At 34.7% G+C, this 72089-nt stretch overlaps 4 protein-coding genes across 5 annotated transcripts in view; 1 reads left to right on the plus strand and 3 right to left on the minus strand.

The window, feature by feature from the left end:
- Window positions 1-633, minus strand: part of LOC119987120 (protein KINESIN LIGHT CHAIN-RELATED 3-like) — a 3740-nt gene extending 3107 nt beyond the window's left edge. Inside the window, exon 1 of one of the 2 annotated variants that reach the window (XM_038831873.1) lies at window positions 438-633. The gene's annotated coding sequence lies outside the window, so the exon portion shown is untranslated. The remainder of the gene's footprint in view (window positions 1-437) is intronic. The other variant, XM_038831872.1, reaches the window with a different exon arrangement.
- A 19474-nt stretch (window positions 634-20107) lies between these two features.
- LOC119986786 (serine/threonine/tyrosine-protein kinase HT1-like) lies at window positions 20108-25216 on the minus strand. The gene is made up of 3 exons (XM_038831467.1): window positions 24568-25216; window positions 22468-22923; window positions 20108-20625 (listed from the first exon to the last, which is right to left on the minus strand). The coding sequence occupies exons 1-3, from the start codon at window positions 24925-24927 to the stop codon at window positions 20371-20373; spliced, it is 1071 nt and encodes a 356-aa protein (XP_038687395.1). The 5' UTR covers window positions 24928-25216; the 3' UTR covers window positions 20108-20370.
- Window positions 25217-37168: 11952 nt separating this feature from the next.
- LOC119986575 (CASP-like protein 4A3) lies at window positions 37169-43667 on the minus strand. Its single transcript, XM_038831195.1, has 4 exons — window positions 43564-43667; window positions 38654-39279; window positions 38268-38403; window positions 37169-37460 (listed from the first exon to the last, which is right to left on the minus strand). Exons 1-4 carry the CDS (start codon window positions 43567-43569, stop codon window positions 37275-37277), a joined length of 954 nt encoding a protein of 317 aa, XP_038687123.1. The 5' UTR covers window positions 43570-43667; the 3' UTR covers window positions 37169-37274.
- An 8868-nt stretch (window positions 43668-52535) lies between these two features.
- LOC119987343 lies at window positions 52536-54617 on the plus strand. The gene is made up of 5 exons (XM_038832226.1): window positions 52536-52802; window positions 53168-53413; window positions 53791-53872; window positions 54121-54335; window positions 54431-54617. Exons 1-5 carry the CDS (start codon window positions 52576-52578, stop codon window positions 54552-54554), a joined length of 894 nt encoding a protein of 297 aa, XP_038688154.1. The 5' UTR covers window positions 52536-52575; the 3' UTR covers window positions 54555-54617.
- Window positions 54618-72089: the final 17472 nt, after the last annotated feature.

Here is a 72089-nt window from a genome sequence, read left to right on the forward strand (position 1 = left end):
ACATATTTCTATGTTATATGTAATCTTGAGGAATCAATATAAAGAACAAAATTATATGAACACCAAGAAAGAAGAAAAACAACATAACAAAAAAAGTCAAATCCTTCAGCTTGTGTCAAAGAAAGCTTCTGTTTCTGCCTAAGAATTGAATAACAAGAAAATCATATGAAAATTCACCAGGCCCTGATTTAGATCCTCCCTAATCATTTACATCAACCCATTTCTAATTCACCAACAAAAAGACATACTAACTATGGAAAACAGCGCAAGACAACAAGAGAACCTCAAACAGACAAACACCCACATAGCATATCGCCCAACACTACAATAAATCGAATGTTAAGAGCCAAAATCTACACTAAATTCATCCCTCAAAACTAATCCAACAGTAGGATAAAAATGGTTGAAACAAGATAAAATACAAGATTTTACATTACCTCAATAATTAGCCATGAAAGAGGAGGGTGGGTGATTTGCAGAGATTGAGATATTCACATCTAAACAGCGAAGACAGAGAGATAGACAGACAAAATATAACCTTTTGTGGGGCTTTGTATATATAAGATTCCCGACTTGAGGAAGGAGAAGAACAGGGGTAGATAGGGAAAATGGTAGATAAAGAAGAAAATAATTATAAAAACAAAAAAGATCAAATAGTAAAACAAAAGTATGAGAGAAAAAAAATATTTCTTGTTTTTAATAATCAGAGAAAGAATGTCAGAGGAGGTGAGTGGACTTTCTCTCTCTCGCTTCTCCGCCACCCAAACAGCTCTGGCTGAGTGGCAGGCCGCCTGCAACTACCGATTTGTTTTTTTCCTGTTTTTCGTCAAGAGATTGCCAGGTGGCATCTTGATATTTTATCGTCAAACGAAACGACGATTTTGCCCCTTGTAAATTCAATGTTTTGGTCCTTTTGGGTGGAACGTTGGACTTGTGATGGGCAGAATGTCAAATCTCACGAGGTTGACTCTTCCTCTTCTTTTACTCTTGAGGGATAAGGTTGTTTTTGTGACTCTGATTTGATGTCATCAATTAAATTTTACCCAAATTACATGGGTGGACAGCTCTATAGACAATTGCAGGAATCGGGGCTGTGAGAAAATGAAGGGTACTTTAGGAAATTTCAAGTTTCCCGACCATCAGGAACAACTCAATAAATGGTGAATGTTATACTGGCGCTCTTGGGTCCGTTGTCTTCAAGCTTTGCTTGGATTAAAAAACAAAAGGGTTAGTTTGATAAAACTTTTTGAAAGTAACAGATATGATAGTAGAAATGTTTGATAATTTTAATAGCAGATATGCTGCATAAATGTTGGGTATGTGTTTGGTTGAACTTTTGCTAGTAACAATTATGCTGTGTAGCATATTGTGACAAATTACGCATAGGGCTATTAAGCATTTTAGTTGTAGGCTAGACATATAAATGTATTTAAACATAAAAATTAAATATAAAATAAAGAAAATTAATGAAAATAAAATAAATATTAATTAAATAAAAAATTATAATTAAATAATAATTTTGGTGACTACAATTAATTAATTAATTATATAAAGTGTAAAAATTGTGGTATTTAATAAAACCCTAATTTTAATAAGTGGAAATACGTCAATTAAGTAAAATTAATGGGGACAAAAGAGACAATTAATATGCAAATGCTGGTGAAATACTTCAAAATTGTAGCATTGGAAAACTAGTATAAAATGCTCCCAGAAATCCCTCGAATTACATGTCCGAGAATTGTTGTTTGGATGACAACTAACATTTATACTAGTAAGTATTATAAATGCTTCAAGAAAACCCTTACCAAATGGGGCCTTTGACTTAAATAGAGTTAAGGAATGGAAAGTTTAGTAAGGGGTGTCATGGGAGAGAGCCTACCTCTATTCACTCTTTTGGATAAAAGGTAGAGTTGATGGGAATAAAAAAATTTGAGTTACAAAATATCCTTTATTAAAATTGAAATGAGTGGTCCATGAAATTTTTTTTTTGAAATGAGTGAAAAAGTTTATGGAAGATTTAAGAAATTAAAAAAAAAACTTTTCTCTCACCTCAAAAACCCTCAAATTGAGTGGTTACATCAAAATAAATAAACTTTTTCACTCCTTCACCCCCGTTTATCTCTCTCTTTTATAATCATCATTCCTTAACTTTCCTCACTTGACTTTTTGAAACATCAATCCAAATAAGCCTTTAATATCGTGTTATGTTTAGATGTGAAAAAGGGATTAGAGTTTACCGATCATTTTTGGTTATGATTGTGATTTTCGTAGGATGTAGGATGGTTTGGTAAACAATTTGAAAAGTAGAATAGATGTTATAGCATATATGATGGTTTTGAAATATTGTTACTGTTTCATTCATTTTTTTGCAGGTAGCTGTAGACATATGAATCTATAATCAAATTTGTGTCGTACGAGACCACCAGCAACCTACAAAAATCAAGTGATATCATCGAGTAAAAGCTTGATGTCGATGTTGCGCCGGTCGAGTGAACAATCAAGTCAGTGAAGTGAGAGAACTTTTAGTGAGGAAAAATGTAATTCTAAAAAGAGAGGGAGAACAATTAATAACTCCAAGAATGAGAACCCCTTTAAGGTGGTGGGGACCTTGATATTTATAGGTTTCTGACTCAAGTAACCCACCAATGGCATATAGATGCTAAGGTAGAAAGGGCTTTGGGCTACACCTGTCCGATGAGGACACGAGTATATTGGAGAGCTTAAGGAATTCATGGGCCTATGGGAGAGCTTTCGAGACCATGGCCTTTCTGGTTGACAGTTGTCCATGTTGTGGGACTTGTAACGCTCAAGAGGAGACCATGAGCCCGTAGAATGATTGCTTAGGCCATAAGCTTGTGTTGAGTCATTGATCGCCCAAGCCATGGGCTTGTTGGGCTATTGAGGAGGCCATGGGCCTATAGAATGTCTACCAATGTCATGGGTTTGTGTTGGCAATCGCTTAGTTTATTAACTTGTTTGGCATCTTCTAGGCCATGAACCTATTGGGCATTTTTGGGGCCTTGGGCCTGTAAACTCTTCTACCCAAAACATTTGTCTGTTGAGCGTGTTCTAGGCCATGGACGTGTAAAATATTTTTGCCCAGGCCATGGGCTTGTTGGGATCTTCTAGGCTATGGAATTGTGCCATGTTGTTTTAGGCATAGTACGGATTTTGACTTCTTCCTCCCTCACAAAAATCGCACTTACTATCGTATCCAATACCACCAAATAAATATAAAGATACTCATCTTGCTTTAGTTTAGGAAAGAGAGAGGAGAGATCAAATATTGTTTCTACTACTGCAAGGCGTGTTTGGATTCTGAGATCCATTCAAAGTCTTTCATCTTTCATAGTGTTAAAGAAGACATGATGGCATTTGTCAAACGACTTGGATATGAATCGACTTAGAGCAGCCACCCTTCTAGTCAATTGTTGGACGTCTTTAAGTTTAAACGCATTTATGGGGAGGGTATATTGGTCGAATTTGGTCTAGAGTGACTTCAATCTCGCTCTCGATCACCATGTAGCCTAGAAATTTTTCAGCCGCCATGCCAAAAGGGCACTTAGATGGATTTAGCTTCATGTTGTATATGAGCAGTATGTTGAACGCCTTTTGCAAATGTTCCAAGTGTTGCTTTGCGATTAGGGACAACTAGCACATCGTTGATGTAAACCTCCATGGTGTCTCGCAAAATATCAGAGAACATCTTGTTGACGAGTTGTTGGTATGTAATACTTGTATTTTCAGTCCAAAGGGCAGAACTTTGTAACAAAATATGCCTTATACATGCTATATCGGGCAAGGTTATGACTAACGGATGGAGTAGGCTAGTGGTTTTGTCGTCGACAAAGTCAATCATCTAGCCGAATGGGTGGTCAGTGGGACGCATTCCTTGGAGTGTGGGTTAATTGCCTGTGTCGCTTATCATGTTACTATCGAGTGAGATATTGCACTGACCATCAATCTGTCGATGATTTCACCCACAGTTTTCTTGGGACTTGGATAAACGGGTAGGGTAAGATCTCGTTCACCTCTCCTAGCGAGAGTCTTCTTACCCTTGTCGATCAAAAAATCTTTAAAATGTCTCCTATTCAGTAGCTCAACAAATTCATGGAGCAATGCGATACAGTACTTGGTCAAGTGACCATAGTCATTATGAAACTCGCACCATTTTGAGACACCTATGGTGTCGTCTAGGGCCCTTAATTGCTGGGCCATCAGAGTTTACTGCCCATTCCTTTCAATACACCAATTGCCTGGCTCGACGTTAAAAATATACCATTGTTGCAAAATTCGGCCTAGGCGGTGATCGGTGCCGGTCGATGCGCCTAGGGTATAATAGAGTCACTTAATCAGTGTCCCGATTAAGCCCCTACTAGTCGGCCTAGTCGGGGTTAGGCCTTTTTTTGTTAAAATCCATCCAAAACGACGTTGTTTTGGATGGATTTAACAAAAAAAAAAAAAAGAAGATGCAGTAGCCCTAAATCGTGACAGAAGTAGAACCAAACCAGACTATCAGTGTTCTTCTTCCTCCCCATTTTCACGACAGAACAACCACGTTCTTCCTCCCCATGTTTGATCTTGAGTAGCACGGTTGGTAGGGCTTGGGTTAGTGCAGCACATAGAGAGAGGCTCAAAGAGGTCAGGTTTCTATTTTTTGATTATCCATGTCAATTTGCTCGGACTTCACTTTTAAGATGATTGGGAGCTGCTGCCTGCTTGAGCTATTGTAGTCAATGATCATGGATGGTGTATGATTTGAGTATCTGTGAGGGTTTATAGTCAATATTACATAGTTTTTTTATCCAGCTAAAGGGCAGACTGACTTTGATAAAGGGGGCTGTGATTACTACTCTCAGAAAGGCTGTTGACAATGCATGCTTTTCAAACTCGGACTCTTCCCTTTTGTCTCTATTCCTGACCTTTCTATGCTAGAAGTGAAAGCCCAGCTCTTTCTTCCTTATCTTAATATAAGAAATCTGCTTGTTATTAGATACAGTGTATTATATTTATAATTGAATGTATGGAAGATGCATACTCATTTAACTTTAATTTGATCATACATTTGGCTAAGCAAAGAAACAATAAAGATTAGTGCTAGAAGTATTTCGTTGGATTTATCTGAAGTTTTTGTTGTTTATTTTCTGGTGGATGTATGAATTGGAAACATAATTTGATTGTGTGACTCACTGACTCGTCTCTATGATTATTCAGCATGCTTCAATTCTCTTTTCATAGTTGTTCTTAGTTTTCACTGGTTGTGTATTTTACTATTTTTACTTTTTAGGGATATGACTAGTTCATCAGCCGCTTCTAATTCCAATGCTGGTGAAGCCACAAGTAATGTGAACATTCAAAATGCATTGAAACGTGCATCCGTTGATATTGGTTGGGAGTTTGGCGAACTAATTGATGCTAGTGCATTAGATAAAATCAAATGCAAGTTATGTTCAAAAGTTATGTCTGGAGGCATCTACCGGCTCAAATGTTATGTAGCCGGTAGGTCAGGCAATGTGAGGGCTTGTCATAAGGCCAGTAAAGAGGCAATAAAGGCATGTGTTGAGGCACCGGATAATAAGAAGAAGAAAAAGACAGAGAAGCAAATTGAAGAGTCTACTTAGAAATGAAGTTTCGATATCCGGTGGTGCTACGGAGATGGATGAGGATATGGAAGTCATGGGATCAATGAGGAGAAGATGTGATCATGGACCTATGGGTAGATTTGTGGAGATTAATTCACAAGCAAAGTTTGATTCTACAAAGTTTACAAAGCAAGCTAGTTTGGTTGCCTTGATAGATAAGAAGAATGTGATAGATACGCAACAATACATAGCACAGTGGGCCATTGAGAATGGTATTGCTTTCAATGCCATTCAAAGTGACAGGTTTGAGCTAATGACAGAGGTTATTGGGCAGTTTGGTCCAGGACTACCTACACTGAGTCGATATCGCTTGGGTGGTCCTCATTTGAAAGCGGAGGTTGCGAGAGTTAAGAACTCCCTAAAAAAACATGAAGATGAGTGAGTAATATCCAGTTGTTCCATTATGACTGATGCTTGGACTGACCATAAAAGAGTGAGCATTATGAACTTGTGTGTTCATTGTAGGGAAGGGATCTCTTTCATTTCCTCAAGGGAGGATTCCGATGCATACCATACGGGAACCTACATATTTGAAGATGTAGGGCAGGAAAAGGTGGTGTAAGTTATGACGGATAACGCTTCTTATAATATGGTAGCTACAAGTTTGATGGAAAAGATGAGACCCAATTTATTTTGGTCTTCTTGTGCCGCACATACGGTGAATCTTATGCTTGAGGCAATTGGTAAACTTCCAAGGTTCAAGAGTGCAATTGATAAGGCAAGGGCCTTAACCATATTCATATATACACATCACTCAATCCTAAGCATGATGAGAAAGATGACGAAGAAGCGTGACATAGTACAACCGGGTGTGACACGCTTTGCTACTAATTACCTTTGTTTGCAAAGCTTGGTGGAGAAAAAGAAGCAACTAAGACTTATGTTTGCTTCAGAAGAATGAGCCCGAAATTCACATTCTAAAAGTGTGAAGGGAAAAGTGACATATGCGACAGTTGTTAGCATTTTCTTTTGGAAGTCTGTGAACTCTTGCTTGCTTTTTTTTTGTCCATTGGTGAAAGTACTTTGGCTTGTTGATAGTGATAGACCATCTATGCCATGGTTGTATGGAGAACTTCAAGCGGCGATAAGAGAGATCAAGGAAAACCTATGTAATAGACTTGAAAAAAATTATAAACCGATAATTGACATATTTGAGAGTAAATCCAAAGGAAGACTTGATTCCTCTTTGTACTTGATGGGTTACTTGCTTAATCCGTACTACTTTGTAAAGAATAGGGTAAATATAGGAGATAGTACAACTATAATGGAAGCATTTCTCGATTGTGTGGAGAAGTTCTTCCTCAATGATTTAACCACTCAGGGGATAGCGTCTGATGATGAATTGATTAAGTATAAGAAATTGGAGGGAATGTTTGGATGAAAACAAACCATTTTTCGTTATCCAAGTAAAGGTGTCAATGAGTTCAATCCTGGTAAGTCTTAACTCCGAAACTCCTAGATCATTTTTTTAATTTTTTCTTCATAAATGGGAATTGATTAGTATTATTTTTTTTATCATAATGAATGTTAGATGGGTGGTGGAGTAACTATGGTAATAGTACACCAAACTTGAAGTAGATGACAATTAGGATTCTCTCATTGACCACAAGTTAATTGGGTTGTGAAAGGAATTGGAGTACATTCGAAGGGGTAAGTGACTTTTTTCATCTAATTGAAAATCACATTATCTTGTAGGTGCACACTAAAAAGAGGAATAGACTTGACTCGGAAAGAATGAACAACTTGGTGTATGTTCAATTCAATGCAAAACTTCTCTACATGAAGCAAAGAGTGAGTAATGATAAAAATGTCATTCAAGCGGATGATTGTACTAAAGATCAACATTGGTTGGTTGATGGTGTTGATGCCGAGAGTGATGTTGATCCCATGACCAGAGCAACAAGAGAGGCACTTGATCAAGCGGTGGGAGTGGATGAAATGCTTCAACCTAGACGGAGCACTAGGAATATAAGAGAAATTGATAAGGAAGAGTTTGTGTCGGAGGAGTCATCTGAAGAAGATGATGGATATGACTTTGAGTCTGATGAAGAAAGAGATGTGCCTCTAGTGGAGGAGCAAGATGATATTTTTTGAGAATGATGATTGATGAGTGATACTTCTCCATTTGTTTTTGCAATTTGTGTGTGTACTATTGGATTTGAATGGATTTTTGATTATGATTTTTGATGATTTTTTGAGCTTGACTGATATATCATATATTGATTGGATTGAATGGATTTTTGATTATGATTTAGTCTTATACTGATTGAATGGATTTTTGCTTTGATGCAATTTATTTTTGCTTGGATTGCAGTTTATTTATGATGATTTTGAGTCTGATGAATGGATTTTTGCTTGGATTGCATGGCTAGGCTAGCTACCATCTGGTTGCTTTGATACAGTTTATTATATCTAAATTTAATTATATACAAAACTGAAACCATAGTTTTTAAAATCGACCCGTATATCAAATCGTATAGGTCGAATGTTCAAGATTTTCGAGGTTCAACCGGTTCGATAAAGGTGAACCGCTGGTTTATAAATATACAATAAAATAATAGATATACATATATATTTAATATTATATCTAAACGTATATACAATTATTGCATATTTATATATAGTATAATATGTATTATAGTTGAAACTTTTCTCTGTCACCTCAAATATATTATATATTATATATAAGGGTAACTCCATGCTTCTTCCCAACCATCACGATAAAATATAACAACATTTATTTGTGTGGTTTCAAGTTCGAGATAAATCTTATCATGGAGATTTAAACGAAATTGATGGTCAAAGATAGGGGTTGAAAACCGATTTAAAATATATTCCAACAATTGGGTAGTCATTAAAACTGTTATGAAAAGCAACGAGTTTTACCTGTCCTGCAAAAATTCTCTGGTTAAAAAGTCGGGTAAATCATTATCCTTTCCTGCAATATGTTCAATTTCAAAATCAAAAACACTGAGAATAGCTTGCCATCTAGCAAAAATTTGTTTATATGCAATATTTTGGGCATCCTTTTGGAGAACATCTTTGGCAGATTTACAATCAACACGAATAAGAAATTTGTGGTTAAGTAAATCTCTTTGGAATTTTGAAACACAGAAAACAATAGACAAAATTTCTTTTTTGATAGTAGAATAATTTTGTTATGTAGGGTTCCATTTTTTGGAAGTAAACTGTATTACTTCTTCTTTGTTATTTTTAATTTGTTTGAGTATTCCTCCATATCCTAACTCAGAAGCATCACTTTCAACTATTTTGGGAGTAGTTGGGTCTGCAATATTAAGACATGGCAAGGTTGGTAAGTAGGTTTTTATTCTTTTTATTACAACAGTATGCGTATTTGTCCAAGGAGGTGGATTCTTTTTTAATCAATCATGTAAAGGTTTACATAACTTTTGTAAATTAGGATAAAAATCGACTATATAATTTAAGCTTCCTAAAAATCGTTGTAATTGATTTTTGTCTAATATCTTATCAGGAAATTTATCTACAAATTGAATAGGTCGTTCAATTGGTATTATAGTACCATGGTAAATATTATGACCAAGAAATCGAATACGAGTTTGTAATAATTTTATTTTTGACTTTGAGACTACTAAACCATTTCTTTGATAATATTGAGACATTTGGAAAGATGATAAAAATGTTGTTTAATATTAGGGGAAAAAATTAAAACATCGTCAATATAAACAATTAAGAATTTAGAATAAGGGTTAAATATATCATTCATAATTTTTTGAAATTCAGAAGGTGCATTTTTTAATCCAAATGGCATAACATTCCACTCAAATTGACCAAATGGGACAGTGAAAGTTGATTTATAACGATCGGCTTCCTGGATATGTATTTGCCAAAAACCTTATTTCATGTCAAATTTTGAGAATATTTTTGTTGCATATAATTTTGCTAGTAAATCTTTTTTGTTGGGAATTGGGTATCTGAAGCAACCGGCATAAAAACAATGAAGTCGCCACCAATTAATTTTTAGGATGCAATTGGACATCCATTTTGGTCTACGAGAAAAGTGGGTAAGGAGGTCTATTGAGCATGGAGAAGGTGTTAGGCACCCCACAACTCCCGAAAACGGTTACCTTCAAAAATGTTTTCCTATTTGGCTCTACTTTGTTTTGAGGAATGATTGTATGTCCCAAATGTTTTAATGAGTTTTCCATATGCCCGGAAAATCATGTATTATCAAATGGGTGGAAATGTTCCATTAATGTTAGACCAAAATTTGATTTTAAAAATCTTATTTTTATGGGTTTTGATAAAAAAGAAGGAAAAAGGGTGCACGGGATCACTATGGCCTTTCCCGGCTTGGCCAAAAATGCTTTAATAAAAGACTCCACTTGAAGTGGTTTTTAATAAAAAGAGGGTGCACGGGATCACTATGGCCATTCCTGGCTTGGCCAAAAATGTTTAATAAAGGACTCCACTTGAAGTGGTTTTTAATAAAAAAGAAGGTGCACGGGATCACTATGGTCATTCCCGGCTTGGCCAAAAATATTTAATAGGAAACTCCACTTGGAGTGGTTTTTTAATAAAAAGAGGGTGCATGGGATCACTATGGCCATTCCCGGTTTGACCAAAAATGTTAAATAAAAGACTTCACTTGAAGTGGTTCTGGATAAAAAAAGGTGCACGGGATCACTACGGCCATTCCCGGCTTGGCCAAAAATGCTTAATAAAATACTCCACTTGAAGTGGCTTTTAATAAAAAAAAGAAGGTGCACGGGATCACTATGGTCATTCTCGGCTTGGCCAAAAATGTTTAACTTGGTCTTGGATGAAAAAATCCATATCGGAGTGGGTTTTGATGTTTTTGATGATTTGGAAAAAAGGCTATTTAGATAGGAACATTGGAATGAGTTTTGATGGTTTTGGAGAAGAGATTTTTGGGAACTTGGTTGATGCACCAAAAAGCCCCACAATCAATGAAAAAGATTCAATTCAAGCCTTACTCACAATTATGTTCTTCATGAGAAAAGAAAGAATCCATTTAAGGCCCATCGGACGGGCCAAATATCTTTAAACCCCCCTTTGGGTCCTTAAATAAATTCTCCTAATCCCTAAAAACATATTTGCTTTCCGGGTCCATGAAATTCAAATGTTTTGAATGAATGCCAATGGAACCCCAATATCTTGAAGGCTCCTTGGTATTTAAACAAAACATAAAGGTTCCATAAATTAATCTTGGTGTGTTTATTAAGGTGAGACGGCTTTGATTAATTCTAATGACTAACGCGTTGCATTCATTTTCATTGCATTCAAACAATCCTAGCATACATCTAAGCATCATGGCATAATGTGAGAAATCAAAGTCCTAAGCATGCATTCTAATGTAATCATCATTCACAAAAATCATTTCCTAATGTCTATATGCTTCTAGCACCCTAAAATATTTATGTATGCACTTTTCACTATTTTTACTACACTATTACAAAGTTTACACTTTACAATTATGTACAAAACTAAAAAATAATAAGAAATAAATACAAATATAACCCATGAAGGCCAATGCTCAAATCCGATCCAAATCCTCTAAGTTTGCCCTTCGGCCCAAGTGGGATCAAGCCCGGTCCAAGCCTCAACATCAAACACAAAAAAAATGGGGTCAAATGGGTATTCAAACCAAATCCATATTTAAAGATTCATTTACACATATAAACATATACAATATCATACACATTCATCACCAACCCATGTATACCTACCTATACATATATAAACACATGTACAAATATATACATAAACCTACGGTATATACACACAAACATATATGAACACATATATACAAGCACACATAAACTGGTATATATACGAACACATACATATATACACACACACCGTACGCATATATATACATACTATATATGTATACACACACATCCTCCACACATATATACACACACACCCACTGTACACATATATACACACACCCACACCACTTAATGCACATACCTCATACAAACCCTGCACACATATATACACATACTATATATATATGTGCATATACACATTGTATACAATATATACATACAAACAAATCTATACGTACACACACAACATATATATATATATATACCCAAAGACACACCATATATATATATACACACAAAACATATACAAACACATATGAACACATATATACAAGCAGGCTATATACATACAACATATATACCCATGTACCAGCCATCAAAAAAAACGAAACCAGAGAAAATATGACAGAAATATGAGCAAAAAAAAATAAAATAAAAAAATATGACAGATGCAGAAAAACCAGAGAATGCAAAGTATGACAAAGGATGAGCAGAGAAACGAAACCAGAGAATGATAGAAAAATGCTCTCTCAAGGATGGACCTCGGCAATTGCAAAAATAGAATCAGGAGAACAAAAACAGAGGAGTGGAATCAGATCAGACTGCGAATTAGCTACTACCTTCTCAGATCAACGAAATCAGTGGAAGCAAAACCCTCTTCTTCTCCCGATTCTCCCTTTCTTTTCTTCTCCCGATTCTCCTTTTCCCTTTCTGTTTTCTTCACTCTGTTTCCGGCGATTTCTTTTTGCTCTCTTCTCCTCTCTTTTTTTCCTCCTCTCTTTTTTCTTCTTTTTTGTCCCCTTTTCTCTGTGTTGTGCAGCTGCCTTCCTTTTTGCCTCTCAAAGAATGTTGCCTTTCTTTTATACTAAGAGAGAATGAGACCCCCTCTCTCATAAAACCCTAATTCTTTTAATTTGTCCCTTTTGTCCTTACTTTTTCTTTCCTTTTAACCAAGGTAGCTATTCTTTTTGGTCTTTTCCACTTTTAATTTTTTCATTTGATTTATTTTTATTCTCTAGATATTTTCTAGGGTTTTGTTTTTGATAATTGGGCCAAAACATAAGAATTGGGTCTTAAATTTTGAATTTATGAATCTACGGGCTTTTAAACAAAGACACAAGTTTGGACTTCATTTTCCTTCCTTTAATTTTTATTTTGGATTTCATATTTTTAATTTTTCTATTTTTCTATTTTTTTGGGCCGGACGAAAACCGGGTACTACAGTATCTTATCCATTGGAGGGCTTTATTTAAGGGCTTGTAATTAATAACAAGACGGGGAACACGTCGTTCTATTTCAGCATTTTTATTTACATAAAAAGCGGCACAACTCCATGGTGATTGGCTGTGGCGAATTAATTTTTTTATCTAAAAGTTCTTGTATTTCTTGTTTGCAATGTTCTTCTAAATCCTTGTTCATTTGGATACTTCTAGCTTTTGTAGGAATGTGAATTTCTTGAAAGTCTTTTTCATACGGTAATTGTACTACATGTTTTTTTCTATTCCAAAATGCAGTAGGGAGGTCCGAACAAACTTCGGTTTCAAAAAGATTTTGGAGAGAAGTAATCTTACTCTGGATATCTGGTTTTGATAATTGTTTTTCGAGGAGGGTAATATCAATTTCATCTGTAAGGTGCTCTATTTGTATTTCTTTATTAGTAACAAGAAAATGTATTGTATACACCTGAAGAGAACATTGTTTTAATAAATTAATATCTTGTAACAGGTTTTTTAATAAAAGGGAAAAATAACCTATTTCCTAAGATTTTAGTATGTATTCCATCATCCTTGACCTTAAAAGGTTTAATAAGTTCTAGAAATGGTGTTCCTAAAATAACATATTTCGTAATATTTTGAATACCAAGAAAGCTAGTTTTAAAATCAATATGGGAATTTTTTATTGTAACATCAGATAATTTGTAGAGAATTTTTAAGTGCTCACCATTTGCAGTTTTTATTCCTTATATTGTTTTTTCCCAAAAACGATGAGGAACTAAGTCAGCACGGAGATAGTTTAAATCCACTCCAAAATCGACCAAAGCAATAATATCAAAAGAACAAGAATTTTGGATAACAATTGTAATTTTAATAAACCAGTTTTGACTAGTAATATGAGATAAGAACCCAAGAAGTGGTGTATCTTCTTTGTATGAGTTGTTATTAATTTGTTTACTTTTGAGAAGTTTGATTTCTTTTTTAATTTTAGAAATTTCATATTGTAGTTCGGGAAGAGTAACATCATGGGCCTTTGTGGGGTTTGGGTTTTGTTTAGACAGAATGTCTTTTAGGTTATACGTAGTAACTAGATGTTTAGTTTCTTTGTCTGGATTGACTATGTTTTGTTTTAATTTTTCTAGATAAGCTAATTTAATTTCGGGATCATCAATGTGATTAACAACATCTAAAAAGAATCCCTGATCTCGAGAAAGCATATTACATTCAAGAGAAGAAGAACTTAAATCATCTATTTGAATTCCGCTATCGGTATTACTAGGATTGGAAGTTGTTTCATTGTCAGTATTGATTAGGAGCAGTTCTAATTTTGCAAGAATAGGAGCATCTAATTCAAGTTCATTAATACGTTTACTAACTCGACAATATTTTGCTATATGACCTAGAGTATTACATTGATAACATACTATAGTTTTTGTATCTGGTTTTAATTTATCTGTCTTAGAAGATGTCTTGTCTACCCTATATTTTCTAAAATTAGGTTCTTTGTAAAAGTCAGGTCTTTTATGATAGTATTTATTGTTATAAGATCTAGACTTATAATTACGAGTCTCCTTTGAAATGCTTTTATTTTGGGAACATTTTTCTTCGTAGCCGAATTGTTCATAGAAAGAACCTAGTTCATTATTGTATTTACTTTGTTCTTTTTTTAATTGTTTTTGTAATTTAATATCTGAACATAATTGTAATCCTACCTTTTGGATAAAACTAACTAAATCACCGTATGTTAATTGATCATATGGTATTTGATTATTATATATAGATTTAATTTTATCTCTAACCTTATCACCTAGTAGAATTGGAAGACCAGCTAAGAATTTCTCTTTCCAGAAGGATTGGTTATTATCAGGACGCATCATGACTCGAGTTAAGAAAGTATCTTTGTATTGACGAAAATCATGAAGCTTTTTACATTTCAAATTGGATAAGAGCTCAGAAGACCTATCTGTAATACTAGAAAGATCTCCCAAGAAATGTTTTGATATGGAGAAGATTAAGGTTGCGACAGCATCCTGGATTTCTTCACCAAATTCTGTTTTAATAATCGTACCATCAAAAGTAGTTTTGACAGCATTAAGCATTTCATTTTTTTGGGATGTCATAAGATGGTAATCCCACCATCTTTTTAGTTGACTAGTGAAACCAGCAACGATTAAGTTTGCAATGGCTTGGTCGGTAGTATTCATTTTGGTTTTGTAAGCATTACTAACCATGGTCATTTGTTGTAAGAGATTAAGAATATTGTTGTCAGACATTCCATCTATATTCCATTCATAGATGGCTTTGGCATTGTATTTCATTTGATTCGTCTGTTTTTCTTCTAAAAGAAGATCTGGTGCAGTAGTTTTGGAGTAATATAATTTTTGTGGAGATTGCCATTTCATTTTGTTAATTTCGAAATCAGATTTGTCAAAATGACTAACAGTTTTGTCAAGATTGTGCAGTGCAGGTTTTATAGATGATTCAGGGGTGTCAGGAATTTGTAATGAAGGGAAATGGGTAATATCACTACGTAATTGATGCAATTTATTGTCTAGTTCTTCCACAAAATCACTATGTTCTGTACATAGAGTTTTTACTAATTTTGGTGGAATTTCATAAGGTTTAAAAACAGGTTTTGCTATACTAGTATTAAGGGTTGGTTTTTGTATGTAATCCTCAATCGTATTTAACTATTGACCAATAGTAGATAAGTGTTGGTTTGTAAAATTATTTTGTTCAACTAAAATTTTAAACTCTTTATCGGTTTTTGCAATTTTAAAAGGGGTAGCAACTATTGAAATATTTTTGTAATCTATTTTTGAGTTGGGTTAATGGTGGTTGTTTTGATTCAATAATGGTGTTTTGGGTCATATCATGCCATGTTTGGACTCTAGCAGTAGTATTGACTGAGTGTGAGAAAAAAGGATAATCACTACCTATGTCAGGTAGGGTCATTTCAAACTAGTCAAAAAATAATAATTGTATTTTGTATTCGTTCAGAAAATCGTAATATTCATTTTGAAGTGATTCTCGTTTTTGTCCTTTATAATTGCCAAGAAACCATTCACGTTTTAAAGCATTAGCTTTTGAATAAAATTCTTTTTGTAAATATTTTTATCAATAACAAAATCACTTTCTAGGACACCTAATTCAGGATGGTCAGAGTTATCTACCATTTGTGAATAGGTTGGTGACATTGGGGGTGATTCCTTTTGTTCCGTGTGAGAACCCTCATTGGATTCTGGGTGTTGAATATTATAGAAAGATTTTGCTACATATTTTTTAGTGAATAATTGAATAGTTTTATGAGATTTAAAAAGAGGAACATCTCTTTCTTCAGTTTTAATTATATAATCAAAATGATTTAAAATAGATAATTTAGATTCTTTTTTTATAAATTTTGTTTATTTCTACTCGGGGAATATCTCAAGTATCAATTGACCTATCTAAATCCTCGAGATTAATTTCTTCTTGATTGACGATTCTATCGCCAGATACTGAATTAGAAGTAGAAGTTGATCTAAAAAGAGAACTCATGTTTAAAAATTGAGAACAATGCCTACTTGTTATGGAGAACAAAAACGGCATACAACGGCTATCCTTTCAAGCCTACAAGCCGCACACACCACAACCACGGCCTCAGCACTGAACGTCAACGTTTAACCACTTGTTACCTAATTAGATACAACGACTTGCTACTGGCTCCGATACCATAAGCGACAAGGATGAAGCAAGCGTAGAAGAAACTAAGCGAGCAAGACTTAGATAAATATTAAATATAATAATATTAAATATAATAATAAAGTCTTCTAGTGCCTTGAATTTATTTGTCTCTATTGAAAAAGGGGCTTGAATTTATTTTTGTCTCCATCAAAAGAAGAGACTTGAATTTATTCTAGCGGAAGTTTCTCTTTCATTCACTATAGAGTACAAAGGTGAGCTTTCACTACAGAGGCGATCTACAAAGCCACAAAGACGACTGCCTTCTTCTATCTCCGATCTGCCTTGAATATCGTCGATCTGTGTATCCCAACCAACTGAATGTCGTCGATATAAATATCATCGTGAATCTCTGCGTCTCCGATCAAATGTTTAGAGCCTTGAATATCGCCGATCTCCATGAATCTCTATGTCTCCAATCTCTGTGAACCCTTAACGAACCTGGCCTGAGAGAGAGATCGAGATTCAACAGATTCGAGAGAAGTAGAGAAAGGTTTTAGGGATTGCGTAGGGCAATTTTGGAGAAGTTGAAGGTAAATTTACATATTAGGGATTACGAATTATTAGCAGAAAGAGAGTGTTTTATGGTTTTAAGGTAATTTTCTCTCAAGCGGTTTTTCATCTAAACCGTCGAGTCACAGTTCTCGCATGTTCATGAGTTAATTCATGGTTGGTATTGCTTGATATGGTAGAGGTTGTTTATAATTTTCCTTAGTCTTCTACTATTGGCAAACTGTTTCAATGAAGATGTTTGTTAGTTGTGCGATGAGTTGATGGACTTGTTGGGAAGGTTGATGAACTATTATAGTGTTGGTCATACCAAGTCCGATGTTCCATCGAATGACTTCATATTCAGGAAGCTAAATGTCTTGGGCATGTCTTGGGGAGTCGGTGAAACTTCTCGACTAATTCTTTCTAATTGGGTATAGCATGCTTGAGAACCTTTAGATGATTGCCTCCAACTCCACGAGCATTTGTGTCGTATTTGTATCGAAAAATGTGTTTGAGAAGTGCACGTCGGGGCTCATAGTCTATACACCATAAGGGTTGACGCTCATGGTAGCGGTGTATAATGCACTCAACACGATGGCTCTATTGGGGGTTGACATCATCTCGTAAACAGCTGTGGATTAGGACTAGTTGCATCAATCGTAGTGCTGAAGGGATTGTCGATTGTTGATATGGAGTAGCTCAGACGACATGAAGTCTTGCATGGTGTTGTAAGGTCAAGCGACCACATCGAGTCTACCCCTCTCAAAGTGGGTTTCCGAGGTCCTGGGTATAGGGGTGAGCGAAGTCGTAAATTGTCCAACTTGTTCTTGTAGAGCCTGATTTTTGGCTCAGATTGCATCGTTCTTGTCCCCTAAAGTTTTGAACCTACTAGAATTTTCATTCATATGTTTGGTGAGGTAGGTGAGCTGTGATACGAAGTCGACCAAAAGGTTTTCGATGCTTTTAGCCTTGTCGTGTGGTATGATATTTGCTAGAAGATAGAATGCTATGGCCCCTCTGTGGACGCCAAATTATAGACAAGAGATTCTACAATGTCTTATCGTCTAAGGCCACCAGCAACCTGTAAAGATCAAGAAAACCATTGAGTGAAAGCTTGACGTTGGTGTGGTGTTGACCAATAAAGCTCTGACGATCAAGTCACTGGAGTGGCTCGGAGCTTTTAGATATAGAAAATATAATTCTAGAGATAGAGGGAGAGCAATTAATACCTCCAAGAATGAGATCCCCCTTCATGATGGTATTGAAGATATGGTCAATATTTAACATGTTTTAGTTGACATTCTGATCGATCATAGTACTGAAGATATGGTCAATGGTCAATTGGAAGTAGCTTGGATGACAAAGCCTCACCCGATGGTCAAGTCGAACGACCACATTGAGACAACCCCTGTCTCAAAGCGGGTTTATGAGGTCCTCAGTGTAGGGGTGAGCTGAGCTTTAGGTTGCTTGACATTGTTTTGTATTATTTTTGACTCCGATCACATCGTTATTTTCCTCCAAGGTTTTGAGCTTACTAGAATTTTCTTTCACGTTTTCGGTGAGCACGATGAACTATGATGCGAAGTTGATCGGATGGTTTGCAATATTTTCAGCCATGTTTGTTTGTATGAGCTTTGATAAAAGATAGATTTCTGGGGCCCCACGGTGGGTGTCAAATTATAGACACGAGATTTTACAATCAGTGTTTTATCATCTAAGGCTAGCAGCAACCTACAAAGATCAAAGGAAACTATCGAGTGAAAGCTCGACATCGATGTGGTGTCGGTCAATAAAGCTCTGATGCTCAAGTCAGTGAGTGACCAAGAGCTTTTAGTGAGCGAAAATGTAATTCTAGAGATGGAGGGAGAGCAAGTAATACATCCAAAAATGGATTTCCCTTTGAGGTGGCGGAACCTCGGTATTTATAGGCGTCTAACTCACATGACCCACCAATAGCACATGGATGCCGAGTTGAATTGGGCTTTGGGCTTACACCTGTCTGTTGAAAACACGGGCCTATTGGATAGCTTATGGAATATGTGGGCCTACGGAAGAGTTTACAAGATTGTTTGCCTATGTGGTTTACAGTCGCCCATGCTATGGATCTGTTGGGCTCGAGAGGAGACCATGGGCCCATAGAACGACTGCTTAGGCCGTGGGCCTAAGTTGAGTCGTTGATTGCCCAGGCCGTAAGTTTGTTGGGCTCTTGTTGGGTGTCTTCTAGGCCATGGGCTAGCAAAGTCTCATGTCCAAGCTGAGGTTGTTGGGCGTTTTCTAGGCCGTGGGCCTGCAAAGTCTTCTGCCCAGGTCATGGGTCTATTGAGCGTCTTCTAGGTCGTGGGTCTATGCCATGTTGTTTTGGGGTTAGAACAGATTTTGGCCTATAGAGTAACATATATGCTTCAAAATGCTATGACAAATTCATTATAAAATAGAAGTAATCAATTATCAAATTATTCCATATCCAAGCGAATTAGGGAAATGTTCAATCGAGGGGCATATTTATTATAACTTTGTGGACTTGTTGGGTGTCTTCTAGGCCATGGGATTGCAAAGTCTCATGTCCAAGCTGTGAGGTTGTTGGGCGTTTTCTAGGCCGTGGGCCTTTAAAGTCTTCTGCCCAAGTCATGGGTTTGTTGAGCGTCTTCTAGGTTGTGGGTCTATGCCATGTTGTTCGGGGGCCAGAATAGATTTTGACCCATAGAGTAACATATATGCTTCAAAATGCAATGACAAATTCATTCTAAAATAGAAGCAATCAATTATCAAATTATTCCATATTCAAGCGAATTAGGGACATGTTCAATCGAGGGACATATTTATTATAACTTACATATTATTAAACTTCTTGGTTTATAGCAGAGAATATTTGGAATATGATTGATAATGGTATTCGGGTATTTTACTATTTGATGGAAAGTCGAAATGCTACTCAAATTCTTGATTTAAAATACTACATTTATGCTACTGGAAAAATGTTACTTTAAATTTGTGTTTAGTAAACAAACAAAACAATTTGAAGGAGTATATATGTTATCCTAAATTGCTTCCGAAACGGAGGCGTAGAAGGTAGACGTTAATAATGTATCTTCAATGTACGTTTGGAGTATGATGTAACCCTACTTTTAATACTGAATGCAGTTGCTCGCTCCTCTTCTTTATGCAGGAAATTAGCTCTTGCTCTTGTTGAGGTAGGCAATTAGCATTCTGTCACATTGGCATGTTTATTTAATAAATTGATGTGAATTAGGAATATAGATTACCCACAGAGATTGATGAGGAGTAATCTGTTCTTACAAGTTACAATAGGATTAGCATAAGAGGTACTAAGTCCGGCCGGATATGGAATGAAACAGCTCTGATCCAATAATCTAAGACAAGGAAAATGAAAAGAGTGTAATTATACTCTTTCATTTTTCTTACATACATATAAGCCTAGATATGAAAAACAATATGGTACACACAAACTCATTGTTCTAGGCTTTTGAAGAAGCTAGACCCGCCGGCAATACACGTTGGTAAGCATCGCGAGATTGTGAGATCTGAGGAAGGTTTGTAGATGGAAAAGAAATCAGGATCCTCCTCCAGGGATTCAGCATAAAATTCCAAAAGGGAAACTATCTCATCAAAATGTGGTCGCCTATCCACATTGCTTGACCAACACCGGTTAATGAGATGACGAAATGCCATCGGACATGCTGGAGGTAATGGTGGTCTTGCATTCTGCACACAAGTACATACGAGCGAAAATAAGAACTAATGTGGAAAAAACAGTTATAAACAATACACAGAAAATGTACTTGTTTCTCAATCTGTATATGTAGCTCTCATAAACATTCATACATTCTAGAAATATAATCACTTGTAATGGCAAAACAGCCTGTTGTCGCATGAAATGAACCTGTGCAACACAAGCGCAGGCGGTGCTTAACAATTGTGTATGATGTCACCCTTTCCGTAAATATGAGCAAGATAGCAGAAAGTAGTTGCACTGTAACATTATAATTTAGAACTTATATCGAACAAAATAAATTAGGTTAAAGCGATTCATTTTCATGTAATCATGACAATGTAGAGTGGTGAGCATCAGAAAATAGCATCATCATTTTAATTAACATCTTCCCTCCTACACTGCCAGCATGTAAAGAAAATGAGGATCTACATTCTATATCCATGACATGGAGAACGTAAAGCTTGCAACAAAAACCAAGTGTTTGAACTCAGAACTTTTGACGAGCGATAACATTATTTCCTACTTGTGATGTTTTCATTTAGATCTGAAGCTAAAGATGAGTTATGATTGGAATATACCGCAAAGAAATGCCCTAACACTTTTGGCTCCTTTCTGTCATCAAGAAAATTCAGTCAAGGGAATCAATTTCACGTTGTCCTCATTACCTACCATGTTTTAAGGATGACAAGTTTGACACTAATGACATCAATTGTTCTTTCTAGCAATGACTCAAGAATTCCCATTGGAAGTTTACTTATCAGCATGCACCTGAAAACATCTCAACACAACTGATCAAACTCAATGATAGCCACTTCACAACAGCTTGGATCAACGACAAAATGTATTATATTTACATTTTTTAGACATTGCCCTTCAATATGTCATGCTATGCCACATTTTTATAGCTGTGAAATTCATTTTCCTTTTCCTACCTTGCTTAGTTATCATCTCTCAAATAGGATGCAAGACGATAGGCTCTTATGTTTATATTCTTCAATCCTCAACCAAAGTCACCTTTTCTTCTATATGAAGCCACTGGCATCTGATCTTTCTCAATCTCTGTCATCACAGTATCAATTATTATTCTGTGGGCATTTAATCGTAACTCTATCCCTTTGCTTTACTTATCATCTCAATATCTGTGTCATCCAATGGACATTTATTCAGCAACCCTGTTATAAAAAAATATTTAAGATGAAAGAAAATTCAAATTTTCAATCTTTCTCCACTGTCAATTTTCCTTTTCAAAGTGCCAACCTAGAACGCACAGGCAGGGAAGTTGCAATAGAGAGTCTAGGTTTGTACTAAACGACACGGCAAAATGAGAAAGAAAAGTTTGTTCACATGATCTACGTTCTATGAAAATCTAACTATATCCGAAAAGATACTATCCATTTATCAGGACAAATTGTCTTAGGCTCTTAGCTATTTGGTTCAAGAGTTTTACAGTCGTTCCTTTCATCTTGAAGAATAAACATAAGAAATGTAAGTATGTAACCTCAAGTGTGCAAAGCTTACTTAAATAATGTGTGTCTTAAACAAACTTGTCCAAAATTAGTAGACTACAAGTGTGATGCATAAAAATCTCTCTAATCAGTCACAAACTGGTCGTTTACTCAGATGCCAATCTCAAGTAGGTCGAATTGACAAACTGGTTATATTTTCAAGATTTAACATCCACGCTCAATTTTCACAGGTCATAAGTTCTAAAAATCAAACAATTAATAAAATGCAAACAGCTCAAATTTGGAAAATACCAGCAGAGAAGACATTGAAAGTTTTACCACTATGATTGGATGTTGTGCCTCGGAAATTAATCAAGACATAATTACCTTATGAGAGACTGCAAATGCAGCCTGTTCTGGAGTCATGTCGTCGAACGGGATCATTGCGGTTAAAAGCTCCCACAACACTATGCCAAAACTGTAAACATCAACTTTCTTGGTATGGTGCTTCTCTTTGATCATTTCAGGAGCCATCCAACGATATGTTCCTGTGAATCCCTTTGCACTACCACATTGAGATTCCAAGCATGAGATACCAAAATCAGCCACCTTCACACACATATATTCATCAAGCAGTAGATTTTCTGATTTTAGGTCCCTATGAAGTACCCCTTGTGAATGAAGATATTGCATACCACGGGCAATGTCAAGAGCTAACTTCAGAACAAGGTTGAGTGGAACGGAATTTGGCTCTTGGTGGTGGAGGTATTTTCGCAATGAGCCTCCAGCCAAATACTCGGTGATTATACAAAACACGGGAGGTTTCTTACAAGCTGCAATAAACTGCATCAAAAAGGTAGAAAGGATACAAGTGACCAGGGAAATAATTGGATAACTAAGGGAAACCAAGAAATGCCTAAGCTATTTGAATATTAACAGAGTTCTATTCCTCGTTATGAAAGACAAGAGCACATAAGGATAAAGAACTAATGCGAAGCACCAAAAACACTCTCTAGAAAACACTCTATGTCAAAATAGGAGGGAATTATTCCCCATCCAAAGCATGATGGTTAGAAAATAAAAAAATAAAAAAGAAGCAGCTATTCTATATGTATATATATTAACAGTTTTAACACTTGGAACATTATACAACGAGAGGAGGCTTGGTTGGCAATCAGCTTGGTTAGACATATATGTGTCCAAGACTCAATTCCAACTACAAGCATATTTCTCAGTGGTATTTCAAAAAAAAAAAAAAAACACTTGGAAGATTATGAGTAAAAGCCCTGATTCCTGTAATTTGCACTCGAATTACTTTAAAATATCAAGATTGTTGAGGATGTGTGGTGTGCAAATGAACGAAGTTACTGCATAATGAGTTGGCTGTCTCCATACATAGCAAAGAGAATCAATTCAAGGCACAAAGCTTATTTTATCCTTTTACACATTGGCATAGACTATATCTAACCTTCCCACAACATTGCTCCAACACAGATTATAAAGCAATGCTAAATGTTTGACCATTTTGCCTTTATTGCACATTCTTTATCTTAAAGGCACTTTTTTTTTCATTGTGAACAGGAAAAGAGTGACTTTCTTGAATTTGGCACCAAGGTGGAGCCTTTGGAGCACAAAAACAATTAAACATGCTATAGAGACTCAAATCACTTTAAGAAATAAAGTGAGTTTCCTTGCAAAGGCAAAGTCATTCTACAGTTTCCAATTTTCTTTACATTATTGAGCATGCACTATACATTTCTAAAACACTCAGGCCTCAATCTCTGGTACCTCTCCGGCTCCTAAAATGGGAAATAAAAACATTGACTGCAAGCCAAATAAAAACTGTTGACCATAGCAATAACGAGAGTTAGAGAATCAGATTTGTCTTTGGAAAACTGCAAGCACGTGGATGGAAACCCCACAGGCCACGGCTAGTAAAGTGAGCAAGAACATTCAATGCAAGCGGCAGAGTGAAAGACTAGCAACAATAAATATTGCACATGGACTATATGTAACTGTAGGAAATGATCCACAGGCACTAATAAATACTGACTCAAAGCATTTCTTCAACATCAGAAAACATTATGAATTTTAAGTCAACAAAAAGCATCTTTCTATGCTAAGCAAAACTGAATGTTCCTTCATCAAAACTTTAAACAGCAAATCAGTCAAAAAAAAAAAAAAAAAAGAGCACCAGAATTGGACTATGATATCAACCCACCACCCAGCAGTCCACCGGACAACTCAACTGGTTGGTAAACTCGGGCCACATGGAAGACTCTGCAACTCTCATGGACTAGTTCAGGCCTCAACCGAGACCCGATGCAGAAGATAACGCAAGGTGACATTCGCACATGCTGAGTTGGGTTGAGCAAGAGCTCATTTCACAAATTATGATAATGGAAACACTCCTAATATTAATATCAAGCCTTCTAAAAATGAAAACAGAGAAAAAAACAACGATTGCATAAAAGAAAATGGCCTTACAGTGATGATATTGGGATGCCGCAACCGAAACAACAAGGCCACCTCTGAAGTGAATTGTCCATCAAGCATAGCAGCCAAGTCTTCATCCTCCTCAGGCTGGCTTATAAGCTTAATCGCAACATCTCTATGTTTGTATATCCCTCTATAGATCCTACTATGCCTTCCAGATGCAAACTTATTTCCTATTAACAATTGGGACATATCTGCACTCCACTCCTCCTCTCCTTCTCCCCTAATCGCAGCTCCTGATGACACCAAATATTTGGACCAAGAAACTGCTCTGTTGTACTCTCCCAGTGAGAGCCGCCTCTTGATTTTTCCATTGTTGGAGATTTGTTTAAACCACTGAAAATTCTTCATGGGTTTGAACCAACACTTGACAAAACCCCACTTCAACTACTCAAATCCAACGATGAAGCAATAAAGTTCCCACCTTTTGTGGTAAAAAATCAGATTGCAAGTAAACCCAGTTTTAAAAATTAGAACTTGATAAGTGTAATGCAGACTCTCATTTGAACTAAATGTCGAAACTCAGGAATTCGAACATGGACTGGTAAAATACAAAACTGGGCAAGAGAACCACAAAAAAGAAGCACAAAGTTGAAGCTACAAAATGGCGGTTGGTGGGCGAAGACCAGCTCAGATGAGCTTATCAATAAGGGCCTTGGACTTGAAGACGCTTCAATTGTTGTTAATATTGTAGTTCTTGACATTCATAACGTGCGAGGATCCACTTCTGAGGAGACAAACCGGGTCTTCTGACGGTGACCAATGCCCATCTCATTCCCTACGTGCCCTTCGCTTGTGCTCCCAATATCCAAAATGCCACTCTCCACTTTTGTAGTAATTTCTTTAATTGACCATCATACCCCTATTAGACTTGCTTCCTTATCCCGAAGGTTAGGGGTGGGAAAACTCTGTCGGATTCTGATGACCAAAATTTTCTGATCCATATTAAACCAAATTTGGACATAGTTTATATGTTCAAAATCCAGTTCCAAACATAAATTTTTTGTCCTATTTAAAACCGAGTTCGGGTTCAAATATAGAAATTGTATTCTAACTCTAACCCGTATTATATTATTGTTTGATTTACTTACCCTGATTTAAACTAATCTGAGTTTGGTTAGTTAAGTACCTCTGAAATTTAATTCAGATTAAGGTCTGAATATGTAAATATTTCATAAATACGTGTTGTTATCCGACCCATAATCAATTTATTTTTTTTGCCACCCTTAACGAAAGTTGCATCAATGGAGGTCAATTTAGTAAACTGAACATAGAAGGCAGAGGAGGGCAATTAAGTCATAGGGCAGAGAAGGGGGTTGTTGGGGCCCAAAATACAGTTTTATTTTTTATTTTTTAATTTTGGGAATAAATAAATGAAATGAAAAGACGAGAAACAGAAGATGCAAATGTTAGTTACTTTAAATGGGGCCCGCAAGCACAGGGTGGTAATCCGTGGTAGTGTCGGACAAAGCCGTATGGTATGGTCCTCTTCCGTATACGGCCTCCCCCCCCCCCCCTCTCTCCCCCTTCGCTACTTTCTATGACCTAAGTATTGTTTGTTTAATCACAGAAAACAAGGGGCACACACACTTGTCACCGACATGTGGCACAAGCTCCGCCCCCCGGCAACTCGCCCTTCTATGTCGTTTGACTCGTCTCAATCTCCGCCACCCAACACCGTATATACCTGCTTTATGTTCCATTGTTATAAATATAATTATCATTTAATGGGTAGTGTTAACGAGATCTCTAACGATGTTTATTAAGGATTGACTACAACATCTTACAATATGTCATGTGCGACAAACACATATTTTTTGAAACTTAAAATCTATGTCATTTTCATGTTCCAATGCATTTTTTTTTATTCTTACTTAATGCCTAAAGACACTCATTAACATTTCTCTTAATTAATAACATTAATAATATATTCGAGATGCTTACACATCACCTCTTAGGCTGAGGAAGAGGAGATCGAATTGGGAGCATCTGGGCCTATACTATTCGGAATGGCCTGACAAGCATAATCTCAGAAACTAGGGACAGACTCAGCATTGGATATAAGGGGGTGGATTTAGTGCTGAGGTCTGAGGGCAGCGTTATCGAAATTTTTTTTTAAGTTCTATATATATCACTATAATAACGTTAAAATAAAAGTAAAAATCATATCCATAAATTTGATAAAACCTTTACAATTGTTTTTTTCGAGTTCTCATGTTTTGATAATATTGGATAATAACCTCATTCGGAATTTGATCAAACACTTCTTTCTCAATATATGTAACTAGACAATCATTGAGTCATTCATCCCCTATTTAATTTCGCAATCGCTGCTTCAAAATCTTCATAGCTGAAAAATGCTCCCTCAACGATTGCAGTTGCCACTGGTAAAGTCAATACTAGTGTTAATAGTTAGTTTGTTTGTGGGCTGCTAAGAGCTGGGTCTATACTAAGTTATTAAAACTTGGTTTTCGGTTGATATAGTTGTGAGTTAATTGTGATCTACTAGAGTTGTGGGAGACTATTGTTGGAAACTTGGGCTTGTATTCGTTATTAAACTTGGTCTATATCAATTGGGTCCAACACATTACATAAGCGGCTAATGTTTGCAAAATCTTCTAGTGATTTTATTTTTCTAAAAATATATGTATTATTACAACTATTTTTTTAAGGTGGGCCGGTCGCCCACCCTTGGCTGTGAGTGGATCCACCCCTGTCAAAAACCTTAGTTGACCAAAATACCTCGATTACCGAGAAGCACTCATCACCGAACAATAAGGAAATCTACAAGAGATCTTTAGGGGATTCGTCCCTAGAAATTTTGTCCGCAATCAAGGGTAATCAATAATTCAAAAGTCATATGAAAGGAGATAGGTAAATCTTTCACATTATCACTGTTCACTATTAGTTAAAGAGAGAGCTTCAAGTACTGAGCAATCTCGATAATTTTATTGTCTACCGAGTTGACTTGAGCGTCAGAACGTCCCATGAGGTATATCTTAGAGACCCCAAAATTCACATTTTATACCTGTGTGGATACAAAATGCCAACCTCCTGATCACTAGTCTGATCAAGTGAGACACATGCATAATCGAACAATTGGTTACTGAGTACAATTAAATACATACGAGTTACCTAAGAGTGTGTTTGGATTGAGGGATTTGGGAGGAAGGGAAGGGAATGGAGGGGAGGGGGAGAGAAGGGAAGGGAGGGGAAGGGGGATTATTTTTCCCTCTCCCATGTTTGGATAGATAAAAAAAGAAGGAAAGAAAATTTGTTTAATTTACTAATTTATCCTTATTTTTATGTTAAAATATTATGTACAAGGGTAAAATAGATATTTAACTTACAAATGACTTAATTAGTAATCTCTTTCCTCCAAATGACTCCATTTTGGAGAGAAAGAATTTTAACAAAAATTTAATGAAATCTTCCTCCCAAATCCCCTCAAATCCCTCCCCTTAATTTTTAATAAACTATCCAAACAAGGGAATTAGAAGGAAACTCTATTTCCCTTCCTTTCCCTTCCCTTCCCTCCAAATCCCTCAATCCAAACACACTCTAAAAGTAGGTGTCATTGACTCATTGACACTTGTCGTGTGATATTTGGTTGTGGTTGGATCTTACTATCCTAGTGACTCCAACTAAAAAGAAGATAAAGAAATCAGAATCTACAACTTTTAACACATACATTTTCATTTAATTTTATATATTAAGCAGCGGGAGTCCGAATGGTAATAATGTAATGGAGCAATTGTAATCAAATCAAATAGAATCCCATAAAGTAAGTTGATTAATTAATGAGAGCAATCAAGGTGTTATGTCCTTGTCATGGGGTCTTGGGTGTGGTCTATGGGATCATCAAATAATGTTTGATTTTATATTGCTTTTTAATGATATGACAACATGTTTTTAAGTAGAGATCAGATTTCTATTGTTGACAAATCATAATGGCTAGCTGCTGTTGTGTGATATGTGATCTTGTTTTTTGTATGAGACTTTGCATAATTAGAGAGACATGCACATGGTATATAATTCATAATTGGATGAACCACTAATTAAACAACAATAATTTACTCAATTAATTACATATATATGTTTTATATGAGAACCCGCAACAATTATTCTTCAAGTGCGTACGAAACCTGGCCTAGAGAGAAGAGTGACGTAGTCGGAAACTACGATTGAGGCCAAATTACTGTTAAACCTAGATCGTAAATGCTGGAATCCACATGATCGAGAAAATGGTTGCTTGGCTTGTTTGATCCCCTCGATCGGCTAGTTTCTATCTTAGTTGATTTCTTTTTTCTGCTTTTGGCTTCTCTAGCCTCTTTTTCTCCGTTTTGGTTATGTTGTCCTCTTGTTTTGGCTTCTCTTGCCTCTTCAATTGCTAATAATATTTGCGCCTTTTATCAAAAAAAGAGGTGGCTACAATCTTAAATGAAATGACAAAACACCAAAATGCGAAATATAAAAATGTCCAAAAACCCTAAAAAACCCATTTGAGATATTAAACAATGAAATTTGACAAAAGAAAAAGAAAAAGGATGGAGCTAGTGTTATATCACTAGTGTCTTGACAACTACATCGAATCGAAATTCTCAATCAAATTTTGTACAATTCTGACAATTTGATTTTTCCATCCTACTAGTCGGTTTACTTGTATTTAACTTATTGAATCACTAGTTCTAAATCAAAGAGTATGTCCTAATTGTTATGTGTATATTACGAGATGATTACTCCAAATAATATTCTTTAACAGTACATAATCATTGTTATTAATAATCATATATATGGTGAACCGAAGGAAGGGAATCGAATCATTAGTTGCAAGTTGCGAATAAGAATTAATGGGTTTTTTTGTCTGTAAATGAAACGGTCCGAGTGATGGATTTGAAGGTAAGTTTAGATGGATGTGGTCTGCCAAAACAATTTTTGTCATTTACTTCAATTTTGAAAGGTATGCTCATGTGGCTGATGGAGGATTCCACGTCAACTCTTCTTTCTCATTTCGTCTATATTTAAATAACAAGAATGTGGTTCATTTGGTTATGTAGCTCCCATTTCAAGTAGGCATGCAGGACCACAAGTTTTGTAGGTCAAGCTTAGTGGTGTTAGGTCTACTGAGTGGTGATGAGACGAAGTTTCTTATCCGACATCGTTCAATGGAAGTTATGAAGTACAAAATATGATAGGTCAAACTTTCAAACTAGTAACAAGCATTTAGATTTTGGATATATATGAGTACAAACGTGAAAAAAAAGAGTCCAAATTCTCTTGAAAAATTCCTCTCTCAAGGTATTTGACAATATGCTAGCATATATTGATGGTCGAATTGATGGTCTACCTTATCAATGTTAAGACACTAATGCTAAAAAGATTAATGATCATAGTAATGATTATTCGGGACGATTGAGAGGATGCGGGATGAATCCCACGTGGATAGATGTGTGGATTATAATTCTCTTTACAAGGACAAATCCATCCTTAACTTGTTAATTGGGTTTTTTCCCAAGCCCAAGTGAGTTGGGTTTTGACCCATAGGTTTTATCCCTTTAATAGTTGGGTTTGAAAGCAACAAAACCATGAAAACCCGATGAGTTGTTTGGGGATAAATCCTTTTAGTTGGAGGAACGAAATTTTAACCCTCTACATTAACACCCTATAATTTATCTGGAGCTCAAAGAATATTTTGCTTTGTATGACCCCACAGCTCATCTAAGGTGGATTCATTAATGCAATATCTTGCTTAAACAGTTATCAAGCAAGGTCTTTCATGCATGAAACATGGCCTCGTAGCAGTTATAAAGGGATTTGGGGGCCCTCAAATTCCTAAGGAATTTGAGGCTCTCCAATTCCAATCTAATGATTCTAAATTATGCCACGTGTTATAATCTTAGGGACACAAATCAATTAGTTTTGAAAGTGTCTCTCTTTACCAAACGGAGATGTGTTATTAGGCAGATCTGGGTTTTTGGGTTGCTGGTTGTGATCAAGGGCAGGGTGGGCAGCAACGAGTGCGACTCTCTGAGGGAGGCTTTGGGTCGGCGAATCTCCTCGGAGATTTTGTCATATTGACCTTTCAACAGTGATAAGCCTTCACTCATTGTTTGCAATTGTTTATCATCTAGGGAAGCCACCGACTTTGAAATAGTAACCAATCAACCAAATTTGACCGTCGCCGGTTGTATAAAGATTGATAGAACAGTTGAAAAAGATGATGGTCGTCGATCGGAAATATTATCGGTGACATTGCGCAGAGTGTCATCGAATAGAGAGGAAGGGAAAAGAGAAGTTCTGTAAAACCCAAACACTTTTTGAAATTATCACAAAGATAAAAATCCTAAAATTAAAGTGGACACATGGCTGATTATCTATCATTGGATCAAAAGAACGGTTTGGATTGCAAAATTTTAGACTCTCAAATTAAGTCCGAATTTGAGAGCCCCTGGATCCGTTGTTATAAAGCTCGGATACTTAGTAAATCATAAATCATATGGTAAATTAATGTAGTTTGAAATTTTGTGCGTGCGGCCCGAGTTTAGGTTTCTGTCCAAATGATAAATTTGTTTGGCATCATTATCAGTCAAAAAAATAGTTGAACTTGAATTCCCAAATGAAAGAGATTAATTCACAGCCAACTTGACCATCCAAGTTAATACATGTATATCTACAAAATATTATATATATATATATATTACAAAATTTTGTATTAAGAAATTATGATTAGGGTTGGATAAGCATAAAAGAGGACATAGCTAGGGCATGTGGATTGGCCAGTTAGGTAGTATTCAAATAGGAACACAACCACACAAGGACATAGCATGGCTGTTGAATTAGGATATGTTACATTACATCAAGTCAATGTCTCATTATATTCTCATTTATATTTATATAATAATTTGATTTTATAAATAAAAAAAAAATTGATGCGAGAGTCCACCATACTCTGTTCATGTATTTCACTTCTCTTTCCTTTATTAGAGGAATAGTATCACTCTAACTAAACCTGCTTAATTAAGAACAAGTCGGGTTCCCACGCAATGCGTGGATTCATTCCATAAAACATATCTATTATTGAGAAGAACGAATCGCAACTGTTCCTAACATCCTAATCATAATACATATATGATCAGGTCTTCACACAAAGAGTCGAATAGTTTGCTTCAATAAATTGCTCTTATGTGGTCATCTCCAGTTTGTGATTTTTTCTAAAGACAAAGTACATCCACTTTCATTGATAAGACCTTAATCGTATATATAGTTACGTATTTAATTCAAGTAACAAATGACTTTGAATAATGAATGGTTTAATTTTTAAGAAATCAATAACAATACTTTCATGTATTATATATTTCACCCATGTAATATACGTAAATGTGTTTAAATTATTATTAAATTATTTAAGTGTTGACTTTTTAAATTCAATAACCATTGAATAAATATAATGAATCAAATATAATTTTTAATTTTTATTTAACAACCACCAATAACTTTTCAAATTCCGTAACTATTGTGTAAATATAGTAATTGCTACAATTGTTACTTCTTTATTTTGTTATTAATTATTTATATGTTTTGAATTAATTGGTTTCAAATAAGGCTTGCAAAAGGAATAGATAAATTTTAGTAGATCACTTGAACTCCTAACAAAATACTTTGAAGTCTTGGTGTCACATAGAGAGAACATCTACTTAAAGCTCGAAAAAAAAAAGTGTATAGCTCAAAAAATATTGTATTCAGCATTAGATATTATGTAAATTTGTAGATCATATTTCTCTACTTGACTCTCTTTTCTTTTCTTTTTTAACATCAAACATCATGCAAGTTTGTTGTTCAGATTTTTTTTTTAATTTTGGGTTTTACTAGTTTTCAAATTCTTTTACAAATAACTCAGGTCTTAATATGTATAATTCTTTTTGTAGAAATGAATATTTTTTCAAAAAAAAATTTACAAACTATTAATTTATATGTCCTCTAATATACATTCTTATAAAATAATGAAATATGTTATATATGACTTTATTTAGAATTCACGCAAAAAAAAAATCAGTAATATATCTTGTGTTAAAATAATAAAAAATTAATATTTTACTTTGATTTTCTAATAATAATACATACTTGAAAGATAAATGAGTTCTTGAAGAATATCAATATTTATTTTAATTAAATTAGGATTGTATTTCCTTATCTTAAATTTTAAATTTTCTAATTATTGAAAAAAATTCCGAATATTATACATTAGATTAAAATTATAACTCTTTCTATAAATTGAACTTATTATATTTAATCAATTATTTTTAATTCATTAAATGAATCGTGTTAATTGTATACTACTCAAAAGAGAAACTAGTCAATTTCTTACCTACTCGAGAAACATAATTGTCAAAATAATAGATATATAGACTGCGTTTGGTTAACAATTTAGCTGAGCAATATATTGTCAATGAACAATATATGGTTTGTTGCTTCCAAACGGCATTTTCATGCCACAAAAACCGACACTATTTGGTAGCAATATATGATCAATTCTGTAATTATCCATTTGTAGACAATTTTAAGACAATTTGAGAATGATATTACTTTGATACCTCCCATTATCCATGTTCGGACGAAGTTGCCCTTGGCTCCCATTCTCTGTAATTGTCTGATATTTTGGTGAGGTTTTCTTTCTCTGTACCTGTATATGTTTTGATTAAGCATTTTTGAATATGTATGAATATATTAAATAAATATATAATATTAAAAATATATAATTTTATTTTTATGTGCTTTAATTTATTTAATAATATTATTATTAGTATTAGAAATTTTTTACAATTATGTATTTAATGTTTATTTTAAATATTTAATAATTATTTTACTATTTATTTGCATCAATAATAATTTTAATGCATAATACCATTGCATGTAATTTATCCAATAATTTTAGGGGATTTTTATCCATAAGGACAAAAACTAAAAGTTGTACAACTTAAAACAAACTTTAGAAAAAATGACAAAATCTACAAATTTATAAAAATACCCTCCCTCCTTCCTTCCTTCTTCTTCTTCTTCCTCCTCCTCCCTTGCTCCACCATATCGGAAGTTGGCCATCCGTCCATAGTTTTCGACGAGTCAACTACCGAAATGAAGCTCTAGATTAGTCCGATCAAAGCCCAGCCATCACCCACAGTCGATTATCACTTGAGTCGCCGAAAAAGCTTCGTGAAATCAAAGCCACCATTTGAAAAAGAGTTAGATCTGACCAATATGGCCAAAGCCGGCGACTATCAACGCTCCCAATCAACTCCACGGACCAAGGCGCATCACCTATGAGGTTTTATTGCTTTTTCGAACTCTTTTTTTTTTTCTTCTGAAATCATATCTGAATCTGTAGATATAATATATGTTTCGGATATGTTCTGATATGTTATCGATTTCGAAACTTCAAACATATAACATTTCATTAAAGACAGATAATATTTTTAACAAGACAGATGGCAAGACAAATAACATTATGACAAATATCAAATTAATCAAAGCAGATAACATATCACCTACAGTCTGTAGATCTCAAAAAACCATGAAAATCACCACAGAGAATGCCGAAAATAATGATGTGATTACAAATCGAAGGAAAAAAAAAGATTTATAGGTCCCGTGATGAGTATGAGTAGATCTAGTTCGAATACAACAAAAATCGGGATGAAAAATCACTAAAAAATGGCATAGAACTCTCGAATAAGCCATGAGGGGTGGAGACGAAGCTTCCGACGGAACTCAGAGATTAATCATGTGTATGAGGCATGTGTCATGTTTGAGGATGAAGATGAGGGTATTTTAGACAATAAAATCATATAGAACAAAACTCTTCTATAAGGGACTAATATTTAATTTTCCCTAATTTTAACACCATCTATGCTACCAACAAAAGTACAATCAAACACCTATCAACATTTCAGAAACCATATCTGCTACCATTTATTACAATCATTTATTATCTACCATATATGTTACAATATATGCGACTATCAAAATTGTCTCCCAATCACCAAAAATGGTATACCCTCAAAGTCTTTTGGAAAAGGTCATTAGTTTTTGTACAAAATTAAAGTATTTTTTTTTAAAATGATGAGGCGTCGTAATTAATTTATAAGGAATTCTCACATAAGAGTCTAAAGTAAGAGTGTAAAATACGGATTTATATTTACATCATTGCAATCCTCCTAGTCATACTTGCATCACTTGTTACAAAAGCAAAAACAAGAGAGTATGAATTCTACAAAATTTCTCTTCGGTGGCCCAAATCATATTGTGATTCAATTAGTTTATAGGTGTCAGAATCCCATTCTTACGAGATTCACCATTTATGCCTTGCAACCTATATATGTACGAGACTGATGTTTATTGTGCCTCCCTAGCTATTCTAACAATTCAAAATGTACTGACATCGAACCAACACCAAAGACTAAAATTAAGAGAATATAGCTTACTCAACAACTGCCTTGGGTCAAATTATTTTACTTATTTTTCTTCGAATCCATTTAACAAATAATACATAGCAAAGACTTACTAATATTCTTGAAACTTGAAACAAGAGCAACAGCCAATTAACGTTTAATTAATCTCGCATTTGACTGGCGGGGTTCCCCAACTCTTTAAAAAAAGTGCTGGAACTTATGGCTAAGAGTACATTCCCACAGTTGGTATTTCAAAAAAAAAAAACAAAAAATTACATTTCCATAGCTACTCCCACTAAGGATGAACAAAAATAGATTCCAGGTCGGATAACAACACATATTTATGAAATACTTATATATTCGAACCCCATCCCGAATTGGATTGCAGACGTATTTAATTGACCAAACCCAGATTGGTTTAAATCTCGACAAATAAACCGGACAATAATCTAATCCAAATTAGGGTTCCAAATAACTAAAGCAGACAAAATTTATATGTTTGGATCCAGTTTTAAATCAAACAAAAATTGGATTTCAGACGTATTTAATTGAACAAACCCGGATTGGTTTAAATCTCGACAAGTAAACCGGACAATAATCTGATCCAAGTTAGGGTTCCAGATAACTAAAGCGGATGAAATTTCTATGCTTGGATCCAGTTTTAAATCAAACAAAAATTTTGTCTTTGAACCATGATTTCAGACATATTACTTATGTCTAAACTTGGTTTAATCTGAGTCGGATAAATCTGGTCATCCACCGGACACAATTCTACCACCCGTGACTCCCACGTTGATTTCCTAGGAGGAGGTTCAGGAAAAACTTTCTTTTGGATGGATTCTTGTTTTACTAAAAAGAATCTTGCGCTCAATTCTTATTCTTGTGCCAACCCAAAAACAAAAACCAATGGCTCGTTTGGTAAAAACAACTTCATGCTACATTCTTTAACAGAAATAGACACATATACAAGAGAATTCTGTACTTGTTCCGAGTGATGAAAATTATACAATAATGAGCCTTGCTCTCCTCTATTTGTAGCTGAATAATAACACATCATTTATTCTGTCATGAATGATAAAATAGTGCAAATGGGAGAAATACAAAGGCAATTATTTATGTTAATCGTGCATTATCTCCTCTGTATTTGTTGGAGACTAATTCTTTGTCCATCAACTTTCATTTGCCTGTCATTGAATTGGTGGGAGAGAATCCACCAGTTGCTTGATTGCAGAAGATGGCTTCTTTGATTTTCTCATCCAGAAAATGACCAGAAATGAAGAAACCAAAATGACACAAAACACTACTTGAATAATTGTGATGGAGAGAATGAAAGAAAGGGACTTCCCATGTTTCTCTGCTCTCATTATGCACTCTGCCATGTGATTCTTGGAAAGCACCACAAAGCTTAGAATTCCCAGCAAGTTAAATGGCACTTATATGCCCAGTCTAAATTCCATCATGCTATTCGCTGCCTCGCGGGGATGGCATTTGAAACGAATAAGTAAATACAAGTGTGAACTAATACACATTGAAGAGAATCCAAACATTTTACTCAACTGTGAAACAACTGAAAAGAAAAAAAGAAGTAAAAAGGAGCAAACTGAGACTGCTTGGTATTAAACCAGCTTATGGACAAAAGAGAAACAACAGCAACTAACCCAAAATATAACCCTAGCTGAGAACGAAAGAAAATTGTGAGCTAAGTTTCGACCTGAGAACACCATTGAGAATTGCAAACCCAAGACGCACAGACGAAAGCTGAGAGTTTGATCAGAGAAATCATGACAACAATAAATGCGTGAATTGATGGCGAAGATGCACAAACCTGACATCCCAAAAAATGACCCAGCATACGACGTAGCTTCGTGAAAAACCGAAAACCAACAAGTTGCAGGCCCCGCTAACTTGCGCATCGCACCATCAACCACACGGGAGAGTGAAGACCATGACACTACAAAACAAAACGAAGACATCTCAAGACGACGTCGTTTCGCACACCCAGAAGCTTGACAAAATGAACACCACTCCTGTGGGTAGAGAAAAAGTCATCCAACTCGCCACCACAGCACGCCTTTCCCACGTGTCCAAATGTTGGATAAAACCAAAACCACTCCCGAGAGTAGGAAAAAAAGACCCAACTCGCCACCATATCACGCAAATCCCACGAACTTTATATATTAGTATTGATGTTGTGTAATGGCATTATATTGATTTAATTTCGCGCAACTAATTTACACTCTCCTTGTTCAAGGGGAGTTATGCTGTGAATAGGTTGTACCCAGAGATGAGGGAGCTTAAGGCGAAGGCCAAAAAAGCTAGGAAGGCCATTGCAACTGATGCACTAGCCATCTCTGTGAAATCATCTTTCCCCCAATTAGATTGCCAGTCATCAACCCGTGTGGCAGCAGATGAAGATGAGGATATCAGGAGATATGCCAATACCTGCCAGTTTGGAGAACAAGCAAATATTCAATTTTTGGAAACATAAATTTATTTTAAATGTTGCGGCCCTTGTGCAATGCATGATCTCAAATTTTTGTGCTCCTAGCTTGAAATGATGCAAAATCTACCATCTACAATACCATCCTTTCCAAACTAGAAACTGAGCTTTCAGATGCTATTTGAATGCTGACATTATCTATCCAAATTCCTATATAAAAGGCGGTCGGACAAGAGGGCATAAGGAAGTACTTGACATGGACAACATAGTATGAAGATCCAACATGTAAACTCGAAACAGCACACAAACTCAAAATTTTACCAAAAGTGATGTAGGGACTCATATTTAAACTCACCACAATGAAGTACTAATGGCATTGTGCAGCTGTTCAGTATGGACTACTTCCAGCAGTTGTATAACAGACTATATCGTGTACTTTCCAATACCAAAATCAACAAAGACAAACAGAGGAACTATTAGCCACAAGAAACGAGCAGCTAAGAAAAAAATGTGGTCTACCCCTTAAATTGGGCCAGAGAAGAAACATGCCTAGAATTAGAACCAGTCACCTATAGTATAGCACAGGCCAAATTAGTAAGGCAAATAATGATTTCCACTCTCAACACCACAATTACAATTGATTACTGAACAGAGAAGTGCTCTATCAACAAAGCATTTCAATGAACTAACAGTATTCTAGATAATTCACAATTCTGATAAATGACAAGAAGTGAACTGACTGCTGACTCATAAAAGATCAGAATTGTAACCGCCATTTCAAAACAGATACTGAAATCTAAACCACTTGCCTGATCCATGAAGAAATTGAACTGTCGACGGAGATGGTGGCGTAACACATGTTCCCCGGAGGCTAGATTATAGGCCAGATCAAAAGCTTGAAACCCCGAATATGCAAACCCAATAACATTCATGGACAAGGAATACCTGTTGTCAAATGATAACTTCAGAACCAATAATTCATTCCACAGTTTTTAATCACCCGTGTCCGTGGATTATAGGATTATATACATATTGTTAGAGAAACAATTACAAAAGCAATACAACTATTATATTTGTAAGTAAACTAGACTAACATCAACTGAGTAAGATTGTAAATAAAAGACATGAATGAAATCGCATATGGAGTAAAGACTAGTAAATTAGCATCGTCTGTAGAAAGAAGAAGAGTAGAAACCTGTATTCTTTATAGCGATCGAAGGAATCTCCACTCCAACCCTGAGTCTTATCAGCAGCCATAACGGAGAACGAAATCAAGCATAAAACAACCTCACTAATTCTAAACCCTAGCTCCGCCATCTTCAGCATCATTTCTTCTCTTCTCGATGTCCTCGCTACAGACCCCATGGTACCAAATCTCCCCTCCCCTACCGCGTGCCCCACTCTCGTCACCGTCCCTGGACCATCCTCCTTCAGCGCTCCATTCAACACCGTTGGCGGCTGCGACTTAGGCTGTGCCTTTTCCATCGCCGCAGCAGCCGTATTATCCGGCGGCTGAAAAGGGGACGGATGGGGGGAGAACTGAGTGTACTTGTTGACGGTGAAGATTGCCTTGGAGTCACCAGGCGGAGGCTTCTCCGGTGATGCGATTGGGGATGCATAGGGAGATGTATCAGTCGGATCACCCTGGTCGGATCGGAGAGGTGAATGGAATCGGAGAGGCGAGTCGAGGTGACTCTGGGATTCGGAATTCGAGGAAAACGATCGTTTCATGTTGTTGTGGTCTTGCAGTCTGGTTTTGGGTTCGGAATTCGAGGAAAACGATCGTTTCATGTTGTTGTGGTTTTGCAGTCTGGTTTTGGGTTGGGTTGCACTATTCAAACCCTCCCTACTTTCAACCCCTACACCTTTAATCAATTTTGTCAAATCAAGAGCATGTCATGCCATGCACCCCATGATTGTCATTTGTCAGACTCTCTTATATATAAATGATACATTCACATTTTTGTCTAGTTGTTTTCAGTCTTCGTCCCCGCTATATATATATATACATATATATATATATACAGAAATTCTCCTATGTGGACCAAAAGTGTGGACCAAGTTTGCGGATTTGTTTTTCAACCATAGATGTGATGGGTCCCATAATAAATGTGTGGCCCCCACTTATGTTGTGATTGATTACAACCATTGGATTTTGGTCCACCAACTTGGTCCACATAGGAGAATTCCTATATATATATATATATATATATATATATATATATATATATATATATATATATATATAACTTTTCAATTATATCTATCTATCAATTGTATATAGGTATCCATTGTATATTCTCTATCCTAATATATTCTCTGTATAGGATAGAGAATATATTCTCTGTATAGGACAGAGAATATATTCTCTGTATAGGACAGAGAATATATTCTCTCTCTGTACATGTGTACACATATATGTCTGTATGTACACACCAAGCACTATTAAAACCCCTACTTTAACCCCCTATCTTAGACCCCTTTTTTGTCATGTCATGCTAACATATATATATAACTTTTCAATTATATCTATCTATCAATTGTATATGGGTATCCATTGTATATTCTCTGTCCTAATATATTCTCTGAATAGGACAGAGAATATATTCTCTGAATAGGACAGAGAATCTAGACAAATAATATATTCTCTTTATAGTACAAAGAATATATTCTTTGTATAGTACAGAGAATATATTCTCTATCTGTACATGTGTACACATATATGTCTATAAATTGAGAAGAGTTCGCAGAGTATTTGAAGAAGCTGCAAGAGATAGCAGTAGTGTGTGAGAAAAAAACGAGAGAGAGTCTTAAAGTAGTTTGTTTTTGAGATAAAAGGAGACTGAACCTATTGTGGATACGGATTACTTTAGTGATATTTCGACTACCACCTGTCAAGTTGTTCAAGTGAACAGGTAAATACATATACTGATATAAATTATATTGTTGTTTTTTTGTAAATACTCAGTGTAAATTATATTGTTGTTTTTTTGTAAATACTCAGTGTAAATTATATTGTTTGTAGGGTGATTTTATCTCAGCCGAAATAAAGCAAGAAGACGAACATGCAGACGAGATGGTCGATAATATCAAAGTTAACAATAGATGTGAATTTGAAACTGATCAAGTGTTCAAATCGCGACAATCGATGATCGAGTGGGTTCAACAAACTGGACACAACTTGGGATATATCATCATCATTTATAGATCAGATATTGGTGGGTTCGGCAAAAAACACAGATTACAATTCAAATGTGATCGCGGTGGCAATTACCAGAGCAAGAAACCATCAACGAAACAGACTGGCACCAAAAAAATAGAATGTCCGTTCAAATTGAGAGGGAGGAAAATGAAGCTAGACGATGATTGGATGTTGGAGGTGGTATGTGCGGAGCATAATTATGATCCTGCATTATATATGGAGGGACATCCATACCCCGGTCGACTTTCTGAATCTGAAATTCAAATTATGGTTGACATGTCTGCACAAAATGCCAAGTCACGGGACATATTGGCGGAGTTGAAAAAGCGAGATCCGAACAATGTGAGCACCATCAGAACCATATATAATGCACGCAAGAAGCACATGACCTCTGAGAGATCGGGTCAATCACAAATGCAAGTTGTGCTCTCTTTCCTCAACGATAAACAATACTTTTTCGATTATCGAGCAAACCATGCAACTAATGAGCTCGAAGATTTGTTCTTCGCACATCCTGGCTCGCTAGATCGATTGCGTGCATTCCCACACGTATTGTTGATGGATGCGACATATCAGACCAACAGGTATGGGTTGCCTCTCCTTGAAATTGTTGGTGTTACCTCAACTAGTCAGACTTTTTGCATAGCGTTTGCATATTTACACTCAGAAAAAGAGCCCAGTTATACTTGGGCTTTGGAATGTTTGCGATCCGCAATGCATGGATGCACTAGCCCACGAGTTATCGTTACGGATAAAGAGTTGGGGCTGATGAAAGCTTGTGCTCGGGTATTTCCAGAGGCTTCGAAACTACTCTGTAGATGGCATATCTATCAAAGCATTTTAACCAAATGCAAGCCATCAATGCAAGACAATAGAGTTTGGAATGTATTTTACCGCATGTGGACTACGGTGATCGAGTCTGAAAATGAAAACGCGTACATGAGTAATATGGCACGCCTTCAAGTAGTCTTACAGAAGTTCTCGGCAGTGATGAAATATCTGAAAGATGTGTGGCTGACACGATATAAAGAGATGTTTTTGTATCTGCCTGGACAGACAGATATCTACATTTTGGGAACCACACAACTAATAGGGTCGAGAGTCAGCATGCCAAGCTGAAAAGATATCTGTGCTCGTCACAGTCAGACTTGGAGAGATCCATGTCATGGATTCATCAGGTTATCTTGTCTCAGGACATAGCTATCAAAGCTAGCATTGAGAGAAGTCGAACCATCATCCAACACCGATTCAATATACCGCACCTTCGGGATTTTTGTGGTTTTGTTTCAATCGAGGCGTTGAATTTGATGTTGATTGAGTTTGAGCGATCAAAAGATGTTGGACAGATTGCTTACAAATGCGGATGTCACCTTCGTAGGAGCTATGGACTACCATGTGCTCACGAACAAACCATGTACGTGAGCGAAGGTCATACTGTACCGCTTGATGCCATTGATAAATTTTGGAGAAAGCTTGATCTAATGCAATGTCAGTCGATTGAAGAGGATGACATTGACTGTAACGCTGATGTACAAATGTTCACAGAACATTTCAAGCAGCAGCCAAGACATGTAAAAGTCAGTTGGCTAAGGAAATTGAGGGAAATATTCAGACCTTCATCAACTTCTCTTCGTGAACCGGCTGTGAAGACCAACACTAGAGGGCGTCCGTCCACAAAGAAAAAGGTAGCCACCAACACTCGTAATAATCCAACAGCATATGTCATTGATAGGAGTGATTTTGTTCAGCCTCGGGAGCCTCACAGACACAGTTCTTCATCCGGACGCCCCGAATCGAAGATTTTTTAATACGATTTTTTCCAATCTTATGAACCAGAGAGACACAGTTGCTTCTCAATTTACAATACTCAGTCTCTCTCTACACAGGAAAGTTCGATGTTAAAAAAGGAAAACTACTCTTTACGATCCTATATTGATCAGTTTCCAGCTATACTGCATCCTTATATCAGGGATGTGCAAGATGTAAAAGCTGATGGAAATTGCGGCTTTCGATCGATAGCTGTGTGTCTTGGTCATGGGGAAGATGAATGGCCCAATGTTCGGTATAACCTGATGGCAGAGTTGGAAGCATTTTGGAAACAATATGTTGAAATACTTGGTGGTGAAGAGAGGGCATACAGTGTTAAACACTCACTGAACTTTTTTCAAGATGATGTTGCAGCACCATTTGAGCATTGGATGACAATGCCAGATATGGGTCTATTGATTGCTTCTGCATACAATGTGATATTGCATGTTCTTCATCATGCAGAGAGTTGGACATATCTACCACTACGTACAGCTCCTCCATCACCCTATCTACGCATTGCCATTGCTATAGGGCACGTAAATGGTAATCACTACGTCAAAGTTGGTTTGACAAGGAATTATCCAATGCCTCCCATCACACCCGAATGGGTTCACTGTAGGCATACTTGTGCAGCTGCATGGGCGACTCCGTATGCGGAACGATTAGATGCGTACATGCACTCATATGGATTCATCAAATCTTCATCTGAAACTTTTATTCATGTACTTGAATAAATTATTGTCTATGTCTTACAAAATTATGAAATTAATATCAAAAAAATATAATTTCTCTTTTCTTTACACAAAAATTAAAAAAATAATAATAATTAAAAAAACCAAACAAAAAATCTTAATCAAAACATTTAAATTAATAAATGTATATATATATATATTCTCTGCCCTATATGTGTGTGTCTATATATATATATACACACACAAACGTAATATATATATATATATATCTATATATATCTATATATATGTGTATGTGAGATGAGACATGATGAAAAGACATGATATGACAAGACAAATACTGACAACCTAAGGGGGAGGGGGTTTAAAATAGAGGGGTTTGTTTATCAATTTCCTTTTGAGTTCCATTGCTTTTCTCGGAATTCAACTGGAAAGCTTAAAAGAAAAGGAAAAAGGAAAAAGGAAAAGGAAAGCAATTAAGCAAATGAACCCACTAACACGCGGCATCAACTCCAAGTTTTGAGGTATTACATTCCTGTGTGCAAAATAGGAGGGTTTATATGCAGCTCACAATTTCCTCAGGACATACCTTTTTTTTATTAGTAGTTTTTTACTAATCACTTTCTTAATTTTCGTTCCAATTGCTCTACATTTTCTTTTGAGAAATTTTATATATAGATTTTAATTTATCAAGTGAAACTTATATATCATAGGTTTGTATGATACACAGTTTTTTGTCCCAAGACATGAGTTAAATTGGCATTGAATAAATTTGTTTTCCTAAATCATTGCATTTTGAGTAAATCGGCATGATATTTGGATTTATTTGATGATTTTAGCCTGGACTGTAAAGGCAGCAACTCAAAGGATTGTATTATGCCAAATCTGTTCACATGAAGGGGCAATTGGTTCAGTCGATTAAAGGATATAGTGTCGACACGCGCATTAAACAGAGAGTGGGTATATTTTCACCTAAATAGTACACAGCTAAATTTATCAGAACCAGAACTTTAGCACTCTCTCAAACTAGCTTGACTTAATTGTTTTTAGTGGGGTCAAATCATTGTGTGTATTTAGTAAAAAAGTGTGCATTTAGATGCAGCTGTTTTTTAAACTTAAAGCTATAAAATATTATGAAAATTTTAAGCAAATTAAAGAAGCATTTGTATGAGGTAAAATAATCAGCCAAATATGATAGGCCGTTCATTATAAAATAAAAGAGAGAAGAGAAAAGAGATAGAAAAACAATTCCTATAGAAGAAGTCTTAGAGACAATAAAAAAATCTAAAATCATATTACAATTTACGAGAAATACAACCCTAGGCAAATCACTTGTTGGTCCTAAAGGTCCAATACCCAGTAGGCCACTAATCCACACCTTGTCGAGCATCCACGATGCATTTATGAGATTGTCTACGCGCATATGACCAGATATATGAGATTATATTCACATTGGGTCTAATCCGTCCCCCAGGTGCGATAGATTGATATAAGTTGTTCATGGCCAAATTATAGTATTTATATATTGGATATTAGAATACCTAAGATTATGGAATTTTCACTACATGTTGAAAGTGTTTGGCATATATGTTTGAAAATCATTACGGTAACCCTATACTTATATTTATTTCAGATTAGTTTGAAACATCCTTGTGACACTGTTATACTTATATCGGATGCACTACACATCCATAAAATATATATCCATAAACTTACATAAACATGTGACATGTCTATGTGGTTCTTTAATAAAGTTTGTTTGTTTTTTTTATCTATGTGGCATGCCTATCTGGCTTGCCACCTAGATTATGAAAGTTTATGGACGAAAAAATTATGGACATATATCACTTTGGTACTTATATTTATAACAAAGTTCATATTAGTTTGTAAATTGTATCTCTCATTGGGCTCTACGAGCTCACACTTTTACGTTTTAAAATATATTTTCAGATGATTAGTAAATAGAGGGTATTCCGCCCTTCTAGAAATCAAGGAACACTGCTTGCAGAGTTGTCCACATGGAGTCAATAGGATATTTGAAAGATATTTGTAATATAATTTTACATTTTTGAAATATGATTTCATACTTATATGTATGAAAATCCAGGTTGGTGTTACACTATTATATTCAATTGACTATATAAAAAAATTGAATATATGGAAGTGTGTATCATTTGATTAATTAAAAGTGATTGGTTTGATATATAGACTCTTACATATATGTATGTATATATATCAACTGTAGTGTAGAAAGTGATAATTGACGTGTATGTGTACAGTGCATTGAAAACATGTGTGCATTTGACAAAAAGTGTGTGCATTAAGATGTACCCTTTATAATTTTATGTTTATGTGAAAGTATGTGCTATGAATAAATACGTGCAACAAAATGGATGAGACCTCATAATGTTGCAACAAGGAACAAATGGTTGTTGCATTAATGACTCTCGTGACTATTGATTTACTCATCAACTTTAGTTGGTTTTGGGGGTGTTGCAAAAAAAATTCTCAAGTGAAGTTGTTTTTTGAATTTGTTTCAAGAATTCTAAATATTACAAGTGCATCTTGTAAAAGGAGTGATGCTTTAAAAATCATTCGACACGAGAAATTTCTTGAAGAATTGAAGAGTTGAAAGTTGTTTAGCGGGCAAGGCTTGAATCAAAAAACAAGCTTGTAACGGTATGACGATACTCTTTGGGGTTCACACAATACGACATTGATTAGTCTTATGCATATGTACTCTTTTGTGCTTGGAGTACTTGATAATGTCATGCAAGATTGGGTAAATGACCCACCATTAATGGAAGCAAGTGTCTTGATAGATGTTATGCAATCTATTAAGTTCATAGTTATCATGCATGTGATGATAAAAATTATGGATATTTCAAATGAGTTGTTGTAGGCTTTACAGAGAAAAGACCAAGATATTGAGAATGCTATGAGGTTAGTGGGATTAGCTAAACGAATGCTAGAAATGATGAGAGGGGATAATGAATGATGAGAATCATTATTGAATGAAGTTTCATCTTTTTGCATGAAATTAGAAATTGATATTTCAAATATGGATGATACTTTCAAACCTCATGGACGACCAAAACGAAGAGTTGAAGAAAAGACAAATTTATATCATTATCATGTTGAGTTATTTAATACCATACTAGATTTACACCTCATTGAGTTGAATGATCATTTTTTTGAGGCACTCGTATAGTTGCTTCTTTATTTGGGAGCTCTCAATTCAAATAGCTCTTTCTCTGCATATCATTTTTGAAATATGATTTCATACTTATATGTATGAAAATCCGGGTAGGTGTCACACTATTATATTCAATTAACTATATAAAAAAAATTGACTATATAAAAGTGTATTATTTGATTGATTAAAAGTGATTCATTTGATATATAAACTCTTACATTAATGTATGCATATATATCAACTGTAGTGTAGAAAGTGATAACTGATATGTACGTACACAGTACATTAAAAACATGTATGCATTTAGCAAAAAGTGTATGCATTTAGATGCACCCTTTATAATTTTATGTTTATGTGAAAGTATGTACTACGAATAAATATGTGCAACAAAATGAATTAGACCTCGTGATGTTACAACAAAGAAACAAATAGTTGTTGCTTTAATGACTCTCGTGACTATTGATTTACTCATCAACTTTAATTTGTTTTGGGGGTGTTACAAAAAAATATTCCCAAGTGAAGGTGTTTTTTGAATTTGTTTCAAGAATTCTAAATATTACAAGTGCATCTTGTAAAAGGAGTGATGCTTTAAAAGTCATTCAATACAAGAAATTTCTTGAAGAATTGAAGAGTTGAAAGATGTTTTGTAATCTTTCAAGTTCATATTTAACATGCATGTGATGATAAAAATTATGGATATTTCAAATGAGTTGTCGCAGGCTTTAAAGAAAAGACCAAGATATTGAAAATGCTTTGAGGTTAGCGGGGTTAGCTAAACGAATGCTAGAAATGATGAGAGGGGATAATGAATAATGAGAATCCTTATTGAATGAAGTTTCATCCATTTGCATGAAATTAGAAATTGATGTTCCAAAAATGGATGATACCTTCAAACCTTGTGGACGACCAAAACGAAGAGTTGAAGAAAAAACAAATTTATATCATTATCGTGTTGAGTTGTTTAATACCATATTAGATTTACAACTCATGGAGTTGAATGATCATTTTTCTGAGGCACTCCTATAGTTGCTTCTTTGTTTGGGAGCTCTCAATCCAAATAGCTCTTTCTCTGCATATCATTTTTGAAATACGATTTCATATTTATATGTATGAAAATCCAGGTAGATGTTACACTATTATATTCAATTGACTATATAAAAAAAATTGACTATACAAAAGTGTGTATCATTTGATTGATTAAAAGCGATTGATTTAATATATAGACTTTTAGGTATATGTATGTATATATATCAATTGTAGTGTAAAAAGTGATAATTGACATGTACGTGCACAGTGCATTGAAAACATGTGTGTATTTAGTAAAAAATGTGTGTATTTAGATGCACCCTTTACAATATGAAACAAAATTAGTAATTGTTTAGAATGTCATTCCATAAGGTTATTAATACTCATTCGTGGCAATTGTTATGTAGAAGAATATATATTTCAAGAAATTTATGACTACAGGATTGCCTTTAAAGGATAAGCAAGATAAGGTGTGGAGTGGCCAAGCAACTACAAGTGATGATTGCCTCAGTCCTACCATTGCTAATACTGATGGATTTGCTGTAATATTTGGAACTGATTGTTACACTCCACAACTTGTTGAAGAGCATTTACATCTTGCAGTTGATGTTGTGTCAACTGATTCTTCCCCTGTGAAAGCAATCACACCATTGTCAGGTTCTACCTCAACAGTAAAAAGTAGAGGAAAAAAGTCATCGAGGAGATCAAAAATCCTGAATTCAAGGGAATGTGTCTGAAAATAAAATTCACAAGTACTGAACAACGTTCTTATTTTGCTTCTAAGAAAGAATACTATGATGTCATGAAAGAATTTGTCAAGAAGAAAGATTCAGAGCAGCTTGTGCAACCAATACAGCCTGTGCAGCCATTGCTGTCAATTGATCCATCATATGATGCAGCTGTGAAGGCTTTAGTGGAATTAAACTTTGAATCAGCATATCCTGAGCTTTTTTTCTACGCTGTAGAGTTGTTCTCTTCCACTCCTCACAGGCATCTTTTCCTAGCTTTACCTAACAGTGAGTGTTTAGGATATATTGAGTGACTACAACAAGAATGCTGGGAATTCATCATCTGGAAAAGCATAATAGTTGAACCAAGTTGTTTTTAATGTGCACTTGTTTGTTTTGGATGTTCAATGTTGTTTGTTTTTAGTGTGCACCTTTTGTTCAGTAAGGCTACGTTGTTGCCATGTTATTGGCTGGTTGTAAACTTTAAACTTTTACTTTGGTTAATTTGGTTATTAGAGACAATCTGTTTAATGGAGTTTGATTTTATTGGACTTGATAGTTTGTCAACATTTTGAATTTCATATCTGTACAGATGCATGTTTGTTTGAGCTTTAATGTTTACTCTATTTTTAATGTTATAGATACGAGTAGAAGTCCTCCTATTTCTAGTAGTAGTACCGACATGGTTATTGGTGGCCAGATTAAGTTTCTCAAGGAAGATAAGCGTTATGTTGATGGGAGCAGTTCAAGTAGTTCATCGATGCCAACAACTTCATGTAGGACCTATAATTTAAAAGGTTATGATTGGTTGGTGGATGTTCTTCAAGGTCTCCCTGCACACTGCCATGAATCATTTAGGATGTCAGCAAATGTTCTTCGAACATTAAGCAGGATTTTAAGGAATGACTATGGATTGATTGGTTCAAATAATGTGGGCATTCCTGAGATGGTTGCCACGTTTGTATATACCTTGGGGCATGCTCAGTCAAACTGGGATATGCAGGAGCGTTTTCAACATTCAGGCAAGCCTATTAGTCGACTATTCCATAAAGTATTGGTTGTTGTTATGAAATTGACAAAGGACATAATCAAACCTAGGGGTAATACATTGTATGAAACCCCAAGGTATATAAGAGAGCAGTTGAACGTTCAATATCGTATTTGTTGCAAGGATTGCATTGGGGCATTAGATGGGAGCCATATACATGTTGTTGTGAGTCTGGAAAATAAGCAAAAATATGTTGGAAGAAAAGGGGTCCCGACACAAAATATTTTGGCTGTGTGCGATTTCGATATGATGTATGCATATGTATCTGTTGGGTGGCCGGGATCGGCTCATGACAGTCGAGTGTTGGAACATTCTCTACGTAAGGAGGTACTTCAGTTTCCAAAGCCACCTCTAGGTTAGATGTTTATTTTGTATATTTCTCAATTTTTTGTTCCTTCACTTCGATAATTTTTACATAAACATTAACTTTTATTTGTAGGAAAATATTATTTGGTCGATGCAGGATATGCAAACAAGACTGGTTTCCTTGCACCATTTAAAGGGGAGAGGTATCATGTTCCTGTGTTTCAGCATGGAGCGCCTGCATCGGGGCCCCGTGAGATCTTCGACAATGCCCACGCCCACCTGAGAAATGTCATCGAAAGGTCATTTGGGGTTACAAAAAAGAAATGGCGGATCTTGAGTTCAATGACGTCTTTTAATATAAAGACACAGATGAAGATCGTGATTGCATGCATGACACTTTATAATTTTATTTGGTTACATTCTGCTATTGATGTTGATTTTAATGAGCTTGATTCGATGTCTACGGTCGAAGAAAGTATCATGTCCGACACCGGTTCTCAATCTATGCAAAATGAAGATGATGGATTGCTTTTGATGATGCAAATATGACTCAATTTTGGGATATACTTGCAGATCAACTATGGAGCGCAAGATGAAGAATTTTATTAATATTTTGAAATATGTTTGATTAAAGTCTGAAATTTATATTTAAACTAGTTGCATGCCCGCGCTTCGCGCGGTACATATTTGATTGGAAAATAGAGATGTGTGAAAGTTTTTTGATACTTTGTTAACATGAAGAGCAATAGAGCTTTAATTGTAGAAAATAGAGATGATTGTGAGATGAAGATAAAATATGTACAATACTTGTTTTTTAATTTGCTAAGAAAAAATTTTCTAATAGGGTGTAAGAAATTTGATGCATAAGGAATAAGTATGTTAAGAGTTTATCAATTTTTATTTGCGTCGCTAGTATCTACAAAGTGTTATAGGTCACCAAATACATGTTTATGAGATAATATTGTATGGTTAGTACAACAATCTCTACAAAGTGATATTTAATATCGAGAAGTATAATGTAGTATAAGTAGTATTTTTGAAATGATATTTTTGGAATAAAATTCTTAATATTTTTAGAATAAGATTTTTGAATTTATATTTTTGAAATGTTATGTATGACTGGTAGATTTATGCCTATAATCACTTTGACCTTCAACAACTCATTGAATTCTATCGTGCTTTTCTGTCACCACTTACATGTTCCAATACCAAATGGGCTGAATTTACTTACACATTAGAACAATATAGCATGAGAAAAGCCTCTCATGTTGTATATGTTGCAATCCAAACAGACTACTAAACCTGACCAAACTCTAAACATGCACAATATATCAACTAAATACTAAAAAAACACATAAAATACATCAAAAACACACTAAATGATAAAAACACACAAAAATTCCCACAAAATGATGGTAATTAATGCCAAAAACACACAAAATGTTTTCAAACTAAATACTACAAATGGATTTCATTAATTGAGTAATATCAAAAGACTCTCATAATTAGCAATACATGACCTTTGAAAACCAAAACAACATCAAACCATTCCTATGAAACATTAAATTCCCATACAATTCAATATAATTTTAAAATTATTTGAATACTATTAACTGTATGAGTGTGGTTGTGGGTCTTAAAGTGTATGAATGTGATTGTGGGTATTAAAGTTTTGTAATATATTTATGTGTGTGGTTGTGGGTCTTAAAGTTTTCTAATATATTTTAAAATTTTCTTTTGTCTATGTAGGCTTTTTTGTAAAGACGTCCACGTGGCACCATGAATTAAGGAGAAGCCTTGTGGATCCTCAGTTATATATATATATATATAGATTGATATCAGGATTTAAATTAAAAAAACATATCTACATTATATGTTTATATTTTATATTTATTAAACTATTTTTATTACTCTTATAAATTGTTTACAATTTCATTTAATATTTATTTTGATTAGTCAGAACATTAAATGTATAATACCTCTACATGTAATTTGTACAACAAACATTAATATGCTATCAACAAACGTACAATCAAACACCTATCAACATTTTCGGAACCATATATGCTATCATTTTTTACCAGCATATATTGTAGACAATATATACTATAATATATGTTATAATTAAAATTGTCTACCAAACGAACCTTTATATTGGAGCTTGTGATACATGTTTTTTGAGATGCAATAATACACCAAGTTCTTAAAAGGCACACAATTTCTTGTTGGCGTTCTTTTATGAAAAAAAGGGATACGGGGGCTCTAAAATTCCTCGAGAATTTGAGAGTCTCCAATTAACATCAGACGGTTGCAAAGGTGCCACCTTTTTCCATTAAATTTTATATTTTAAAATATTGTGAATTTCGGATGTCTCCCAAGAACGCTCCTCCTAGACCTATCACTGGCAGTAATCACTGCCACAACACCGTCGCCTACCGACAGCCATAGGCTAGCTTCAATGACTCAATCTCTTCCAAATCAGTCTGCTAAACCCAAAGACAGACTTGTTTCAAATCCAGTATTGAGATTTCAAATGTTTCAAATCCTGTATTGAGATTGGAGATGTGAGGGCGATTGGTTGCGAGGAAGAACAAGTGAAGTTGAGGTTGAAGAAGCTGCTTTTGATTGTGCAAGATTTCACGGATGGGGTAATGGGTGTCGGCTAATATTAAGGATGGGAAAGGGGTTTCTCTTATGGCTATTCGATTAAAATTATGTGGCAAGATTATAACCATCGGATGTTAATCGGAGACTCTAGAATTCTTAAGGAATTTTAGAGCCCCCGGATCCGAAAAGAACATATTCCTCTCTAACAAAAGCAAGTCAAATGAAAACAAGTCCTCCCGTTCTCACTTCACCTTTACTATGTTTCCTCAAGATTTTTCAACTTCCAAAAAAAAAAAAAAAAACACCGTAATATGAGTTGTTATAAAGCTTCCATAAAAGCAACCATAAAACCACAATCCATAATCACATGATAAAATCTGATTTGTTTGTTTACCAAACACAATCCCAGACACATCCAAAGACATTAACTTATCATAAAAAGTCTTCAAGATAAATGGGTTGATGGAATAATGGAATGACTGATTGCTAACGAACCTGCCAAAATGGCAGCAATATCAACCCCTGCCTTGATGACGGCCACCGCTTCGATTCTATCTGCATTGACACCATCAACGTACCCTCGGGACATGGAACCCCACGATTCCTTCAAACCCTTTAATCGTCGCCTCGTCCTCACTGCTCTCACCATCTCCACCGCCGTCATTTCTTCTGCTCCTGCCGTCCTTGCTCGTGGCCTCTTCCAAATGCCCCCATTCCGTCTCACAAATCGGTAATTCTATCAACCTTAAAACTGTTTTTGTGGCTTTGAATCCCGTTAGCTGTTCAATTGCAAAGAAATAACGCTAAACGGAGCCATCTATTTGAGAATTAAACATCAATTGGACTCCATAGTTTACAGAGCTAATCAAGAAATGACAAATTGAATATCAGTTAGACCAGTGGTAAGGATTAAGACATCATTTAGTGATGGTTCGGACTTATTGGGTCCTAGAATGATGAAATTGTTGGATCTAGTGTTTGAAATTTATATATATATATTTTTTTTTCAATTTCTTAGGAAAACATGCAAAATAATTATTGTCATTGATAATGAATTGTTTTTATGTTTGTGTTCAATTGTAATTCTGTGCAAAGTTACTTTTTGGTGAGAGCTGGGGAGTCAGAATTTGAGAGCTTGGGCGTTATAAACACAAATCCAGTGGCCAAAACTTCAGTGGATAGTGGATTGTCAGAGAAAGGGAAGAAGCAAACAGTGAGGGCTGCTTTGGAGTTGATGGCTATGGGGGCTTGTGATAGTGGCTGCTGGATTTGGCCTTCAATTACTCAGCGAGCATATCAGGCTGCAGAGATCATTGCGGCAGTTTGTGGCATTACCCGGAGGTATAGAAAATCGTTAATTAAATATTCCAATGAAATTAATTTAAAAAATTTAAAATATGTGTGTCCTATACTTGTAATTGAAAATTTGAAACCATGAAGTTTATTTATCAGTCCAAAACGGAGCATAATACAGGCTAATCAAATGCACAGTCCGGTCATCACTCTGTAGGAAAAATTAGAAACTGTAAATATGAGATGTAATCAATGCTTTCTTTGTCTTCTGTTATTTGTTGAAGAAATTGGAATGTACGCATGAACGCATTTTAAGCTTATTAGTGGGTTAAAATTAAGCTTAGAGACCAGTACTAGATGTTGTTTATTATGCTATCAGGATATGTTACTACAATCTGTTGAATAAACAATTGTGTTTGCTGCAGTTATATTGTACCAGAGTACAGTTTCCTGGATGCTCGAGGATTGGGAGCTTATGAAGGAAAGAACTTGGAAGCCATCTCAGAAGTAAGATGTCTATGGGTTCCCATTGCAGTTTAAATATGGTGCCTTCATAAGTGCATAGTGAGTAGATTAGTGCAAAAGCACTGTGACACGTATGTTTTAAGAACATCTGAAATCAAACCACTGATCTAACCCAAGTTACTCTTTCTGTCCTTGGTCCCGGATATAGCAACACAGGCGGCGATGCTTTCACCTTTGACATGCGTTCATTGGACTCTATGAATACATAATCACTGGTTCTAATTATACAGGTTTATGCATCTGATAATGTTTCTCCACGAAACAAGCCCCCTCCTATAGACGATGGAACCCCAAATGAGAGTGTTGCAGATGTCTTTGTTCGTGTAACACAACTTATGTCTATTCTTGAGACCCAGTACTCAGAAGACACAGTTATTATTGTCTCACCAGATTCTGACAATTTATCCATTCTACAAGCTGGACTAATTGGACTTGATCTTCGAAGGTAAATGAAATCAGTAGTCTCCAACTGCCAATGTTATTCTTATCAAATTAAAATAACTGTTATATGTAATGTGATAAATTGCTTTCCACTTGCAGGCATAGAGATCTTTCCTTTGCCCCTGGAGAATTTAGATTTGTTGATATGAGTAGCATACCTACATACAAGCAGCCTGCATCTGCTGTATATAAGTGTTTAAATCCACCAACCTGTGACAAATAAGTGCTTGACTTTATACAATGAATGCAAATGTGGATTTCCAACTTTCCATATCGTTTTACTTGATTACTGTTACATCCATGATTCACTTGCATGTGTTTGTCGAGTTCATTATCGGCATGCATTCATTGTTGGTGCCTTTGCTTCAGAATAAGAGGATGATACGTATTGGGTCACTGAATTGAAGGTGCAAAGTCGACTTGGGTGTGGAATCCACAACCCTGTTATCATATATGACTGAAGTTTGCTTTAGTACTTTACTTGAATTAAGAGTGTTAGTAGTAACTATACTCTAATTAAATTTATTTTATTAGTTTTCTTTTATTAATTGTAGGTATATCCAGCAGTAATTGGAGAGAATTTTATCGAATGATCCTCTAGGATGGTAATAAGAGGACGAGTCGTGTATCATCTATGAATAAAGTTGCCTCTACTTTATTAAGAGTGCTAGTAGTAACTTTATTTAATTACATTTAGTCTATTACTTTGCTTTTGTTAGTATTAGGTATATATAGCTGTAGCCTGTAGTTGGGAGAATGAGTCATGTATGATGAATGTTTTGTAACTTCAATTATCTTTTTAGAGAATTTTATCGATCGATCCTCACAAGGATGACATACCCTGTTAAGGGCTTTTACAATGTAGGCTCAAAGGTTCCACTCAATTGATTTGTCGAGATAATAGGAGATGGAACTCTCTTTGTATTTTCAGTAGCCCACGGTAGGATAATAGAATAGAGTGTATGGAGTTATGGAGTTACCCAAAATTGATAAGATCTATCGATCTTACCCAATCTTATCGATTTTACCGATCTTAACCTTAATAGCTTTATGGAGTTATGGGTTTATGGGTTGTGGTCTACTAACAATGTGCTTATGTTTCTAATCTTAGTTTTTGTTGAAAATTGGTTGTGATATATTAACATGATATAATCTTGCATAATTATTGTGCTTGCTTTTCAAAGTTCTCTGCAGGTCTTAAAAAATTACAATTTTGTGAAATATTAACATGTCTATAAATAAATAATAATCACATTTTTTAATTTTTTATTACCTATAAACTATAGTATATTATATCATGTTAATTATTTATTTAGAAATAAGTAATTATATTATTTTACATTTATTTTTTAAATTTTATAAAATCTTACGATTTCACGATTCGATTTTGCATGCCTTCCACCGATCTTATGCAAGACCCTGATTTTGACAACCTTGATGTCTTGTATCTCTTTGAATTCCTTGACATAATTAGCTCCATTTGTTTTAACAAGGAAAGGATATGATATGGGTAAGAGTTTTGAACTTTGCTTGTAATTTTCCTCATTAAGACAGAATTTCAACTCTCTAGATTTGGAAACATAATCAACTCCAAGTCTTCTCTTGATTGATATGGAAATTTCATTTGACTTCTTGAAATTTGATTTCATACGAAAGAGGTATCTTGTTGTAATTTAACAAAATAGAACTTGAATATAGAAAGTATGCAAAAACAAAAGAGAGAAAGATGACACTAGATTTAATGAGGTTCGGTACAACCTGTGTACGTCCTCGGGCAAAAAACAATGAAGAATTCCAATAATATGAAGAAGATTACAAAAGGATGAGCTCTTGAACTCAAGAACTAATCTAAATCCCTCTCTCGCTCTAGACAGTGCACTCTCTCAGTGTTTACCACTCAAAACAACTCTCTAAAATCGATTCTTACAAAAAAAACCTATCTATAAGGGTTATCATGTGCAGATCTGCAACAGTCGTCCGGACTCGAGCCATCCGGAGGGATACTAATCTGTCTCCCAAAAGTGGAACTACTGTCTAGATGACTCAAAGAGCTATCCCATCCGGACGGCTCCACCTAACAGCAGCTCGATAAAAGTCAATACTCCACATATCTCTCCTTTAAAAAAGGCGCCTAGGATTTCAACAAGAAGCACAAAAATAGGCTTTCAAAATGCAAAGTCTTCCTCTTCATTTTCCTTGATTTGGTTATTCATAAATGGTAAGCATACCTTCTCCTTTTGTTACTTGAATATTTCCAATGTCAAGACTTCTATATATATGGTGAGTAGATCACCTTAAAAAAAAAAAAACAAATCTTCTCTCCCTTCAAATAATTCAAACGGCCAGGAGATTCTTCTTCCGTTGAGCCTTGGTTTTATTATGTAAGGTAAGTAAAATCATCTTCAAATAAGTCATCTCTTCTCCCTTTCAAAATTCAAACGACTTCCACATATGGAAACCCTTGTACACGCCTAGCTTCTTAGTTCTTAACACAAGATTAACTTCGAACTTTGCTGAATTTATTTAACTCTTGCTGAAAGCTTGATTAACTTCTCTACAATAAATGAAGCTCGTCTTCAACTTAGCTAACTTGACACTGTCCATAAATAGGTTGAACTTTCCATTTTTAGAGTAACCTCTTCTAGTGGATTTAGCAAGGTATTTAGGTATTTCTTAGCACATCCTAGGTCTTCCAAGATCATTATTGGACTGCCGAAAAAATGAACATAAAGTTGAACTTGAAACGATCTCAAAAATGTTTGTAAGCTCATTTGAGCTTCATACGTGAAACATAGGTTAGTCACGTTCAAATATTCCAAATGTTAACATAGAACACATAATCAAATATATATAAATATTCATGTAGAGTTTCAATCCAAACAAATATCATATCATAACACAATGAGTCACATAACGCAATCAGCTAGAAACACAACAGTGCAAATTCGGACAACAATTTCTGCAGAAGATTTGAGCAAGTAAACGATGAAATCTTTCCATCATTCCTTCATTTAGATGTGATTAAGGTCTCTGTCAAATTTTAACATAAGCAAAATTCATTTGATATAGGAACAATCATTAGGTTCTCAACAAGTTTTAAAACACTTTAATCAAAAACCGATTTCATTCAAGTTTCAAAATCAAAGGTTTTATACTCAAATTCATCTCATAATATATTGAATCCTATAGCATGATATGGAACAATCTTCAAAACTAAAATGTAGGACTTTTGCTCCAACATTCGGGTGGTGTTTTATGTATCTCATTTGTTTCTTGCTTGAGTACTCTTTTTGAAGAACTCATAGGCATGCATACCATATATATATATGTAAGAATTAAATATTGCAACAACTTATACAATAGCAAACAACTGATAACAAAACAGAGGGTAACATATCCATTATTTTTTTAATAATCATTACAAAAGCTTATAATAGTAATGTTAAAAAAAAGTGTGGAACTATAAATCTCTTCTTCCCATGAATTTGGCTTTTATTTACATTATATATTTCATTTTTTTCTTTTAATTTCCTAATGATGATTATTCAAACATGTTTGTTGTAATAGTTATTTTTTGAAAAATTAGTATGTTACGGATTATATGGGGTGATAAAAGAACTATGATTTTGTTAAGTCATTATAATTAGAATGCTCAATGTTTTATTCCTTTGAGTAATGTTTTAATTGCTTATCATTAAAGTCACCTAAAACCCTTCTTCAAGCCTTCTTCCAGCTTCCTCTTCTAACTACAACCCCCTCCTTTTATAGGAAAAGAAGGGGTCTTGGAGGGTGTCCCCGAAGACATCTTCAATAATAGACTAATAATGTTTGTCTCTCATTTGTCTTATTTTTTCTTTGCTTTTTGTCATGTCATTTTGTTTTTTGTCATGCCATTCATTTTTGTCTTCTTTTTGCCTTTTCTTTTGTCATGTCAAAAGGTTTTGTCTTCCACATTGTCTCCCACTTTTGCCTTTTATTTGTTGAACTCTTTTTTATCCAGTGAGATTTTTGGGTTTTTAAGCAAACCTTAGGCAAACAACGAATTTGAATGATTCTTTACCACATACCATTTGCGGTGAAATAGTCAAGCTAATTATCCTAAGTTTGATTAGGTACCTTGTGACCGACACCAAAGTGTGTGTGTACTTACCCCAAGTGTAGGGTATCGACAAGTAATAAATCGATGAGTCCGGTATCGATCCACGAGGAATTTGATGGTGAGTGATATGCAAATGACTAGCTAACGTTAATAAACGCAATGAATACTAAATAAAAACAAGTAAATGAAATGGATCGAATGACTCGGTAGCATGAGCGATTTTGTAATCAAAGTAAGCACAAATTGGATGTAAAACAATTAATTTAAAGCCTAGTTCCTAATCCGTTGCGGTGGCTACTCGATTCTCATACTCAATGTATCATTGCAAACACACACAACCATACACAATGCATTGTGTGATACTATCAATCATGCATATGCAAAGAGAATTAGGATATAAGACTTCTATTCATACATGAAGGCCATCTGGTCTCTTAGTTTACGATGAACGCGAAGGGATAACACCTAATATTATGGATTAATGTTCCCCCTTGGGGTTCGGATTTGCTAACACCCTAGTTTCACACTCAAAGACAAATTAACCATAACTATCTCATATACATTCCTAAAGTAACCCAAAACCCCATCATCAATACACATAATTAATAGCTATGCAATGAAATACTCAATTAATTAAGGAAATCAGGCACTGGGGTTTAACACTTCTAATTCAAGCACATCGAATTAAATCCCTAGACTAAACAATCTAAGAATAAAATCAATACGTCATTCTATTGCACCCAATCACACAACTATCATGAAATTAAAAGAGAGGGATCGAAGCTACAACCCTTTGAACATACCTTGAGTAATCGAAACCTTGCACCCACCGTTTAGGACTAGAAATTAGAAAGGGAACTTAGCCACTCATTATAATGAGAATAAACACCAATTTTATAGACGAAAACCAATGTTTACAATCAAGATCACAAGAACTAAGCAAAACCCTAGAGAGAGAAAGACAAGGAGGCTAGATGTTCAAGAGTGAATGAATGAGAAAGAATACCAAATCTTAGGGTTTCCCCCTCTTATTTACAATAGAAAATACCTAACTACCCTTATAAAATCGTTCCCCATTGGTTACATACATGATTTGCCCCAGATGCCCTTGAAATTTTGGTGCAGAAAATTGCAGATCCGCGATAGGTGTCAGAACGGCTCCTAAGGTGTCTGGACACTCGAGCATCACTAAGGGTCTTTGGCTTGATTCTGTTGCATTTTGTGAAGGAAGTGTGCGGACACCTAAGGAGGGTGTCCGAACACTTCATGTGTCTCTCAATTTGGTGAATTTTCAACTAATTCCTTTAGCTCCAAGCATCCCTAATTCAATCGTTTAAGCCCGATTTCCTGCAAAACCAAAGGGAAATAACTATAAGGGTAAAATTAGTTTATTTAAACACAAATGCATTAATTTAAATACTAGAACACCCTAATTAGATGGTATTAGGACCTCAAAATAGAGGTTTGATCACCTTGTAGGTTTTTTGGTCTTTTTTGCAAAGCTTCAAGCAATCAATGGATTTGATTATTTCTTTACCACCTACCATTTGAGGTGGAATAGTCAAGCCAAAACTTGGATTTGGTCAGTGGAATTCGATTAGCAAGTCCTCAGAATCAAAACTTTTTTTTCAGATTTTATCTGAGTTAGAAGCAGATGAATGGGCGGAAGATTGTTTGGTGCGAACATTTAACTCAGAAAGCGTTTTTTTGAAGGAATTGGGCTAACTCATCTTCAGAAGTTGTAGAAACTAATTTTGAACTGATAAATGATTTCATCTCAAGCAATTTTTGATGTGATTTTTCTATTGTTTCCGATTGTGAATGGTTAGAAGAAAACCACGCTAGAACATTTTGTGGGTAGGCTTTTTCTGCGTTGAATTTGTCCCACCATTTACAATGATATATTTACGGATAAGGTAAAGAAGTGTATCGGGTTCATTGTGGTATCCATATTCCAAATTGGAAATCCAAGAGATTGTAAATTTGGAGAAAAAATGCATCATTGGTGGGAATGAGGTGTCTTCTACCTGGTATTTGGATTTGAACACTTCAAAACCTTATGCAACAAGAGGTGGAAGTATTTGGGGAACTGGCCCAAAATACCACCACCATTCATTGAACCAATGAGGGAAACTGTAATTTTGATTGTTTTTAAAACAGAAAAACCAAGAATGTTTTTGTTCGGAATTTTTGAAGAGAAAGGCATTTGTCCAAGCTTCTTGGTATTCCCAGTAATTGTATCCCACGGGATCAAAATGTTGTGCAAATTTTTTGGGTTTATGCAGGTCTTGTCCCCAGGTAGATGGGGTTAGAATTTGTACAATTTGAATGGTGCAGTGTGTAATGACTGTTGGATATGAGGATGAATGGTATTTTTTCAAAGAGATTGAATCAAAGTCCACAAGTATAAATTCATAAAATCATTGGATTTTTCAGAAATCAGTCGATATAAAATGTCAATTGTGGGGAAATTTTTTTGTAATCATTTGTTTTGGGTCATCACACATATACTCATTTTCAATTAGAACAACCTTTTGAAAAACTTGTTTATCAAAATATTTTGAAATATTTTGAGAACTTTTGTGGTTTTGAAACCTGTTGTTTGTCAAAGCAATATCAGTAGCAGTTTTTAAAAGTTTTTCAGGAACTGCAAGAGAAGCAGAAGGTGGCTTCTGCAACTATATTGCCAAAGCTAATTCAAGGGTTTTTTTGTAAAGAAGAAATCATTCTAATAAGGATGGATTATTGAGAATTTCTTTAGGGATATCTGAAGTAGATTTTGAAGAACTGACTACTTCTTTACCTTTATTCTTGTTTTGTGAGGCTTTTTGTTGATCTTCGTCATAGGCGATATCACCCCATGACTTATTGGGTAGAATTGCTGCCTCACGTAAGGCATAAGATTCTTTTGACAATTTTTGGGTTTGAGATTGCGTTGTAGGCATGGATCCCCGGCCTCTTCCTCGATCTCCACAACCTATCATCGAGCCTGTAAAAATTCTCTTGTTAAAAAATCAGGAAGATTATTATCTTTTCCTGCAATATGTTCTATATCAAAATCAAAACACTTAAAATTGCTTGCCATCTAGCAAAGATTTGTTTTGATGCAATATTTTCCATGTCTTTTTGAAGGACTTCTTTGGCAGATTTACAATCTACCTGAATCAAGAATTTTTTATTTAATAGGTCACCTTGAAATTTTGAAATACATAAAATAATGGATAAAATTTCTTTTTTAATAGTAGAATAATTTTGTTGTGTAGGATTCCATTTTTTGAAAGTAAACTGAACTATCTCTTCTTTATTGTTCTTGAGCTGCTTGAGAATACCACCATACCCTATTTTGTAAATTTGGATAAAAGTCAGCAATGTAATTTAAACTACCTAGAAATCTTTGAAATTGATTTTTATCTAATATTTTGTCAGGGAATTTATCTACAAATTGAATTGATCTCTCAATTGGAATTATAGTGCCATGGTGAATATTATGACCTAGAAATCTGATGTTAGTTTGAAATAATTTAATCTTAGTTTTTGAAATGACTAATCCATTTTCTTTAATGATATTCAAAATTTTTGAAAGATAATAAAAATGTTGTTTGATGCTATAAGAGAAAATTAACACATCATCAATATAAACAATTAAGAATTTTGAATACAGATTAAAAATATCATTCATAATTTTTTGGAATTTAGAAGGAGCATTTTTTAATCCAAAAGGCATAACATTCCATTCAAATTGCCCAAATGGAATTGTAAATGTTGTTTTGTATTTATCTTCTTCCTGTATTTGTATTTGTCAGAAACCGGATTTCATATTAAATTTGGAAAAGATTTTTGCATCATATAATTTTCCTAGTAAATCTTTTTTATTAGGAATTGGGTAACGAATCCATTTTAAGGCTTTGTTCAAGGGTTTGTACTTGCTGACTAATCTTGGAACACCTCTTTCTATTTCCGCATTTTTATTAACATAGAAAGCACCACAACTCCACGGTGATTGGCTTTTCCTAATTAATTTTTTGTCTAGGAGTTCTTGTATGTCTTTCCGACAATGGTCTTCTAAATCTTTATCCATCTGGATTCCTCTGGCCTTTGTAGGGATATGAGTTTCTTGAAAATCCTTTTCATAAAGTAATTGAACTACATGTTTTTTCCTATTCCAAAAAGCAGTAGGTATATCATAACAAACTTCTTTTTCAAAAGTGTTTTGAAGATTGACAATCCTTTTCTAGATGTCAGGCTTTGATAGTCGTTCTATGATAGTTAAATCAACTTCTTCTGCAAGGTGATTTAACTGTTTTTCTTTGATAGAAATAAGACAATTTAATTCTTGTTCGTAAATGGAATATTGTTGCAATAAATTGATATCTTTTGGGATAGGCTTTTGAATGAATTTAAAAAGTAATTGGTTTCCCAAAACCTTAGTATGGATCCCATCATTTTTAACTTTAAATGGTTTAATTAATTCTAAAAATGGTGTTCCTAAAATAACATATTTTGTAATATCTTCTATTCCTAGAAAGGTATTTTTAAAACACGTGTTTGAATTTTTTGCGTTATCTAATAGTGTAGCTAATTCATTTAGTTTCCATCTATCACTTATTTGTTTTTCTTTAAGAGTTTTTTTATTTCTTTTTTAATTTCAGAAATTTCATATTGTAATTCTTTTAAGTGTAAGGTCTTTTCCTGATTTTGTTTTTGTGTTTTGACAAAATATCTTTTAAGTTATAAGTGGTCATAGTTGTTTCAGGTTTTTTCTCGGTATTTTGAAAAGTTTGTTTTAATTTCGCTATATAGTCTAATTTAAGTTAGGGATCATCAATATGATTGACTACATCTAATAAAAACTCTTGGTCTCTAGAAAACATATTAAGTTCATGGGAAGAAGAAGAAGAAATTTCATCCAATTGAATTTCATCATCAGAACTGCTAGAATTAGAATCTATTTCATCTTCAGATGTTTTCAAAAGAATAACTTCGAGTTTTGTAAGGACAGCTTCATCTAATTCTAATTCATTAATTCTTTTACGGATCCTGCAGTATTTAGCAATGTGTCTTGGAGTATTGCACCTATAACAAACAACAGTTTTGGAATTAGGTTTTGGTTTTTCTGTTTTGGGAAATGATTGATTTTTTCTAAAATTTTGTTTTTTTATAAAATACCTATTTTTGATTATATGATTTTTTGTAAAATCTAGACCTAAAATTGCTAGGTGTATTTTGCTTTTGAGAGTATTTATTTTTTGAACAATTATCCTCATAATCAAATTGTTTACAAAAAGATCCTAACTCACTCTTGTATTTATTTTGTTCCCATTTAAACTATTATGTAATTTAATGTCAGAACATAATTGTAATCATTCTTTTTGAATATAATTTACTAAATCGCCATATGTTAATTGATTAAGGTATTTGGTTATTATTTTTTGATTTAATTCTTTCTCTAACTTTATCTCCTAACAATATTGGAAGACCAGCAGAAATATTTCTTTCCAAAAAGGTTGATTGTTATCAGGGCACATCATTACTCTAGTTAAAAATGTGTCCTTATATTGATGGAAATCATGAAGCTTTTGCATCTAAGATTTACTAAAAGTTCAGAAGATTATCCCTAATGCTAGAAGAATCTCTTAAAAAATGTTTTGAAATAAAAGATTAAAGTTGCAACGACATCTTGAATTACTTCTAGACTCTGATTTGATAATTGTACCATCAGTAGTAGTTTTGACAGCATTTAGAATTTCATTTTGTTCAATAGATGTAAGATGGTAGTCCCACCATCATTTTAATTGGTCAGTAAAACCATCAACAATTAAATTTGCAATTACTTGGTCAGTTGTGTTTATTTTGGTTTTATAAGCATTACTTAACATTGTCATTTGTTGTAATTGATTGAAAATATTATAATTAGACATACCGTCTATATTCCATTAATAAATTGTATTTGCATTGTATTTATTTTGATTTGTTTGTTTTTCTTCCAAAAGTAGGTCTGGTGCTGTTGTTTTGGAGTAATATAGTTTTTGAGGGGACTGCCACTTCATTTTATTAATCTCAAAATCTGAATATTCTTCTTTGTTATTAGTTTTGTCAGCATTGTGTAACCTAGCATTAGATGCTTCTTGTGTAATTTGTAGGTTTGGAAACTGAGTTATTTCAACTTTTAGTTGTTGGAGTTTTTTATCTAATTCTTCCTTAAAATCTACGTCTTTGTTGACAAGAGTATTAACCAAAGATTTTGGGATTTCATAAGGTTTAAAAATAGGTTTTTCCAAAATTCTATTTATTTTTGGTTTCTGGACATAATCTTCTATTCGACAAAGTTGTTGTCCTATTGTTGCTAGATGTTGGTTTGTAAAATTATTTTGTTCAATAATATTTTGAAAATCTTTATCATTTTTGCTTTAAATGGGCTAGCTTTTATTGATTTATTTTTGTAACTTAAACTTATTGTGTTAAAGGAGGATGCTTGGACTCAATTATTGTACCTTGGGTAATATCATGCCATGTTTGTATTCTAGTAGTAGTATTGATTGATTTAGAAGAATAAGGATAAATGATACCCCTCTCTTCAGCATCAATTGCAAACCAATCAAATAACATTATCTGTATTTTGTAATTATTCATAAATGTATAGTATGCATCTTGGATGGATTACCTTTGTTGACCCGTGTAATTTTTGAAAAACCATTCTCTTTCTTCTTTTTTTGGAAGTGAATAAAAATCTTTTCGCAAATATTCTTTATTGATGGAAAATTCATTTTCGAGAACTAATAATTGAGGATCCATTTGTGAGTAAGTTGGTGACATTGGTGGAGACTCTTTTTGTTCTGGGGATTTACATGTTGAAGTAGTTTGTGAATTTGGGCGTTGAACATTGTAAAAAGGTTTTGAAATGTTACTCGAATTATCTACTCCTCGTATATTAGGTTTGTAAGAAGTACTAAGAGTTGCAGAGAAGGAATCTCGGTTTTTGTGAGATGTACCGTGAGCTGAAGAGAATGAACTTCTTAGTGGTAGTCCTAGTTCACATTTGTAATTGGAATCTAAACGTAAACTTTGGAGATCAATTGAATGTCTTCTAGAGCTAAATGTGATTTCTACTTTTCCATCTGTGGCTTGAGTTATGTATTCGATGATAGTATTTTCAATTTCCTTAGGAGGTACAACCCCTTGTAACTCCCATGTTTTAGGAAGAGTAATTTCATTCTATTTTATGGTTTTTGGATTGTCATGTTTTATCTAGCTATATCAGTTTGAATTAGTAAACTTTCTCCTTTGGGTGATTTTCTTAAGGCTTTTGAACCAAAAGCAGAGGATATTGCTTTGTAATAAATCCTAAAAATTAGGGAGATTGGAAGAGAACTAGCATCCATTTTGTAATTATGAGTTTTAATATTTAAGGTTCAAGTATCCAATAAATTTTGATCATTTAAAGACACAGAAATTAGGGTAACAATCAAAATAAATTGGTACACTGCATAAACTAGTTTCTATCGTACCTATAAGGGAATCATTGAATTCTAACATTCTACTATCTCTTAAACATAAGAGTATTGAAGTATTTGAACTAATCCGATATGAATATAGTTGTATTTTTCGTTTATGTTTTTCAACAGATCGTTTTGTAAGTAACTTGAATGTTTCATGAGAATTAAAGAGAGAAATATCTCTTTCCTCTATTTTGATTGTATAATCTGTCTTACTTAAAATAGTCAATTTGGACTCCTTCTATATATTTTGTTTATATTGTCAATTTCTCTATTTAAATCTTCGAGATTAATTTCCTCTTAATTAATGATTCTATCGCCAGATATTGAACTAGAGGTTGATCTAAAAAGTGAACTCATGTTTGAAAATTGAGAACAATGCTTACGGTTATGGTAAACCAACAAACAAGGCATTCCAGCCTAGCGATGGCAACGGACCGGGTCGCGGGGGAAACTCGGTCGACCCGTCCCTATTGGGTCTAAAAAAACCTACCCATTGGGTCATTGGGCGGGTCTATCTGGATCGATCAAAAATAGAAAGGGTCTAGGGGCAGGTTGGGACGAGGGAAACCCGCCCCAACCCGACCCGGGGTATATATATATTTTGAAAAATAATTAGATATATTATATATATATATATATATATTAGTTATAAGTAATATTGTAATTCCCAAATACGCAATAACTAATAAGTTCTAAAGTTTTTCTTCTAAAAAAAAAGAAGTTATAAGTTAAAAAATAAAAATAAAATATTAAAACTCAATCTGACATTCTTCCAACTATTAATGATGACTCTGATATGGAGGAGGAGGAGATGGCAAATTAAAAGTGTTGTTTGTTTTCCTTCTTGTGTTTGTTTTCTTGCTAGTTCAATGAATTTGTTTTAAAAAAAATGATAACTTGTTGGACTTTTGTGTTTCTTCAAATTATCAAAGGTATAATAATTTAATTTGGCTGATTTTCTTGCTAGTTCACCGGGTCTATGGGTCGGGACGGGTATACTCGTGAACTGCCTGGGATAGGGTTGGGACAAAATATTCCTACTCGCCCCGGGTCTACAGGGCTGGTTGAGGCAGGATTTTAAGAGACCAGGGCCGGGTTGTGGCTTCAAAAACCCTACCCAACCCGGCCCGTTGCCATCCCTAATCCAACCTAACAACCGTACACCACAACTAGGGACTCAGCATTGAACATCAACGTTCAACCATCTGTGATCTAATTTTGAACCGTCACCACTGGCTCCGATACCATAAGCAGACAAAACTACTACTAGGTATCTAATCAAGCTTAGGATAATTAGCTTGACTATTCCACGACAAACGATAGGTGGTAAAGAATCATTCAAATCCGTTGTTTGTTGGAGGTTTTGCTTAAAAATCCAAAAATCTCACTAGGTAAAAAAGAGTTCAACAAACAGAAGGCAAAAGTGGGAGACAATGTGGAAGACAAAACCTTTTGACATGACAAAAGGAAAAGCAAAAAGAAGACAAAATGAATGACATGACAAAAAGCAGAATGACATGACAAAAGGCAAAGAAAAAAGAAGATAAAGGAGAGACCAACATTATTAGTCTACTATTGAAAATGTCTTTGAGGATACCCTCCAAGACCCCTTCTTTTCCTATAAAAGGAGGGGGTTGTAGTCAGAAGAGTAAGCTTGAAAAACATAAGTTCTTAGATTACTCTTTGGGGAACAAGCTTCTTCAATTCTTTCCTCTGAATTTTCCTTTCAAGTTTTCTTAGAAGTTGTTTAAGATTATCGAAAGTCTGTAAGCTCAATATTTCAATTATGCAAATTTAATGTCTTTATATTCTTCAATAATATATCAATCTATGGCTAGTTTTACCGTCTAATTTATGAATTGCTCTGTTCTTCAATTCTTTATCTATTGCTACCTCCTACATGGATGGTTTTTAATTCCTGTATTTACAATATGTATTTTATTTCTGTTACAACTCTTTTTTATAATAGCTTGTTAGTTTGCTACCTCCAACATGGTTAGGTTCTTGCTTGTTTGAACGATCATTGTCTGCTTATGGTATCAGAGCTAGTGATGAGGGTTGAAAATTAGATAACAAATGGTTGAACGTTGATGTTCAATGCTGAGTCCCTAGTTGTGGTGTACGATTGTTAGGTTAGATTGCTTTGTTTACCAGTTTACCATAACCGTTCATTATCTGTAAATATTGTTGCAAATGGTGGGACAAATTCAACGCAGAAAAAGCCTATCCACAAAATGTTCTAGCATGGTTTTCTTCTAACCCTTCACAATCAAAAACAACAAAAAAATCACATCAAGATTTGCTCGAGATGAAATCATTTATCAGTTCAAAATTAGTTTCTACAACTTCTAAAGATGAGTTAGCCCAATTCCTTCAAAAAATGCTTTCTGAGTTAAATGTTCGCACCAGTAAATCTTCCTCCCATTCATCTGCTTCTAATTCAGATAAAATCTCAAAAAAAGTTCTGATTCTAAGGACTTGCTAATCGAATTCCACTGATCAAGCCCAAGTTTTGGCTTGACTATTCCACCTCAAACGATAGGTGGCAAAGAAATAATCAAATCCGTTGATTGCTTGAAGCTTTGCAAAAAAACCCAAAAATCCTACAAGGTATCTAATCAAGCTTAAGATAATTAGCTTGACTATTCCACCGTGTCGCAACCGGGGTCAAGACGCGGACCGACGTTGGAGGATGAAAAACATTTAGAGTCGTCACCAATTGATTTAAGGTGCAATTGGACACCGTAAAGACCTGCGAACCAGAGAAAATGGGTAGGTGGATCGATTGAATGTGGGGAAGGTGTTAGGCACCCCACAACTCCCGTTTGAAAACGGTTACCCTAATTAATTTAATGGCTATCTGATGGAAACTTGCTCTTTGCAAGGTATGATTATTTTGAGAAAAAGTTTGTATGAAAAATACTATCAACTTATGATAGTTTTGGAAAAATTTAAATTATTACTATCAACTTTTGATAGTTTTTTTTAGAAAAAGTTTGAAAGGATACTATCAACTTATGATTGTTTTTTTTTTCCGAAAAAAAAAAGTTTGGAGTATCACTATCAACTAATGATAGTTTTTTTGGAAAAAGCTTGGAATATTACTATCAACTTATGATAGGTTTGGAGAAAACTTTGAAAAAACACCATCAACTTATGAATGAAAATACACTACCAACTTTTGATAGGTTTAATGAAAATACCAACTTATGTACACACCATATTATGTACACACACATATACATATATAAACACATAAACTCATGGACACATATATACATATACATATAGACATATATATTCGGGCCCTATGTACATATAAACACGCATGCAAATCTTAAACCTTACGCACATGTATACTGTATATATATATATATATATATATATATATATATATATATATATATATTATATATATATATATATATATATATATATATATATATATATATACGCACACACAAGCCTGCCAACCGTGTATAATATATACAAACGTATATACTGTATATATATATACACACGCACACCATCTATAGATATACACAGACAAGTTAATATGAACAGATTGGTATAGACAAATCTAAAGAATCGATACAATAAACAGGACACAAATATGAACAAAAACAGTGTAAACAAGAATCGAAATAACAATATGGACATATAGAACAAACTTTCGAAACCCGAAAAAATAAAGAAGCCTAAGGAATCAGAGAAATCAAAAGAACCAAGAGAAAACGGTTACCCTAATTAATATAATGTCGTACTACCTCACACAAAAACCCTATTTCTACTCTTTTACCAAAAAGTCCCCTTAAACCTTATTTTCTTTTCTCTTTAGAAACCCTAAGAAAATTACCCTTTTTGTATTTTTCATTCCTTTTGCAAAACCCTAAAAAGTTGTCACCTTTTCCTTTTTAAGGTTTTATTTCCCAAAATCTTTTAATTTCCTTATTTTGTAGATAATTTCTAGGGTTTGGTTTTATTGGGCTAATAGTTGGGTTTGTGGGCTTAAGGATCCAAGAAACAAACTTTTGAATATCCGTGGGCTTGTGGGTCAAGGAAATGAGTTTTTGTAGGCTTGTGGGTCCAAAAGTGGATTTTTGAATTTTTATGAACTTACGGTCTCAAGAATGGGCTTTTGCTGTCCAGACGATTGTTGCTACTGATTTCACACATTGTATCTCCAACCCCAAATTCAATCTCACACTCTCTTACTGATTTCACCACTGTCCAGACGATTGTTGCTACTGATTCTGCACACTAGATTCGAAGTCCATTTCCAAACAAGAAGAATCCAATATCAAGGGTGGCGTGCACTGAGATGATGAAAATCACATCTCTGCAATGTTTTAGGGTGGTGTGCTATTAGGTCCTCCATCTATGCTTGGGCATAATATTTCATTTGCAAACACAGTGTTCCCCTTGAGAAGTGTAATAGTGCAAATACAGTCCTCTTTCTGGTATGAGTAGAGATGGACATTTCCATAATCAGACGGATAGGTAAAAAGGCGATGGCAATTGCTTTTTGTGGCATGATCTTGCCTTTTATTATTAGGTACTCATTCGCTTTCCTTCTACTCAAGGAATCCCAAGGCATGACCCAGGGTCATTCTATTCCTTTGTGTAGCTCTCTCTGTAACTGCATTTCCTGTGCTCGCAAAGCTCAAACTTTTCAAAACAAAGCTAGGCAAAATTGACATGTCGTCAGCTCTTGTTAATGATACTAGTGCAAAATTGTGATTAACCTGATTAACCAATGTGAGTCTTGTGATTCTTACTCTTCATATCGCAATGGTTCTCAATCCATGAGAATTTGTGTGTAAACTTACAAATTTTTAATTCAATATAGAAATACGTATTTAATTTTATTTTCAATGAAGGGTATATTTGTCATTAAAAAACAAGGATATATATATGTAAATAAAAAAATAAGAAAAATTGTGCAAACTCAGTACATTTTGTGGTGTAAATAAAATCTCTCATAACATATTAAAGTAATCAATTTTTTTTAAATGAGCATTTGCAAACCACTTGTTGAAAAATATGAATATATATACAACTAAATAAATAACATAAGAGGTTAATCAACACGACAATAGAGAAATTGAAATTGAAAAAAACAACAATCATAACATAACATTCACATGGAAAACCTCCAAGCTCGGAGGAAAAAACCGCAGCGTTGTCAAAAGACAATTAAGAGAAAACTTCACTATGTAGAAAATTTGTATAACCACACTGATAATTTTCTCTACACAACTCTCTACATCGAGAATTGTCCTCCATAGCTTTCTCTATATAATGTCTTGGCCGAGAATCATACCCCACCATAAAAGAGTATACCCACTTAGAGCTTTACCGCTCCAAGATTTTTCTTTTCGGCACATGTCGAAAAAAACTTGTAGAAATTTATGGTGCAACCCCATTGCTTGACTTTCCCTGAGAGTTCCTTAGCCCCTCCGACATCCTTTCCATCACAGACCTTGCATAACCGTCAAGCCAATGCCCATGTGCAAACTTGTGGACCTACTTTCAGTAACCCTCTTTCATGGCAACCTAGAAATCAATAAACATGCAAAAAGGATAACCAACCTCTTATGGAGAAAAGAGACTCCACTGTTAGTGACAATATCAACATCTCCATCTACTAACTTTGAGCTTTTAGCCGAACCTTCTCCACCTTTTTGACAATTTTTCTTTAGGTGCCAAGATTGTCCACACCTCTTCAACTCCTTGTGTAACCCAGATTGTATCATCACATCCTTGACTTGTACTTCCCACAAGCCAAAATTCATTCTCCCATTAAATTTCTTGATGTCGACTTTCACCCCTACATAACTGTTCTAAGGAAAAAATTAACCGCCCAAGAAACTGAATCCTAGAGCTCCGATAGCAATTGTTGAAAAATTAGACCCACTCTCCTCCTTGACAGATTAATTGAAATTGAGAAAAACAACAATCACAACACAACATTCAAGTGGAAAACCTCCAAGCTTGGAGGAAAAAAACCACATCGTTGTCAAAAGACAATCAAAAGAAAACTTCACTAAGTAGAAAATTTGTGCAACCACACACTGATCTCACCAAGAAACCCAAGAATATCCAAGAGCCCAAGAGATTACATAAGCCCCAATCTAACCTATCTCTCTAATACCTTACATGT

Source organism: Tripterygium wilfordii, chromosome 20, assembly GCF_013401445.1.
Source record: "Tripterygium wilfordii isolate XIE 37 chromosome 20, ASM1340144v1, whole genome shotgun sequence".
Taxonomy (NCBI): domain Eukaryota; kingdom Viridiplantae; phylum Streptophyta; class Magnoliopsida; order Celastrales; family Celastraceae; genus Tripterygium; species Tripterygium wilfordii.

Bases quoted from the DNA above. Each gene is read 5' to 3' on its own strand.
- LOC119986786 (XM_038831467.1), bottom strand. From the start codon at position 24,927: ATGAAGAATTTTCAGTGGTTTAAACAAATCTCCAACAATGGAAAAATC. The intron at 22,924-24,567 runs GTAAGGCCATTT...TTTTTGATGCAG, and splicing joins GGCATCCCAATATCATCACT to TTTATTGCAGCTTGTAAGAA. The intron at 20,626-22,467 runs GTAATTATGTCT...ACTTGTGTGCAG, and splicing joins CATTTGCAGTCTCTCATAAG to AATGCAAGACCACCATTACC.
- LOC119986575 (XM_038831195.1), bottom strand. The intron at 38,404-38,653 runs GTTTCTACTCTT...ATTTGACAACAG, and splicing joins GATCGCTATAAAGAATACAG to GTATTCCTTGTCCATGAATG. The intron at 37,461-38,267 runs GCAAGTGGTTTA...CCAAACTGGCAG, and splicing joins TCAATTTCTTCATGGATCAG to GTATTGGCATATCTCCTGAT.
- LOC119987343 (XM_038832226.1), top strand. From the start codon at position 52,576: ATGGCAGCAATATCAACCCCTGCCTTGATGACGGCCACCGCTTCGATT. The intron at 52,803-53,167 runs GTAATTCTATCA...TTCTGTGCAAAG, and splicing joins CCATTCCGTCTCACAAATCG to TTACTTTTTGGTGAGAGCTG. The intron at 54,336-54,430 runs GTAAATGAAATC...TTCCACTTGCAG, and splicing joins ATTGGACTTGATCTTCGAAG to GCATAGAGATCTTTCCTTTG.